Source organism: Protopterus annectens, chromosome 8.part0 (genome assembly GCF_019279795.1).
Source record: "Protopterus annectens isolate FY-2018-M chromosome 8.part0, PAN1.0, whole genome shotgun sequence".
Taxonomy (NCBI): Eukaryota; Metazoa; Chordata; order Ceratodontiformes; family Protopteridae; genus Protopterus; species Protopterus annectens.
In genome coordinates, this window is record NC_056741.1 from 1,043,980,714 (window position 1) to 1,044,052,802 (window position 72,089).

Sequence of the window (72,089 nt, forward strand, 5' to 3'; positions counted from 1 at the left end):
TAAATTTCTGAAAATGTGTCATATTGCCCTTACAAATAAAAATGAAATCATCTATGAACCTCTTATATACAACAACATGATGTACAAAAAAACTCAGTATTGTAGATGAACAAATTTTCAAAATGGTTCATAAAAACAATGGCATACAAGGGGGCATATAATGCCCCCATCGCAGTGCCCTCCTTTTGCAAAAACTATTGCTTATCAAACTTGAAACAATTATGAGTAAGTGAATACTCTAACAAATGAAACAAAAATCTAGTATGTGGACCCTCCCCCATTATTTTCCCAACTGCTTCCAAACCCCAGGTATTCCTAATGCTGGTGTAAAGGGCTTTGACATCTACACTTGCCCAATAACAATTTGCATTCCATTTCATTCCCCCCACCAGGTCACAGAAATCCTTGCCATTTTTCATATGAGACACAATTCTGGGTAGACACACTTTCAACTGATGGTCCAAAAAATGCCAACATTCTGCAAGAATGACCCCCTTCCTGATACAATCGGTCTGCCCGGTGGGTTATTCAAACACTTATGAATTCTGGGAATGATGAAAAAAATTGCATCCCTGGAGTTTCTCATATACAATCTCTTAACATCCATGGGGGAGAACAATCCCAATCTCTCACCTCTTTCAAAGAGTTCTAGTAAACCACCATTAAAAGCAGAAATGACATTACCTGTTACCTTAGTATAAACCGATGTATCATTTAATAATTCTTCAGCCATGCTGTTGTACCTAGTTCTAGACAAAATCACCCAATTACCACCTTTATCAGCTTGAGTAAACACATAATTGTTAACTTCTCATAATTTGTTGAAAGCCATCCATTCATTTTTATTCAGATTGTAGCTTTTAAACCTTTTTTCTAAATCTTTCATACTCAAATTCAATTTGTCTGCAATACACTTTCAAATTGACAAATAGCTGATGAAGATTTGGGGGGGGGTGACTACTGTAAGGGAGATGCGGTACAGATAATTTGCCATAACCTGCAAGGAAACCACCCCCTTGGCCCTCAGTAACACTTACTTCTTCCTCTAATAAGCGACCCATAATGTCACATAACTCATTTTCATGTAAAGATATGTTAAGAAGAGAATCATCAGACAAAATACTTGAGTCCATTACATCTTTATCCCCGACAGAAGTATTCAAAATGCAAGCATGGTTATAAAAATATGCTTTTAAATGTAGTTTTCTATAGAAATGGCCTGCTTAAGAAAACAATGTGCCATTTGCCAAACTGGTGAAATGAGTTGGAACAAATTTTATTCCCTTTAAAAATAATGCTTCAATGTCACTATTCAAAGCCAAGTCAGACAAATTAATTATTTTCAGATTAGACTTGCTGTCCTGAATGCATTTCTGTAACACATACCTGCGTGAAATACAAGTGTTCAAATTTAAATTAGAAAAACAGTCTCAAGCTGAGATGCTATAGTTTCAACTAGTTCCTTTTCTTTCTATTGCCACCACCACTGTTGGTATTGCCTCCTTGCCACCTCCGGCCACGGCCTCTCATTTGCTGCAACACGGAGAGCTGCTCCTGTAAATTATTGCCTGCTATGTTAAGTTCTTCAAAGGAAACATTCTTTTTGCTGCTAGACACTGTTTCAGCAGAGGAGGCTGAGGAATGTTGTGAGGCCCGAGATTTACTCTTATTCCAAATGCTCCTGGACCTGCCTCTTTTGCCAAGAAAAAAATTAATTGTTTTTTATAGTCCTTAATGTCCCACTCAAGTTTATGTTTTTTTCTACTAACAACAGCCTCCTCCATTTTACACACATGGTTCTGGATCTCCTTAAGCTTACTGTTGAAACACACAGCAGGAAGGGGATTTGCTCAGCCATTCCTGTAACTGCAAAATCTCCTCCTGCACCTTCTCCCATTGCCTTATATTTCTCTTTACCAACATTTTCAGCCATCCCAAAGTGCAGGCCAGGAAATACACTTCCATTCCTCTAAGAGGTCAGCTTTGTCATCTGAAAATTTGAATGCAGGTAAACAATCAACTCTCAGGCCCCTGGGAGTTAAATCTAGGCTTATATATTTTTCTGAATGCCTGATATCATAGAATAAAGGTACCTATTTCATAAGAAGTCATTCTAATTGAATAAAATCCACCTCATTCAGGTCTGATTCTCCCAGGGAACAAGGATCTCCAGATGCCAACCTTGCATTTCTTTCCTTCCAGAAATCCACCAGGGAAGTGGAACTGGAACTAGACTCAGCCTGTGTTCCAGCCATATTAAAGTCATCTGGTTCAGCTCAAGCCTTAAATAACAAAATACAATAAATAAAATGCAAAAACAAAAAAAACAAATAACTGGAACCACTGAAACTGGAAATGGAGACAGCAAGAACATGCAGGTATTTTCCAAAATTTTAATGGTGCTTCCTGGTACCTCGGCTAGGTGCCTTCAAGGGAATGATTTTCACATCATCCCAAGTCATCTTATATAGAAAATGCATTCAATTATTTAATCAATACATCAATTTAAAATGACATCACCAAATTAAATACAGAAATTCTAAAAATAAACCCTGCTTATTCCAAACTACATAGAAAATACTACATGAAATGTTTTTAATATTTTTTGCACACAAGCGACAGAATATAACTTGATACTTGAATAGAAAACAATATTATTTGCAATAATACATTGTCTTATACACAAAAAATAAACTTAAAAGCTACCTTCAAGTTTATACAAGTACAACTCTTATCCGTCTAAGAAATGTGGATATTAAGTTCCTGATTTAAACCTTTGGGATATAAAGTTCCAAAATTAATAATCAATTTTGTTTCCAGTTGCAATAAATTAGTCAAAAATTCACCACCCTGTTTGCAAACTACTGTCACTGGTCCTTAACTATGGAGTTTTAGGTGGATAGTACTGTGCTGATGTGATGGGGGGGAGGAGCTCTATGCCTGGATAAAGTGTATCTCTGTTCAGTAATATGGACCATTAGATTTTTAAAGGCTTGAAATGAGAATTTTGAGCGTTAACATATGTAGGACCTATTTTCTGATTAAGACAGGCTTTTCACATGGTGCAGGCCTTTTTCATGTCCATAGTTGGACGCTCTTTAGAGGATGCATTCGAAGCCTGAGAAGTTATGTTCATGTTGTCTGCTCTGCTCACATTGGTGGAACACAATGATGAGTTGAATTTATTTGTTGCTCAGCAAACAAATTATAGTTTCACTGGCCAAGAACAATAGATCATTGCATACTCTAGTGGCTAAAGTCTTACAGTAGTCAGTCACAATAGCATAAATATTTCAATACATATTTAAATAAATATTTTCACCTCTCTGCTTTTTTCACAAGATATCCTTATACACTCTCCCCTCATTTATTCCCTCATCTCTTTTCCTACATTTCTCACTTCAGCTCCTCTTTTCCTGCTGTCAGCCTACCATCCTCCATCTCAGCTATTTTTCAATACTTTATGTACCTTAATAAGTACTCCTTTTATTTTTTTTCACCTTACATTTTACACTCCTTGTTATTTTTCCTTGTAACTTATAATAGTAGTATAATTATAATTCCATCATCTCTGTATTATAAGATATTTTCACAATTTGCATTGTTTTAAAATTGCATTGTACAGCATTACTACACCTTTCTTTCTTTTACACTTGTGTAGTGCTAACGTTTAGGATTTTACTTTTATAACTCATTAATTGTAAATTGTATTTTGTACTGGAGGTTTCCTGCATGTATTCCCTGGAATGAGAGCTAGGGAAGGCTTTATATTTTTGAATCCCTCAAGGACTGAGTAAGGGATTTACTGATTTTAGCCGGGGTTGTGAGCTACCTATCATCACCTGTAGATAAGAATGCTAAGGCTGCTACCTTACCTTTATCATTCCTGATGCTTATTCAGAAGGTTATTCCAAATATGGGCTTTACGGACTTAATTGATCCTATAACGACTGGAAATCAAATCTGTATGTATTTTTCACAAATCCTTTGTACTTGCAGTAGGACTGAGAGGATCTTTATCGATGAAGTCATGGCCTTGAATATTCTTTCTCCTGATATTTTTCTATGTTTTCATTCTGGTCAGCAGGCAGTTATGTTTTGGATATAAGATTTGGCTCCATTATCCCCATGGTCATGGAGGCTCCTTACTTATTATACAAGGAGATCTGTTTCAAAACCTTTTATTTTCCACGGTGTAGGTGCTTCCAAATACACCATGCAGGTCAGTATTCTCCACCTGTCGTATGGTTTGCTCTCAACTACTTTCTGCATAATGAGCTTTGTACATGGGCTGTTGGGTGTGTGAGCCAGGTTTTCCAAGCTATGTCCCTCTGCTTCCTAAGAGATTTAGTGTTTCTGGATAACCAGGGGATGGAGTGGTATTTACTCATTTTTTCCTGAGTGGGACAAGGGAATTCAAGATGTTCAGGAAGATTACAGACTCATAGACTCATAGATTAGTGCTAGACTAACTGCCCTTGTGGGCCATTTTAAGCCTAGCCAGTTATCCCTTGTGATACTCAAACCCTGCACCTTGTGTTTCTAAGGTAAACACCTTAACCATTAGGCCACCCTCCCAACTGGTTTATTATTAAACCAGTTACAGCTTCATCTAGAAGCAGGCATTTCAGGTGGTTTCAATGCATAGTTTTAGGTAAGGGATAACCGTATCCTCTTGAAAGCTGTACAGGTTGCATATTTCATTAATACAGTATTTTATGGGAATGATTAGTTTAATCTTATTATGAATTTAGTGATGTGGTCACTTTATGCATGACCTAGTGTACCCATGGAGTAGATGTTATTTGGGGGAAGAGGTGAGGATTCAGTCTAAGCATGTTCTTTTGTTGGAGTTGTTGGAGTAGAGGATATGAGATTTAATTAGTTGTGTGATGCCATAGTGGTTAATGACATTAATAATGGATTCTGAGTTAATAGGTTCATAGATTAATACTAGGCTAACTGTCCTTGTTGGCCATTTTAAGCATAGACAATTATTCCATGTGAGAATCAAACCCTGCACCCTGTGTCTGTAAGGCAAACACCTTAACCATTATGCCAATTGCCCAGTGTAAATTGACATCTCCAGGGATTATTTTTTTTTGTGGGATAGTGGAAGTCGCCCAAGACAGGAAGTCTTCATCAGTACTGATTTTACCAGGATTGATACAGATGCCAAAGCAAGATAGGGATTTGTGTTGATTTATTTTGAGAAGAGTACAGAGGACTTTGGCATTTTCAAAATGTGGTAAGGTTAGCTGGGAAAGAGCTAGGATGAGATTATTTTTGAAGAGGTCAGCAATACCCCCTACTATTTTGCTAATCCTATCTTTTCTTAGAACATTGCATCCTGAAGAGAGGACTTCTTCATCCTTGATGTGTTGTTTTTAACCAAATCTCTATAATTATGAGAATATTGGGGGAATACAGGTTTATCTATGCATGCAGTCTGATAATTTTATTACAGATGCTCCTGGTGTTTATATGGTAGATACTTAGTGAGGTTGTTTTTGCCTGCTGATAGGTGGTGTGGAATGGGTGGTAGATAGGGTATTGTAATGGCATGGAGTAGTCAATGTGGTAGGCTCAGGGTTGGGATGTATGTTTCCTCCTAAACTTATATTTTGGGTGCTGAGTGGATAGAATAGCGACCATTTTACCTTCTTATTTTCTTTCATTTGTCATATGTTAAATGCCGCCATTCAACTTATCACCAGCATTTGGATGTAAATAGCTCTAGATCATCTTTGGTATGATATTATAAGGTTTCCCAAACTATATGTGCGTATCTTGCCTGGAATTGTAAGGCACAGTTATGGCAATTCATTTCAATATCATTAAAAGATCCTCCCAGTTGCCTGTCTTGTTGATTTCCTTGTCCAAAGCCTGACTACCCTCCATATGCAGTTTAAAAGATTGCATTGACCACTGACTCTTGTTTAGATCCCTCTGCTCTGGACTGTACCTTGAATGAAGTATTCTTACTTCTTTCTGTCATTTTAGATAATGACACAAAGTACTAACAACTCTAATAGCTAAGATGGACGTGATAACTGGCATTCCCAAGCACTGATCTGATAACACACCTGGAGAAGATGGTCTGCACGAAGAATTATGCAAGCAACTTGCACAACAAGCCATTGGACTGTTCTACAAAACTTGCAATCATGTTAACACAAAATGTCTGTCTGGATTCATGGAAGTAGTATGTAGTTTCTTCTGTCTCCAATACTGAAAGCAGGTTAAGTGATCCCAGTAATTATCACACTATCATTTAATGCTGCAGCTTGTAGAGGCACCAAATATAAAATAGCTCAGTGCTGAGCTCCATGTCTGGATATCAGAGATCATCTTTTAGGTTTGTTCACTTGTCCCTCACAGGGACATTCATGATCACTGAGTGTGATATTGGTATGGAACACCTCACTCCCCTCTTTTACCTAATGTGCTTAAGTAACCTTTTTGTTAGGTTTTGGATTAGTTTCATAATTCGTTAACTACGTGATCCTCCATTTGGGATCCCTTATATAGACGTCAAGAGTTACCTTTAGAGGTGTGGATTTTATAGACAGTCTGTTTATCCAAAGTGCCTTATTTGTTTAGTATATATACACTTTATATTGGGTATTTTTAATGGTTTCATAGTGTAGTTTAATAATACAATATGCATAATGTAGTGAGTTATAATATCTTGTTTTTTATACCATTTGCCAGTTTGATCTCTTATATTCATTACACATTGCTGCAGCATCATGATGTTTCCATTATGAAATATTTTTTCTTTAGCAGATCATTTCAAGACTCAATATGTTATTATATTGGGTATATGATGTTGAAAAGACAACTGTGAGATCTGTTACAAAAGTTGATGCTATACATTCTTGTTTTTGCAAGAATTTATTCCATGGATGATTTCTTGTTTAGCTTAGACCAACATTTCATTGATTTCTATTGATTTATATGATTAATTTGTAAACTGATTGATAATAAATGCTTCTCAGCATAATTTTTGTAATCCCTGAAATCAGAATGGAGACAGAAATGCAAATGGAAATGCCACTGAAAATAAAAGCATACTGAATTTAGAATATGTTAATGTTTTTTCTATTTAGGCTTCTTTATGACTGACATTACAAAGTTTATGTTGATGATGAAAGAACCAGTTACCAGTCGAGTCCCCGGCGTTCTGTGATGGGATCACTCCTGTTTGATATCTACTTCTCTCAAGTAAAAGCCAATGCCAAAGGACTCTGGCTGACTAATTATGCAGATAACTGCAAGCTAGGAATAGTCATTGAATCCCCAAATGCCTTAGCTATCCCTCAGGAAGGTTTGTCCTAAATAAATAACTGTTGACAACAATTAATTATTGCGTCCTTTGGGAAGTTATCTACCCCCAGGGAACTACCACATTGACAATATGCCTCTAAGAGTTGACCCAGTTGTTTGGAATTTGGGAAATTATGTGGGCAGTAACCTTACATTTGACCAAAGAGTCCATTTTCTTAAGAAAGTCTTTCTATACTGCATACCTTATAACCAAAGGGAATGTGTCTAGATTTAGTGATGCCATTGTCCCTCTTTACTCTTGAGAATAATGCCCCCTTTGGCATGTATCTGTCCGTACACATGCAACAAGTAGAACATCCACAGACATACCTTACTAAAAGGATACAAGGCCTAAACAATATTTCTTACATGGACTAATGCAAACCCCTGTTACTATACTCAGTATCCTACAGACTGTTAAGAGGTGACCTATGCTTGGCATACAAGGCATCCTCTGACCCAGTACTGACAGATTTACTGCACATCATCAAGTCAAATGGTATCAGAAATAGTCAGTCTAGGGATCTAAACCTCTTCTGCAGTACCAACAGGACAGTTTGGAAGAACAGGCATATCTCATCAAGGATACAGCTGCTCTAGAACCAACTCCCTGTCCAAGTAAAACAAACCTCATCCCTGTCCATATTCAAACACAACTTCAGATCTATGGATAGGAAACAGAATATTTACCCTAAGACTGCTACAAGTGTCACTAATGGATAGAGGCAGCAGCTCCTAAATGCTTTATCCCATGCATAGGTAGCCTCAAATTATCTGTGGTATGATCCAAATTATCCTCATTATGAATAACATACACTTATTGACCTGGGATAGGTTAATTCAAGCATCAAAAAAGAAATTGGTTATGCTTAAAATGGCCCAGAAGGGAAGCTAGCCAAGTACTCACCTATGAACCGATAAATGTTGCATAAATATAGATATGGTGAAGCTGTTTACATTGCATTACATTACAATTGTTTGATGGCAGAAAAAGACAATAAGCATATCTTGTCTGCTCCTAAATTGCATTTAACATGCTACTTCATCTTTCTCTCCCTGACTTGTACTCTCTTAAAAGCCTCAATGGATTTTGTTTTCCACCTCTAGTTGTGGCATTTATTTCCATTAATCCACAACCTCCTCATGAAGTATTTTTACCACCCAGTTTGCGTAATGCAGTACCTCCTACCCCTCTTCTGTCCTTCCTTTTCCAGATGACCCTTTTAACATATCCCTGATGTATTCTTGCACAAGCTGAATATGTGCTCCATTTCTTCTGGTCTCAAGTGAGATGAACTCCAGCTCCTCTAACATCTGGTGCTATCTCTTTCTCTTCATCCCATTCATCTCGCTTTCAGATTTCCTGTAGACTACGTCCAGCACCCTCATGTCACTCAGCTTGTGTGACTTGCAGAACTGTTCACAGTACTTGAGATATGGTCCAAGCAGAGCTGCAGTACTTACTTCTTTGCTCCTGGTGCCTGACTCCTTATAGCTACATCCAAGCATTCTAGTTGTAGGTACCAGTACCCACTCACTCTGCTCCTGCTAACTCATTTCTTGCTGTTCAGCTACAGATACCAAGTGGCACACAGCAGTTAGCCCTGTCCTCTATAGTGTATAGCCCACCCTGCATGACATTCCAGGTTACAGAGCCTTATGCCTTCTCCAAGTCCATAAAACACACATAGATCACATTGTTGGGTTCTCTTGGCACTTCTAAAATTTGAGTAAGGTAAAGGAGTTGATCCCCCATTCCTTGGCCAGGACATAATCTGCATTGCTCTGGGGTTAGGAACATGATCCATATCTTACTAGATTATACATTCCTATTTCCCTTTTTGAAAATTGTGAGCTGTACCTTAGTTAGCCAGTCGAGAGTTACTGTCCACACCTTCTGCACAAAATAAACTGATGCATATTATAACATCTTAATAGTGAATGTTTGATCCAATGATTCAAATGTTTAAATTCCATCTTTTTCATTTCTGGTATGATCTTGTGATCTTGTTCACTCCTACAGCCTTGCTAGATAAGAAATGAATAATTGCTGCAGTGACCTCATCTACAGAAATGGATTTAGTCCCACCTGCTGCATTTAGTGCACATTAGAAGACTGCATGCCCAGTAAATTCAGAAGTTCCTTAAAGCATTTATTTTATTGCCTAACAATGATTCAAGTCAAGATCAGAATTTTTGATCTCTTGCTGAGAACAACACTGCCAATATTTTACCTCCCCCACATGGATATTTAGATGGTTTGTCAGCACCTCTTTGTTCTCATCCAAAAGTCATTTAGCATAATGTCAACAGACTCATCATACACACCGTTCTTTACTTTGGTGGCTACCATAGCTACTGTATTCCTAGCCTGTTGCTACCTACTGGTCAAATCTAGAGTGACCTCCTGATAGCACTGCATGGTGGTTCTCTTGCTTATCTTGGCAAATTCCCCCACTGCTGGCATCTACCAGCAAGTCCTAAGTTATCACAGGTCTTTGCTGCCACCTGATTTACTTAAGTCTTGAAGAGGTACCATGTGGACTTTTTTTTTCCTTGTCTCTGAGAATTTAGAGAAGACGCTCTTCCAGAGATAGTAGCTGACCTTATCTACATGCAGAAGCATTGGTTAGACATTTTCAGAACACTCTTGCTGCATGTTTTTATACGGGGTCTGTCTAGCTGTTGCACAGACTGAGAGCCTTCAAATTTACACAGCAGTATGGCATGGTTGCCAGCACATGATAAACAAAGAACCCAAGCACGCTTTATTTAGTCTTAACTTTATGACCATCCAAAACACATAAACGTTCATACTTGTATACACACATTGGTATACATTCATTTGATCAGCCGGTTGATGGTTGATTGGAATATGTTCGAAAGCAGTGCGGCAAATCCTCATAAATGCGAACACAATTGTTGTGAATTGCAACCCCCCCCCCTTTTGACCCATGGTAATGCTTGTTTAGGTGGTAGAGCGGTCGGAAATGTCGCATTCGGAGTTTGTACGACATTCCGACCATTCGGCAAGGAGAAATTCGGTAATAACACTCGGTGTTGTACCCGATCGAGCAATGTTAGCTCGATCAAATGAATGTATTCCACACACATTTCTATGTTGATATGTATATGTAGAAACTGATCATCCAAGGAAACAATAATTCAGACCACTGTACTAACTTCAGCACAGAGGAAAAAAAAAAAACATTACTACATGTGAAACAGAATATCTAATACATTTTAAAATAATAAATATAGCAGTCACTTCCTTAAAAAATAACCCTTCAACAGTTACAAAACTGAAACTGAGTCAATTTTATGAAGAATAAAGACATAAATAAAAAAACAAGAATAGTATATTAGCAACGTGGTATATTTAGATGTGGATGGCGGCAGGTTCATTCAAGCATGCAACATAGTTATGGTCAACTGAGCTTCACACGCAGGAGCAAACTCTGCAGGGACATGAATAAAGCCAGAATGCACACCCAGACACTATATATCCCTTGGAGCTTTCCCTCCCATTCACTTTACTTTTGATTTTGTTCAAAGTGGAATATATTATTATAACTGAATCTGAAACACATTAGAAGCACATCGTGCTCAGTGTGTCATAAAACTAACTTTTTTTTGTTTTGTTTTTTTTTTTAATAAAGAAAATACCGATCCTGTCAGTAAAGTGGTATTAAAGCAATGAAGAGTTAATTGCTTATGTGCATTTAAGAAATCAATATATAATAAAGAGATTATTTTAATCAAAAGAGGGGAGTTCCACCTGTGTGAGTGAAATGATTAACCTTATATTAGCCCAGTCAGCATTTGTTACTATATATGTGCCTCTGATAGTGTATTACTGCCATCAGGGAGCCATGAATAAACAATCTATAAATGATGCAAAAAAAAAAAAAAAAAAAAAAAAAAGAATAAGCCTTATGCTACACATGGCTTGATATTATATTTATATTACTGAAAATGGCAGAATAAGAAATAAGGAGTGGATGGGTAACAGAAAGTTCACACCGGGGATCACACCAACAGCATTACTAGTTAGAGGCCAAGGGTACTAGCTGCTAGTACAAGGGTCTAGGGAACTACTAAAGGGGCGGTGAATACCGCACAATGTGGCTGGGCTAATATATGCCTTCGGGCAGATAGCCCAGTACCAAACTATGAACCTATGAACCCTTTACTATCCATTCACATTAAGTCCCTACAAAGCTTTCTGTTTAGTTTAGAACATAGTATTCATATAGATTACCTACTAATTAAGGTGAGAAGAAACCAAATAATCCATTAACTGTTTTGCATTATACGTAATGTATGTTTATAAAGTGAGTGAGTAAAGTACTTTAAAAGTGACAAATGACATCTCTGTTGCAATTTCTGTTAGAAAACTCAAGGAACCATGGTGCTGTGACTTGTATTATTAGATTCATGAAACAGATTTCAGTAAAAGAAAAAAAATCACATATACAGTGAGATATACATAACTAAGTGTCAGTACTAAATGAATGCTGGACTCATGATGCAACAATGCAGATCTAGTTAGGGCAAGCTGAATGGGCTGTTTCTTTTTCTTTTTTTTTTGCGTGTGGGTAACTTGCTTGCTTTCATTTCTGAACCTTTTGTTTTCATGATAGTTAACATAGTTTTCTATCTTGCTGAGAATGACTTCCTGTACATTGTTGTGGGTTACTTACAAATCTTTTTGACTTTACTTAGTGTACTTGTTGTTTGAAAAGGAGTGGAAGTTTGGTTCAAGAATTCACATGTTTAAAATTCTAGAGCCAGGCAGATTTAGAATTTTGGTGGGTATTCCATCTGAGTTTTGATGTCCTTTCATATTAATTTTTAATTAATGACCTGCTAGCTTTTCCTTTGGCCATAGTAGCTGACAAATAGCCAATAGTATTTAGATTATTTATAATTTTATTGGTGGTTTTGATGATACAATTAATAATGTTAGATTCTTATGTATAAATTATATGAAACATACGATATTTGGGTTTGGTGGCTTGTTTAACATTTACAAAAATGGTAAAGGATGCAGATACTGTGGACTTGCTTTTATACTCCAAGTGCTTAGTCTGGCTGTTTTTGGGAAAATATAGTGTATGACATGCACTTCATATAGACTGGCATTATATTTAAAGATAAATAGTTCCATATGCTGTATCCCCATTTGCCTAGTTATAAAATATATCAGCTTTATACACACTCATACACACTCATTGAGGTATTATGCATTCCTTTCAGTCTATGTTGTATTGTTGAAGCTCAATTCACTGATGCCTAACCTAGTGACCACACTTTCCATCTGCCCCTATCTGAATGTCACAAGATAGTTGCAGATGACTTTACAAAGTATTTGCTACAGGCCTATGCCTTCTGTAGCTTTCAGTGTGAGCCCCTGTCACCACACACACAGTCTCTATAAGTACTGCCACCATGTGTGTACCAGCTGAGAAAGGAAACTGATTTGTTCCCCTTTTCCTGAACTGGCTTGAACTCAGAGGTAGCATATTTAGAGACTGTGATGTGGAAGCAGACTACGGCACTGGTGAGTGCAGGAGACTGGGATTCTCAACTAAAAAATGTGTATTATCAGTTTATTCCTCATTGAATATATAATTATGATGCTCTGGCTGGCAGGAAAATCATCTGTGGTGGATCAGGCACTTTATTTTTAGCTTTGCCAATACCAAGAAGACCTATTAATTTACAATGATAATTTTAAATCTCTCTAATTCTGTCTTAAGCGCATCAAGTGCTTTTATATCCAACAAACGCTTTTCTTTGCTTTTCACATTTAATAGACATAGTAATAACTGCAACATTTTAGTCTTTGGTATTGTTTCACATTTATAAAGTTTGTTGTTTTCAAAGAAAAGTTGCTTCAACAATTTAAAAAACAATCTCAAGTACATCTACTTTTTTGTACCATCTCACATTATTTTTCTTTTGTTGCTGCTTTTTTCCCCTTCTCATCACATCTTACTGCAATGCTTGTTAATTTAAATACTTTTTGAAGCTCTATTTCACCTTTGCCTTGTCTTTTGCATAGCCTGAATTATATATGCAAGTAAACTACATGTACTTTTTTGTACAGAAAACATAGAACTTGTTAAATCTTCCAGATACTCCACGTAGGCTTTCCTAATATCATATCCAAACAAAAAGAAATGAAAAAGAAACAGTCACATTACAGCAAAAGCACAAACCAGCATATATATAAACTATTTATTTATTTTTTATTATAGAGATGTTATTAACATTTGTAGGGATTTTTGAATTCAGATTTACCCAATATGAAATTGTTATATGTATGTGCCTTTAAGTAATTGAGTGGCGGGTTTTATTTGAATTGTTAATTGATGTGACTATATATATGAATACTTAGTATTATTATGGTTTCTGAAGAAGTGTGTTTATTGAGCACACGAAAAGCGCTTCAAATAAATAGTTTATATATACGATGGTTTGTGCTTTTGCCGTACTGTGACCATTTCTTTTTCATTTTTAGTTGTTTATTATTGTTTTGGTTCTTAGTTCATCATATCCAAACACTCTGTACATCATATTTTATCTCTGTTGCTCATAGACAATATAGCTATTATAATTTTATTTTCTCTCTTTTGAACAAATAGTTGATATCTTTTCTACAAGTGAGTCTATTTGGTCATATATTTCTGTCTTGAATTTGAAATTTGCATCTTGCATACACACTTTTTCCTCCCTTAACACTGGCAACTGTTTTAGATTACTATTTTAGGTCAGTTTTTTTTTTGTATTTTAGACTTTGTTAGCCAGGTAGGTGGGCTGGTCCTGGGACCCATCATAGTCATGACCTGGTGTAAAAACATCATATATTATACCAAGCATCTATTAATAAAAAGCATTCATATGTGTGAATTACAAAGACAGTACATAAAACAATACCCTAAAAATACATTAGCGTGATAAAAGTGTTGATGGGAATATTGAACACTGCAACAAGGTTTGCTCTCTTGTATTAGAAGCATGAATCTAATGAGATAGTAGTAATCAAATTATAGAGGACATCCATTTTTATATTCTTTGGTCTGGCAGTAGCACAGAGGGCTAAGAAACTGAACTGGAGTGCCTTTGGTACAGAGTTTGATTCCCTCTGCCCTTGTTTGCCTACTGTGTAACCTTAAGAAAGTCAGTTAACTAGACAGTGCTTAGAGGAAACTGGGAATATGAGCTAGTCTCTTCAAAAGTCCCCTGGACTGCAAGCCTAGTAGCTACCTACATTAGTAATAAGTTTATAGAGAACAATATGGAATAACATTTGATAATTTTTTTGCATTCCTTAATACATTTGTACTACAGAAGCACAAATGCAATCCTTAATTAAGTGGATTAAAAACTTGCTTTCTGGTAGGCCACAATGTGTTTCATTACAAGGCACTCCCTCTCTGAATATTTGCCAGTAGTATCAGTTGTACCCAACGCTCTGTCCTGGGGCCTTTTCTGTCCAACTTGATACTTTCTACTAGCCCAGTTAAGAGATATTATTAGTATGCCAAGTATGCCTATGACTGTAGAATTGGATGTATTTTCATGTCAGAAGAAGATATACTACAATTTAATAAAACCTTAAAGTTATTCACTTACTGGGCAAAAATAGTGGGTCTTCAACTTAGCCACACCAAATATCAGGTAATGTACATTGGCAAACCTCAAATATTAATAATAAAAACACAATCAGACAAGCAAACAAAAAACTCTCTATTAATATTATATAATCAAATTCTTGAAGAGGTATCTTTATATAAACATCTAAGTATTTACATTTCTTCTGAAATTTCATTTGACAGACATGTAAACATCATTAGAAAGCATGGCCTAACTCAGAACTATTGCTTTAATCAATCAAATCTTGTTACTTTATATACTAATTATATGCAGCCTATCATAGAATATAACAATTAATTTTGTACTTTTACTAGGAAACAATTAAACAGAAATGAGTATGTCCAGAGAATTTACTAAAAGAATTCCATCTATTTGGGATTTGTGCTATACAAAAAGGTGTACAAAATGTATTTTATTTATTCTTTATAGCTGCTCCCCACTTATATAGCACAAAGCTCACTAGGGTCATATACTGCTTATTGCAGTGAGTCTAGACTGCATCCCTACCCTGTGATTAGAGAACTATCAATGGCATCTCACTCCCATCATCCCCCTTGCAGCCCCACCAGTGCCCTTGTCACTAATCATTCATGGGTCATCTGGGGCATAGTAAGTGCACCATGGGGCCACTCTCCCGTTCATTTCTTGGATGAGATTACTTCTGTGTAAAGCTTCATGTCCTGTCTGTGTCTGAGTGAGGTTTAGCTGAGGTGTCCAGTTTCTTCCCAATCCGCAAGGCACAGTACTAGGTGAAATAGCAGTACACCAGACTAGTCTGCAGCTGTCTGAAATGTTACTGTCAGTATAAATGCACCCTATAATGCACTGGTGTCCAGCCCACAATTACTTCCTGTATTATGCCCATTGATGTTCATCATACCGATCACAGCTGCAATAGCCTTACTACATGGGTTATATCCTGCCAAAGATATCACAGCTGGCCATTTTCCAAAGATTCAGGGCACCTTCTAGGCACCCAAACTGACAAGCAGCTCAAGCTGAGCTGGCTAAAAGACAAATTTGGTGAGAGCCCTTCAGTGCTTTCCAGCTGCAGAAGAGTATGCTCCTCTGAGGCTTACGAGAATTGACAGTCAGCTTGTGCTTTCCTTAACTGGGCCGATAAGGTTCCTTTAGGGAAAAAAACTTCCATTGTCTTGTGTTTTTACTGATGTTTTATTACTTTCTTGTTCAGGAAAGTTATTTTAAAGCTAGGAGGGTTGTATTTTAATGGATTTTCTCAGGTCTGTAACATACTTTTAAATGGAGCACGTATTGTTTCTGTTAGATTAAAAGTAGTTTAATAAACTATTAAAATATTTTCTGTGGAGAAATTGTGTTTATTTTTTCTATTGTGGGGCTTCCATAGTGTTGAAAGTGAATTTTACTGTGTTTTTTCTGTCAAGAAGTAACTTTTGTGGACTGGTAGTTTTACTAGCATTTGTTGCTTATTTTCCCAAAGACAGAGACACCCTTTTCAGTTTGCAACAGATCATCGGTCCCACGGTTGGTCCTTCTTCCAGCCACAAAAAGAAAAAGTTAAGCAAACACTGTTTTCCACTACAGTGGGCTAACAATTTGTCTCAGCTGCAGTGGGTGACTCTGCTGTGGGCATTTGTTGTACCTCAGACCACTCTTCTTTTACCCTGGATCCCTCTGGTGCAGCCCCTACAGCCACTATAGACCAGTGGTTAGCCATATCCTCTGCAGCTGTGGGGCTTCCTTAGTGGACAAGAGAGAGCACTCTTGTTGGTCCTGGGAGAGGGACAAGGGAAAGTTTCCCTGTTGTGTCAGAATGCTGTGCCCCTTCCTGGTGGAGCAGTGGCTGCAATTAGTAAAGTTTTTTCTCTCAAAAATAAACAGAAAACCAAGCATGTATGTACTCCTCAATTTTCTTTGGGGACTGGATCAGGGTTTATTTTTTGTACTAATCCTTCTTGTAGAGTAGTTTCCTGTAAAAGAAAGAGGGATGCCTCCTTTCCTAAATGGATTCAAGATTCTGAATCTTAACAGGAAGAAGTAAGGACACATTCAGGGTTTTGTTCACAGATTTCTGATTTAGACTAAGAGGAGAGCTCACTTTCTGTTTCTCCCTGTGAGGGGTTTCTCTTTCTCTGAGACTATTGCTAGAATGTCCCAGTGTTTTCAGCTGGAGAACACTGAGGTTTCTCAGTCCCTCAGAAAATACTATGAGTTGTTACAGAAGGAACTTCCAGAATCTACACCCATTCCTCCTGTTCTGTCTGCTTTAGACAATCTGTTTTACTGCCTGCAGTTTGCCTTACAGTCAGCCAGCTGTCCCTAAAAAGGCAGATAGAAAGTATAAAGTTCCTCAGTCTTTTACATTTTTATATGTTATTCCCAAGCCTGGCCCAGCAGCTATAGCCTAAATCAACTCATCTGTTGCTAAGCACTTAGGATGGGAAAATTATTGATAGATATGGGAAAAAAGTGTGTACTTCTGCAACTTCAAATGTCAGAATTTTAAGTTGTCAGCCTCATATGTTAACACTTATTCTGATGTATTGTGAAAATAAGAATGTTTTATCTATAGTTTCTTCTTGTGAAGAAAAAACTGCTTAAATAACTTGGTTTCTTCTGTTGCACAGGTCACTACTCATTGTTTGCAGTGTGGGTATGACTCTGTTTATACTTCTTCCAGGGCAATGGCCACTGGTACAGTTTTAAGGAGGTTTGCTTGGGCTGCATTATCAAAACCTCCCAGATGATATAAAAGATGAGATTTTAAATTCTCCCTTGTACAGAGGTATAGGTTTTGGTCCCTCTGCTGCAGACAAAAAAGTGATAAAAGGGGCAAGCTGAACTAGGGATTTTCTTTCTCCTCTTCCAATTTCAGCAAAAAAAAAAAAAAAACAATAAACGTTTTCAACAGAATTCATGTAAACAGACATATAAGAAGTGGCAAGGAGTTTGCAAAAAGAAGCCTCAAACCTCTCAAAACCAAGGACACTGCAAGAAGTCTGAATGATTATTCAAGAGACTTTATGACCCTTTCCCGCACTGACCCTTTTTCTCTTCAAGAAAGTCTGAATATCCGTTTTCTCTTTCAGACAAATGGGTTCTGAAAATCATTCATCAGGGTTACAGAATGCAGTTGGGAAGAAATGTCTCCTTTCTAGGGGGTCATTCTTTATCCTGCAGATCAGATTCTTTTGTTCCCACCTATTCTTCATCACATCGTGTCGCAAGGAGTGATAGAACCAGTTCCTCCTTCCCAGGTGGGAAAGGGGTTTTATTCAAGGATGTTCCTAGTCCCAAAGAAAGAAAATGCTAGGAGTGCAGTTCTGGATCTTTCTTTCCTAAACCTGTTTCTGATAGTGCCAACATTTAAAATTATGTCACTTCACAACCTGCTGCCTCTTCTTCCTCTTTCAGTTTCCTTGGTAACACTAAAAAGATGCTTATCATCACATCCCTATTCATTCAGACTTCAGGCATTTCTTAAGGTTTTGTGTGTCTGGATCACATTATCAGTTCTCTGCCTTAGCCTTTGGGCTATCCACTGCACCAAAAATGTTCACAAAGTGTCTACCTCCAGTTATAGCTGATTGCAGGCTATAGGGTATCAACATTGTTCCATATTTAGATGACTTGCTTATCTTCGCAGAGTCTTTTTTAAAATGTCATGAATCTGTCTCTTGGGTGAGTGATCTCTTGCAAAAGCCCAGATTTCAAGAGTACATTCAAAAGTCTTTCTTGACTCCCTCACACAAAACTGTGTTCCTAGGATGTCAGCTAGACACCTCAGTTCAAAGGGCTTTTCTTCCACAGGAAAAATAGATCTTTATTTAGATCTATTTCTAAGGTTTCCAACTCAGACTACAGTCACTGTGAGGGAATACCTCAGGATTTTGTGTCTCGTGGCATCTATGATTCTCACAGTACCCCTGGTAAGACAAAGATACAGTGCTATTTGAAATCTCTTTAGTCCCAGCATCAACACACTTTATCTTTTCAGATCCCAGTACTGGAGTTTGTCAGAAGAGAAATTACTTGGTGGAGATAGCAGGTATCCTTAAATCAAGGTTTCCTCTTCTCCCTCTTTGCTGCAAAGCAGTCAGTCACCAGAGATGCTTTGGACTTTGTTTGGGGAGAGGTAAAGATCAAGGTTTGTGGGACACCAAAGACAGATGTAAGCACATAAATATCAAGGGGATGCTTACTCTGATCAAGGTACTCGATTCTCTGAACCATCTTTGGTCCCCAGGATCACTTCAAGTGATTACAGACAATACTGTAGTCATGTGTCACATCAACAAGCAAGAGGAACCTGGTGGAACCACTTTACAGGCAAGCCTTGTTAACTTGGGATATAGCTTCACTGCACAGTCTCACTCTACCGGCATCCTGCATTCCATCAGAGCAAAATTGTTTGGCAGACCAGGGAAGACACTAAAGAATGGAAACTAGATCCACCTTGGAGAGTTTCTCAAGTAGATCTCTTTGGCTCCTCTCTGAACAATCAACTAGAAAAATTCTGTTCCAGGACTCCATGAAAGGAAGCCTGAAAGACAGCTGCCATTTCTTTTCTTTGGAGAGGAATGTCTCTGTATGCCTTTTGACCCTTTCCATTAATATCCAGGATAATTCTGAAGATTCAGAAGGAATTCTCAAGATCATTGTGGTGACCTCCTTCTGGTCCAGGTAATGGTGGTTCTCCCTTCTTTTTGAAATAGCCAGGAGCAATTACCAGAAGCTTCCTTATAGAATGGATCTAGTCACACAAATAACAGGGGTGTTTGACTCACCCCAACATCAAACATCTTCAGCTGACTGTCTGGATAATGGGGTCTTAATTCCCTCTAGGCACCTGTTTTCTGAGGATGTGCAGCAGGTACTAATGGAGGCAAGAAAGCCTGCTACTATAAAATCATATATTAGCAAATGGGAAAGGATTTCTAATTGGTGCCAACAACATAACTAGCACCCATTCAGGGCTAGTTGTTCTCTGGTTTTACTATGTTTGTGTAAGTTACTATCCTGTGGCCTTTCTTACTCCTCTATCAAGGTTGATTTATCGGTCATTTTAGCTTGTCTGCCTCTGGATTCCCTCTTTCAAGGCAGTCACATATCAAAATATTCTCAAAAGGGATTTTGCATAAGAGGCCTCCCAATAAACTGGTGACCCCTTCTCGGGATCTTAATTTTGTGTTAGAGAAACTAACACTCCATTTGCACCAGCTAATCTGGTTGACTTGAGGTTCTTAACATGGAAAACACTTTTATTGATTGCTGTGACATCGGCAAGAAGGGTAGCTGAGTTGGAAGATCTTATGGTGAACCAACCCTAACTCAGTTTCTACAAGGATAGGGTTTCTTTGAGAACTAGTCCTTCTTTTATGGCTAAATTGGTATCTGAGTTGACTTTAAGCCAAACTATCCATCTCCCTTTCCTGAACCTAAAAATTAATGATGAAGGACATTCCCTATCTTGTGTGTCCACAGACAACTCAGGCACTATCTTGACAGGACTAAATCTTTCAAATCTTTGGATCAGTTGTTCATTTCTTGTGAAGGTAAGAAGAATGGACAACCTATGTCAAAACAGAGTGCCACTAAATGGTTGTCTAAGGCTACTACCTTTTGTTATACTCACTAAGACAAATCAATTCGAGGCAAAGTCAAGGCCCACTGTACATGGATCTTGGTTTCTTCTATGGCTTTTTGAAAAGGGTTGAATTCCAGAAGTATTCTAGAAGCTGCTACTTGGTCCTCTGAGCATTCTTTTATAAAGCACCATAAGCTAGATCAAGCTTTGCTAGGATCATTCTCCAAGGGCTCTTGTACCTTTTTCCTTCCACCTCTCAAATACAGTTAAACCCATATAGCTAAGGCTACTGCACATGTTGTGCAAGTTGAACACTAGATGGTCACTGCTCCCTCCCTCCATCCTCCTTTTTTGGTGTATTTTTTTATGCCAGGGGGTAGGCATTTATTTTTTGTCATTCCTAGCATTATCCTTTCAGGGCTCAGCCTCTCTCTGTCTGCTGGCTTCACACCCAAATGTGTCTTTTAGCCAGCTCAGCTTGAAAGGCTAGACAGTGTAGGTACATGGAAGTTGCCCTGAAGCTTTGGAAGCTGTCTGTCTGTTATATCCTTGGCAGGATATAACCCATAAAGCTAAGGCTACTGCAGCAGTGATCATTCAAACATCTATTGATATGATAAGTTCAACTTACGCAACTATACTTTTGCTGGCATACATACATACATACATACATACATACATACATACATACATACAAATACTTCAAACATGAGCATTATTGCCCTTCTATCTTACCAATATACCAAAACAGTTGTTCTCATAATAAGTGTCCAGGTTGTTCTTAAAAATATCTAAACTAGTGGTTGCTTTAATATAATTTGGTACTCTATTCCATGCATCAGCTGTGCTCTCAAAGAACCAATTATTACACTTCTCATTTCTATAGAATCTTGTACACAGGTTGTCTGATGATTCTCTAGTACTTTTTGATAACCACAAACATTCCCAGAGGTAGTTATCTCTAAATGACCTATATACGTGGTGAAGGTCTTCTCTTAAATATCTGTATGAGACACTGTACAAGTTTAGATGTTTTAGTCTTTCATAATAAGTTAAATTTTCACATCCATGGATGCCCTTGGTATATTTCCGCTGTACGCTTTCTAGTTTACTCACGCTTGCTTTCTTATAAGGGTTCCATATTGTTATTCCATTTTCAAGTTTTGATCTAATGTAACTAACAAACAATGACTTCATCATTTCTGATTTTGTAGACTTTATAAATATTTTTTATAGCCCATAGTTCTATAACTATCATTGATCAATTGGCTGATATGATTAGAAAATCTCAAAGCCTGATCCACCCATATACCTATGTCCTTAAATGAATCTACAGTTTCAATCACTGTGTGCTGTATTAAATACTCAACTTTCAGTTTATGTCTCCCAAATCTCATGTGTTTAGTTTTTGATGTATTTATCAGTATATTATTCTCATGTGCCCAAATGGTCCATTTAGTCAAGTACTTTTGCAAACATGCCCTATTTGTAACACATGTAACCAGTTTACCTGTTTCTTGTCATCTGCATGCAGACTGTAGAACACCTCAGATGAAAAAAGTTGATCTGAAAGATACAATCTAAACAAGTAAGGGCCTAGGACAGAGGCTGTGGGACATCCTGATTGTAACCAAGAATTTCACCTGTCCAACTGCTGTGTGATGCTTGCCATGTCCTATTTATAAGCCATGCAGCTATCCATCCTATCAAGAGTACATTGATACCTAGCAGTTCTAATTTTTTGATCAGTGTTTTGTGTATGACCCTGTCAAATGTTGAAGTTAAATCTTTATAAATTATTTCACAGCACAATTTTTCATCCATAGCTGTTATTATATTGTTATAGAACATCATGTTTTAATGTGGTAATAGCTATATTTTCAACATATGCATACTGATATATGGTTTCAAGTTCCAACCTTTCCAATTCTGACAATGACTTTTTCAGTCATGCCTTCTAAATTATTTTTCCACAACATGAAAGTAAACATATGGGTCTGTATGACACTGGGTTTGCCCTGCTCTCCTTTCTTAACAAGTGCATGTCTCCAGTCCTGAGGAATCTGCCCCTATTTATATGATATAGTAAATAAGGGATATAATGATACTGTAAGCTCATGCTGAAGTGCTCTCAGGTCATTGTTACTAATTCTGACTCCTCCCTGTGCTTTGTTTGGGTCCACTTTATGTAGTTCTTTTCAGTATAATCTAATTTTATTTCAGTATCTGAGATTACCTGGATATCACTAGGACAGCTTATCAGCCCCTTTATGGAGCCAAACCTTTTGCATAAGGTATTGTAAATATATTCATAATCTATTGAGTCTGAGAATACATTTTAGAATCTACAGACAGTTTATCATTTTATATGTCTTTACTCTTTCTACATCGTATGTAACTATAAAAAGATTTCTTATTATGCTCAATATCTTTATATAAATTCTCTTCAAAATTTTATTCATCTTGTCTCACATTATGCTTATTTTGTTTGTCCAGCTTGTTTATTTCAGTTTTCAAATTGTAGTTTGACCTCTTTTCTGTTGCTTATATTGTCTCATCTTGTTCCTAATGGAAATGTACTCTCTTCATGTTGTATGCTTAGCTCCTGATGCTCAATATTTTTTGATTTTTTGCATTCAAAAATTTGTCTTTCAAAACTTTCTACATTCCTTTTGGAGTTTCTTCAATTGAATGCCTCACTCCAATTAGTTTTGCACAGTGACTGCTTGCTTCCATATAATCTGTTATCAATCTTCTGTGCATTGGTTTAGATTTCAATTTGGGAGAATTATCTAGCAAGAAATTAACCTTTATAACCCCACGAACATTCCACATCAATGGTGGTAAACTTGACAGGAACTAACAGTAATTTCTTTAGGAACACAAACAATGTCTAGCATGTTCCATTCCTGGATAGTTTATTTTTAATAATCTCAAGCATACACTGTGAATAATTTCCTTACTAATGTTCAACGAAACCCAAAACTGAAGGTACCTGTGGAAGTTAAGTCAATACGGCAACAAATATAATAGTCCAGTGTAATAAAATCACACAAGTAAGATTTAATAGTAAGCGCTTTCACAATACAATTAGGAATTGCTTCATCAGGCAACTGAATAAAAATACTGATCGGATTTTAGGTACAAATACACCAATCAAAAAACATTGTTCACAGAAGGACCCTCCCCCCTTTTTTAACACATCAATTAATCCATATTTATAAAACATATTCAACCAAATAATGAGAAGTACATGTGAGATATGTATATAATATGTTGCATATATTAAAAACACAAAATGTACGATGTATAAAAGAAGCGTGATGCAGTATAACATATTGAAAAGTGCACTCAAAAGTTGTGCATTACCTAAGGGGACTGGTTTTGACTATGGGTTTCAAGGGGACGGCATCATTAAGACCCAGTCCCCTATGAGCTCCCAATCTCAATATCCATTCTATCTCGGCACATTCTGCTCCGTTGACAAAATCCCCTTGTCTAACATCTATCTTCTGTATGTGTAAGACTTGAAAAACTAAATTTCTTTAGGAACACAAACAATGTCTAGCATGTTCCATTCCTGGATAGTTTATTTTTAATAATCTCAAGCATACAGTGTGAATAATTTCCTTACTAATGTTGTTGAACCAATATTATTCCAGTCTGTAACTGGCAAATTTAAGTCCGCAGCCACTATTATTTTTCCTTCTTGTGTTTCATGCAAGAAATGAATGAATTCCTCTAGATTATCAGCACTTGACTTTGGTTGTCTATACACTCCAGCCATTGTTATATGTTCTAGGGTTGTCTTTATTGTCACAGCTACACAATGTATAGCATTGGTATTATCATTTAACATCTAATAATCACAGGTCTCATACCTATCTTTAATCCCTATCATAACACCTCCACCTGATTTTTTGTTGGAATGTCTGCTACAGTAAAAACATTTATACCCTGGCAGAACTGGTTTCCAGTTATTGTTCTTTCACCATGAACATGGCCGGCCTTAGGCATAGGCGAACTAGGCGACCGCCTAGGGTGCCGGAGAGGCCAGCCTCGTAAAGGGCGCAATTTGTATTTATTTATTTATTTGTTACTTTTCTCATTATGTGTTTGAAGGGTGCCAGTAGGGTGAGGGGGAGGGGTGAGTGGCCAGTGGCATAGCTAAGGGGGGAGGGTGGTCCCATAGCATTATCCCCTTCCGGTCCGGTCACATATGCATTGTCACACAGACGTCCTGTTCCGCTCGCACAATTTTAAAACAGTATGGTCTGTTGCCGTATTTTCCAAGACAGAATTTTTTGTGTTTTCTTAGCTGCCGATTTGCTCTGTTTCATTTTATTGCTGCCAAGTGAGGTGTGTTGCTTCTGCTGCCGAGAAAGACTAGACTTGCTGCTTCATTTCAAGTGCGTGTTTGACAGGCTATACTTGATTCATTTCAAGTGTGTGTGACAGACTAGACTTTCTGCTCCATTTCAAGTGAGTGTGTGTGTGTGTGTGTGTGTGTGTGTGTGTGTGTGTGTGTGTGTGTGTGTGTGGGTGTGTGTGTGCGTGTGTGTGTGAGTGTATGCTGCTTCATTTGAAGTGTGTGTGTGACAGACTAGACATGCTGCTCCATTTCAAGTGTGTGTGTGTGTGTGTGTGTGTGTGTGTGTGTGTATGCTGCTTCATTTGAAGTGTGTGTGACAGACTAGACTTGCTGCTTCATTTCTTGTGTGTGTGACAGACTAGACTTGCTGCTCCATTTCAAGTGTGTGTGTGTGTGTGTGTGTGTGTGTGTGTGTGTGTGTGTGTGTATCTGTGTGTGTGTAAAATGTCCCAGTTAAGTATACCTGGTGGTTAGTGTTACTCAGGCTCAAACCCTGTACCTTAGATACAAGGAACAAGAGCCTGAATTCTCTACCCATACTGCCACTTGTAATGGAAGGAGTTGAGTCCATAGCTCTTAACTTTCCAGATTTTCACAGAATGTCTGGAATGTTTGGTTCATACTTTTGGTCTGTTCCTCTTAAAATTTGTGTTTTTCTGGCAAATCAGTGAGAACTGAATTCACTAAATAATAATAGCCATTTAAGTTTCAGTCTTCCTATCTTTCTGTAAATGCATGGTAACACAAAGCATTTTATTCTAGCAACTTTCTAAGATTATACAAGCAATGTTTAAAATGTGTCCCTGGTTTTAAGCCTTTGTTCCCCTCCACGATAAATTTTGGCTTTTACCAGATTTCTTTTGCTGCAAAGTTGGGAGATACAGTTGATAGTCAAGTGGATTTTACAAGGAGCTGAGTGCTTCAGGGGAAGAGAAGTTTAGTGCTGCTTATGCCAACTCTGTTTGCATTGTTAGTAGCACAACAGTTAGTATCCTTGCTTTTTATGAAGAAGACTATAGGTTCTACTCCCACAGTATGTAGATGGATTGCTGATACTGTACGGTGTTGTACTTTAAAGGGGGTGGATGCTGCAGTCCTGAGAATGTCCTCCTTTGGAGGAGATACCTAGTAACTATGGACCTGTTGTCAGTTTGCTATCCATTCCCTATTGCAATATTACTAGCTTATCATTTGTTTAATGTAACATAGGCAGTTTATTCTTCAGTGGCAACAGGCACTTTGTAGATGAAACGTTGAACTATAAAGTTGTTTGCTAGCAGCAACTTTTCATTAGTTACAGATCCCTAATGTGGAATTATTTCGATGGCTTTTATGTCTGTAGAGATTGTGCATATTTACTGACACTGGTAGATTGTAATGACAGAAGTTTGGTAGACTTGTATGATGGAAATGTTCTGAACTGAGCAGTTTTGTCATTATTGGTTCATACATTTTGTTTAATTGTTTATTAAAAGATTTTTTTAAATTACAAATTTAAAACGCATTCTAAAAAGTGGTGCTGTATTATACAAGAAATATAACTGAATACAATCAAGAAGGTGAATCAAAGAATAAAATACATGTAAGCATGGCCCTAAAAATGTGTGCAAGGAGCCTATGGTTTGAAAACAGCCCAAAGGTAAACTTAATCCTCCACTGGCCACATGCATTTTCTATGAAAGTGGGTTTTCATGCCATTTCAATAAATGTGAGTTTTGCCATTTTGATGAATGTGAGTTTCAAGGGCAGAGAAGTTTACTGCTCATGCTATGTCTGTTTTCATTGCTCGACTGTATTGTTTGTTTAGCAAATGGCTATCTGTTTGTGCTATTTTATTTCACCGTAGAAGCAAATAAGAGAACAGTATACACACTGATATATTTGATCAGCATGTATGGTAACTGGTGAGAAATAGCCAAACATTGGAATGACTGATGAGGGGGCTGCTGCTTGGGGGAATGGGGGTAGGGGTTTGCTGCAGGAGGTGCTGCTCTGGTGGGCTGGTCTATTACACTGCCTAGGGCCCTATTTGACCATGGTCTAGTTCTGGTATTTAAAGTACGAAATATGTACGCAAAGGTAGTTGTAGTTGAACTACATTACAAGGTATCTTTTTCTTCCTATATATTTAAATAATTTAAGGAAATGACTGCAGCGGCTTTCTTGGGGAATGACCTACCAGTGGGTGTGGCTCAAATAGGGGATGTTTCATGAGTATGGTGTGGGTGGGGCTTAAGGGACACCAGAGCACTACTTCGCCTAGGGCGCCATTTCGGCTAAGGCCGGCCCTGACCATGAACTGTTAAATATTCAGCCTGGCAAAAGTCCTGTCTAGTGTTTTTCAAATATTGCAAAATATCTTCTGGAGCAATTCTATTTCCTGAATTGACAAGTCTACACCATCCTGTCTCAATATGTGTGTCCATATTTAGGCTCGGATGCTCTAAATATTTTCATTCTTTTTTTAAATGGGATATTGTTTTCTAGTAGGTATTTACCAAAAAAATCTTTTCATTCATGGTGACATGATTCTCCCTTCTATATGTGATTTGTGAAAAATATATCCTAACATCTGTGCAAGCTATGCTATCTAAGAGGGCTGTTAGTTCCCTACTGACAGTCAGAGAATCTTTGTGGATGAAATCCTTTGTATCAACATGAATAAAAACAGATATATACTTCCTTACATTAAGGGATTCTGAGGTCTCCTTAAAAACATCCTCTATTTTTGCTCCTGGCAAGCGTAACACTATTGGATGTACATTATCTTTTCTGCAAATATAAGTTTCAGTTCCTCTAATAATTGAATCTATAATTGCAAGAATATCTTTTCTGACCAGATCTGAAGAATCTTCACTTTCTAATTCAATAATATTTGCTCTATCAATTGTTACAAAGGTTCTGTTTGCATTGCGTAGTACATTTGCAAGCATACAGTTCTCATCCAGCTGGCTTTGTACAGCCATAGCTTGAACCATGTTATCAATGTCTGTCTTTCTCCTCTGCTTTATTACAGTAATGTTATTTAATCCATTCATATTCAGTTTTGATTTCTTCCTTTTCACCTACCCTGTGCCTCTTTTTTCTACTTTCTCTTTTCTGATACAAAAATGTTATAATTTCTATAATCTGTATGTTACATAAAAAAGCAATGTCCTTTTTAGCATGTATTCTCTTTGCTTTACATACATTTATCAGTTTGTATACTTTATTTGTTGTGAACTTCTTCCTTTCTTTCTTTTTTATTTGCTTCTATACACCCTGAATCCTCAGATTGCTGAATACTTGTATCCAGAATTCCAAAGTTGTTAGTGGCAATACTTTTTTCATAGGGCTTGTATGATTTTTACAGACAATAGACACTTCCCTTCCTAAATGTGCTCTATTTACCTAACATTATTTACCTCACCAGTCCAGTCATTAATATATGTAACAATAGTTCTCTAAGCCATGCAAATTACCCAAGTGCAATCGTCATCAGTAAATCTAGATTTACTACTAATAATGGTAAGCAAATCATCCAACTTTTGACATGAAGAACACAGATCACCAGTGTTATCAGGTGTTACTTTGAAATACACATAGCATTTATTACATTGTAAAAGATACTTCTGCATTAGTAAATCATTAAAGGCATACTCATTTAAGGAATCCATAGTCAACTCCAAATGAATAACAAATTCTAAAAGAAATGAATAATTGAAATCAGTTGCCACAGAATTCAAAGAAAACTTAAATCAACTTCTAAGAGAAAAGTCACGCAATCAGTCTGAACATACAAGTTGTAAATGTCATAGAAAAGATGGAATTCCTTTATATTGCATGCAAATGCATGCAGTAGCTTTGCTCACTATTGGTCGCAGTCACACCTCTTTTTAACAGTAAAGAATAACACAGCAGCACCACCCTCTGACCCAGGAATGGTTAAAGGCAAATTACATATGAATGAATAAATGAATGAATGAAATGAGCTTATAATAGGTTAGTTGCTTTTTTGATCTGAGTCATGATAAATCATAAATAATATGTGTCAGTTCTTTCTTGACATTAGTGTCCTGTGCAGAAGGTGTGCTTGCCACATTATGCATTGATCATACAGAAACAACATAAATCATTTATATAATTTTAGACCAGTGTCTTCCAACTTGGTAGAAACTGTCAGAAGTGCTGCCATTATTGCTTTTTCATAAGATCATAGGATCATAGGAGGTTATTAGGCTAACGGCCCTGGGGCTCTTACAAGGCTAGCTGAGAGGTTATTCCCAAAAAAGTAACCTCAGTCAGCACTTGTCGCCCCTGTCAATGAAGGACATAGGTGGAATCCCTGGGACACATTTGTGGTTTCTCATCCACTCATCAAGGTTGTGCTTGAAGATGGTCAGTGAGGTACTGTGTTTGACGTGTATGGGAAGTTTATTCCAGAAATGAGGCAGCCTCTGGGTGACAAACCTGTCTCTCCAGCAAGTTTTGTTAATGTCACATGTTAGATTTAGGCTTTTTGAGTGGGTAATGTGTGAGGAATTAGACTTATGGATATGGAGCACCTCTAGTAGGGTAGGACTCAAGATTGCCTTGTAGGCGAGACAGAGATCACCTCTGAGCAATCTGTATGATACCGAGTCAATTGATAGTGATTTGAGCATGTCTGCATAGGACAGGTATTGGAGGCCATGGATTCTCTTTGTGAGGTATTTCTGTGGCCTATCAGTTGGTGCAGGTGTTTGGAGAGGTACATAGCAAATGGGGTGTTGTACTCAATTATTGGCCTAATGAGGGAGGAGTGCAGAGAGGTAATAACCTCCTTTTTTTCTGGATGCAAACCCTTTACTTATGAGAGGAACCAAGTAAAAGGCTTTTCTGATCACTGCTACTATATGATGGTTGAATGTGAGATTGTTGTCACCCTGTGTATCCAGGTCTTTCCCTACAGGTTTTGTGCTTAGAGGGTTGCTGTTGATGTGGTAATCAATAGGGGCCATGTTTTTGCCAAATGGTATGATAATACTTTTTTTTTTCATTTAACTTAAGGCCATGACTTTGGCACCAGTCATTTGTTGCTGTGAGACCCTCTTGTAGTATGTTAACATCATTTGGGGATTCAATGACAGCACCCAACTTACAGTCGTTTGCAAACTTGGTTAGCCACAGACCTTTTTTGCCTTTGCCTGGACCTCTGAGAAGAAGATGACAAACAGTAGGGGCTCCAGGACAGATCCTTGGGGAACACCATTAGTGACAGGTCTGCTGTCAGAGGTGGAGGCACCTATTTTGACCTTGTGGGTCATATTGGTGATCCAGTTGGCCACCCACCTGATGAGATAGGGATTTATGCCAAGTTGTGTGAGGTTTTCGATGATGCCTGAATTGGGGATTATGTCAAAAGTTTTGGCCATGTCAAGGTAAGCTGTATGTACTGACTTTCCCTCATGCAGGGCCAGGGCCTTGGTGACAGTCTCAAAGAAGTCAACCAGGTTCAACAGGCAAGATCTGCCCTTGACAAATCCAAACTGGGTGGGGTCAAATGCTTGGAGATTGCCTATGACCTTGTTTATGAGATCCATAATAATATGCTCCATGGCTTTACAGATCAGACTTGTCAAGCTAATGGGACGATACTTTCCAGGGTCAGTAGTGGCATCACCTTTGTGCAAGGGGATGATAATGGCAGTTCTCCACTCTTCTGGAATGAAGCCTGTACTTAGGCTGTGGTTGAATAGGGTGCTCAATGGTGAAACTAGTTCTTGCTGGAGATGGTGCAGAATACAGTCTGGGATACTATCAGGACTCATGGAAGCTGTGTTCTTTGCCTTGGATATGGCCTTTAACACTTGATCTATGAAGATGTGAGGTGTAGGACAAATATCGGGAATGTCAAATGGGCCTTTGGTGGGCAGGGGGGGGGGTGAAGATTGTGCTGCACCTATCTGCAAGGAGGTTGGCTAAGTCAACAGGGTCAGTGTAAGTGGTACCATTAAGTACTAATTTGGAACAAACCTGGGCTTTGCCATGGAGGTTCCTGACTTAACTGAAGAAGGCTTTGTGGTTTCCCTTTGTTTTGGAGAAGAGTTTTCATTCATAATTGACTTTGGAGGTTTTCACTAGTGATCTAATTTGCTTTTTGAGGCTAAGGAGGGAGTTTTTCTAATTGGGAATTTGTGCCTTTTTACAATTGGACAACAGTTTCTTCCTTTTGTTGCAAAGCCTGTTGATAGAAGATGTCCGCCAGACAGGTTTGTGTTTCCTTGAGGAGCAGGTTTTAGTTCTGTTGGGTATGCTTGAGTCCATGCAGTTGTACAGGTGCTTGTATACTGCACTGGCGTACTGTTCAGCATAGTTGTCTACATCCTCTAAAGGGGGCGGTGGTATGAATGACTGATACTCTCACTTAGGAGGTTGTAGTCAGCTTTTGAGAAGGTTTTAGCCTGGTTATGGATGGGGGTGGGTAGGATAGAATCTTTGAGACAGACCAATGATCTGATCTCACCAGGGAAGAACTTACTATGGGAGTGGTGCAGCAGTTACCCTTGTTGGTGAGAACCAAGTCCAGAATGTTATCTCCCCTTGAGGGGGATGATATGAACTGGTCTAGTGCATTCAAACTAATCAAGTCAGGGAATTATTGGATGAGTGCATTAGTGCAGGAATAGTTCACCCAGTCTATGTTGGGGAAGTTGAAGTCACCAAGGATTAAGGTATTAGGGGGTACATTGATGGAATGAAGTAGGTCCAGGTAGAAGTGGGAGTCCTGAGTCATGGAGGGGGGTCTATAGTTGGCTATAACTTGGTGGGTGTCTTGCTAACTATCAGTTGCACCTGGAGTAGTTCTAGTGCATCATGCTGGCAAACCACTCTGCAAGTGTGCTTGTCTTTAATGAAGATAGAGATCCATCACCCTGAGTCTTCCCAACATCGTTTTGGGGTCGGAATGTGTGGAATGAGGTATAGCCTGGTAAGGCAGGGGTGCTCTCCACAGATTTGAACCAAGTTTCCATGACTGCACAGATGTTGGCATCTTTCAGTACGAGGAGAGCCTCCAGTGAGTGCATTTTTGGGTTAAGGCTCCTAGCGTTAAGCAGCATGAATTTCAATTTGCTTTTTGGCAGATCCTTTATGTCAGAAGATTTGTCTTTGGGACATTGCTTAAAAAAGGCACAATGGGGGAGGCAAGAGGCTTGGCCAGAATCCGGAATCCCAGAGGTGACAGGTGGAGGCCATCTCTGGGAAAGCATCAAGGCCTGTCAACCATGTCATCCCAGGCAGACAGATAATGGATCCCCTTGGAATGACACCAGGAACTAAATCAATTGTTGAAGTCAATTATTTTTTGTTGGTATTGTGGTATCATTCTTGGTGAAGGTAGGATGCTGCTTAAGGCTAGGGTCATACCTGCCTGAGACACACATTCTGAGAGCTCAATCATGTCTCTCTTCATATAGTCCAAGGAGGTACAGTTCAAGTCATTTACACCAACATGGACAAAGACAGCGTGATACTTGTACCTGTTGTGGAGAAACTTAAGTTCATGCATGATGTGGTGGATTCTGGCACCTGACAGACAACTGACCGTGGACATCAGAAGACTTTTTTTCTATAAAACATTGTCTAGAAAGAATCATGAACTATAAGATATGGATGCCTTTAAAACTGCCTTGGATCGGTAAATAACTATGGAAAGGATTAAGATGGGGAAACTACAAGACACTAATGCACTCAAAGATTAGACTATGCAGGCACACACATCTTTCTCTACCATCACTGCTATGTAATACATTGTGATATAAATAAAACATAAGTCTATCACCAAAAAGTTATAAATAATACTTCCTTGTAAGTAATATTTTGAAATACTTTTAAATAACACTAAATAGGCAGCACAAGGGGTCAATGGCAAAATGTTCATGGTCTAGGTTTCAATATTTACTTCTGGTTATTGTCTGTGGAGTTTGCTTTTCTTTTCATATGCTAAAGGATTTTCTCTGGGCACTCCTGATGAGAGAGGTGAATGGCACATTTGGTGAAGCATGATGAGAGAGGTGAATGGCACATTTGGTTAAGGATGGTGACAGGTGAGTGGAACATTTAGTTAAGGATGATGAGAGAGGTGATTAGCACATTTGGTTAAGGATGATAAGACAGGTGAATGGCACATTTGGTTAAGAATGATAAGACAGGTGAATGGCAAATTTGGTTAAGGATGATGAGAGAGGTGAATGGCACATTTGGTTAAGGATGATAAGACAGGTGAATGGCACATTTGGTTAAGGGTGATGAGAGAGGTGAATGGCACATTTGGTTAAGGATGATGAGAGAGGTGAATGGCGCATTTGGTTAAGGATGATGAGAGAGGTGAATGGCACATTTGATTAAGGATAATAAGACAGGTGAATGGCACATTTGGTGAAGCATGATGAGAGAGGTGAATGGCACATTTGGTTAAGGATGGTGACAGGTGAGTGGAACATTTAGTTAAGGATGATGAGAGAGGTGATTAGCACATTTGGTTAAGGATGATAAGACAGGTGAATGGCACATTTGGTTAAGAATGATAAGACAGGTGAATGGCAAATTTGGTTAAGGATGATGAGAGAGGTGAATGGCACATTTGGTTAAGGATGATAAGACAGGTGAATGGCACATTTGGTTAAGGGTGATGAGAGAGGTGAATGGCACAGTTGGTTAAGGATGATGAGAGAGGTGAATGGCGCATTTGGTTAAGGATGATGAGAGAGGTGAATGGCACATTTGATTAAGGATGATAAGACAGGTGAATGGCTCATTCGGTTAAGGATGATAAGACAGGTGAATGGCTCATTCGGCTAAGGATGATAATACAGGTGAATGGCACATTTGATTAAGGATGATGAGAGAGGTGAATGTCACATTTGGTTAAGGATGATGAGAGAGGTGAATGGCACATTTGGTTAAGGATGATAAGACAGGTGAATGACAAATTTGGTTAAGGATGATGAGAGAGGTGAATGGCTCATTCGGTTAAGGATGATAAGACAGGTGAATGGCAAATTTGGTTAAGGATGATGAGAGAGGTGAATGGCTCATTCGGTTAAGGATGATAAGACAGGTGAATGGCTCATTCGGTTAAGGATGATAAGACAGGTGAATGGCTCATTCGGTTAAGGATGATAAGACAGGTGAATGGCACATTTGGTTAAGGATGATGAGAGAGGTGAATGGCACATTTGGTTAAGGATGATGAGAGAGGCGAAGGGCACATTTGGTTAAGGGTGATATGACAGGTGAATGGCAAATTTGGTTAAGGATGATGAGAGAGGTGAATCACTCATTCGGTTAAGGATGATGAGAGAGGTGAATGGCTCATTCGGTTAAGGATGATGAGAGAGGTGAATGGCTCATTCAATTAAGGATGATAAGACAGGTGAATGGCACATTTGGTGAAGGATGATAAGAGAGGTGACTGGCACATTTGGTTTAGGATGATGAGAGAGGTGACTGGCACATTTGGTTAAAGATGATGAGAAAGGTGAATGGATGATGGGTGCACTTGACACTGCCAAACTATATTTACATTGTAGTCTTCCTTGTACTTATTTTTGACCAAGCACACAGACATGGGAAGGAATCACAGGCTCTTGTATCTGTCCACATCAGTCACTAGTTTCTCATGGTTGCCTGGATGGGGGCCACTCTGTGAATGACTGTCGTTCTGGTGATGAGAATGAATGGGTACATCATGGCAGTATTTGATAGCTGGAAGGCAAGAGTCTAGAAGCAATCTGAAAAAAGATCACAGTGCTAATTTTACTCATTATGAAAACCTTCTTTATCATCTGCTAGCCTTATATGTTTACCACTAAAATTTAAAGTTGACAGACCAGCTACGAAGCTCTTTGGGTAACATTCACTGCAGTGATACAGCTGCTTTGTATATATTGCAGGCTGCAGCATCTTAAATAATATGCATGTATGCACTCTGATACTAACTGCTCTATTGTCCTTTGTTATATCAAAGTTCACCATATTTGTAGTAACTGTTCTTAGATGAATTTATTTATTTATTGATTTATTAACATTTGATGTCTATGTAATTTTTTTGTACTTCATAGGTCTGCACCACTGTGCTGATTATCCACTTACTATAGTCAAAATATGTTTTCATTTCTCCTGATTATTATTAACTCTACTATTTAGTGCTATGTTTTGTAGATATGGCTGTTTAGCAGTATTTACCTACATAATCTATAAGCTGTTAACTTACATATATAACTACGATATGCAAAATTTATATTCATTACTATACTTTTCTTGTATCCTGGGTTATAGTTTAAAGAGGTAAATAGAGCAACAAACTAACCCAGTTAGAGGATGAATAAATAAACATATAATCAGCTAATTAATAATATCAGCTCTATGTTTTCCATTGAGCAACAATGCAAGAATGTTAGTTTGATCATAAATTAAAGAAGAGCATATGGGATATAGTAGGCAAAAGAGTCTTCTATAAAGTCCAATGGATGTAATTCCAAGTATGTTTTCATGATTCACTCACATCCTTAGAGCAAAGTACACATCTCATAAACCACCTCCTATCAGCATTTTTGGCACCCCCTCTTTTCCATTAGACACCTGTCTGACAGGGCTATGAGTGCATTTCTCATTGGCACAGAATGACAAGTGTAGCATGCACTAATATAAGGGGCTTGATTCAAAACTCACTACACTGTTTGTCAATTTTGCTACAGTGTTAGATTTTGAAACTGTTACAATACTAAGTTAGCGGTTATTATGCAACCTTTGTATAAAATGTATGTTTCTGAAATGATGCTATTTACACAGTTCTAAAATTCAGTAGTACAAGCATAGTTGATTTAAAACTCTGAGATGCATGTAAGGCTGTTGTCACTAGCATAATCAATTGATAATCAAGTTAAAGCAACTGGAGTCATGTACGGCTGTAGCCGCTGTCTGCTTTATGTTTCTAGGCCCTTGCATTGTGTAGGTATACCTAACCAAATTCAGCTTTAAGCAGTTTATGTTACCTTCGTCTGAGTGTAGAAAGCAGATTGGCACCAGTGATTATAACTAGATGTATGGCTGGTTACAACATTTGAATTCTGAAAAGCATTGTGAACCACTAAGCAGAAATTGATTTATATTCTTGAAGCTTTTGCCATATAAAAGTGAAGAAGCTGTTGTGATTTGAGGTGACCTGCCCCCAGTTTCACTTATTCTAAATTAATGTAGTTCATTCTGTGTGCTAGGTAGCTACACATTTAAGATCCAGGATTTGAAATCTTGAGGGATGTAGTACTGGGCCCTCTTAATTATGTATATGACTCTTTATTTTGGGGGGGTGCTTTTTTTATGTAAATAATAACAGGATTACTATCTACTCCATCTATGGTTTTGCAAAAAGTACTTAGCACGGTTTTGGGACTTTTCCAAATCATGCACTTAAATATATTTTACTTCAGTGATCTTTTATTGTTGCAAATTAGTCCTAGTATTTGTATAGAACTATTCGTACAGCTGTTGATGTCAGTTAAGTTCACTCATAATTTTATCATGTGTCATTTTAGTAAAGTAAAAGCCAAAGTCATCTTAGCCAGCGCATTCTTGGGCTGTGCCTACAAGTGATCTAATGTGATCAGTGTACTACCCCAGTAAACAAACTAAGTGAATACAGTAAAATTAGCTTACTGAAGAAATAGTTGAGGACTGGTGAAGAAAAGACAATGTTTTCAGAGAGGAGCCTCTGTTCTTTGAACTTTTATTGTTTGATACTTTTGTGGATGTCTGTGGAGTGCCTTGATGGTACATGTGATTACATGTAATAATGCTGATTCATTTATCTCCGTTCTGAATTCATCTGGCAACCAACAAAATTCCTGCTTTTATGTATATATTCTCTATATGTTACTGTAATCAAACCAACTAAATTCATGACTTATGTATATATTCTGTATATATTACTGTAACCACTATGTGTAACACTTCCTACTTCTGTACCAATTAACGTTTAATTTTTTTTTCTGCATTTATGTTCTTGTCGGAGCTTTTTCCATGGGCCTCCACCAAAAATGGGCTCTTTTAGGCCCAGTGGACTTTCCCGGTAAACAAATGCAATAAATAAATAAATAAATGTGGTACATACATAACAACTACAAACTACAACTCTTTGCAGAGAACAGCATACTTTCTGGCACTCCTGCTGTACAGTAAACATATTCCAAGAATCACAGTCTGGTGCTAGAAAGCTGCTAAGAAGTGTGCATTTATTAGTACTTTAATCAAAGATCAGCTGAAGAGCTCAGGGATGGTTACCCTGATTACCGAATAAAATGCTCCCTAGCTCATAAACAAAGAATAATAGCTGCCTTGCCTTTCAGATGAACTTGAAATCAGGACATGATCAAAATCAATTCTGGAAGAAAAAAGGAACAAAAAGATGAATAGACAGAGTCCTATTATTCCCTCTTCCATGGCACAATGGTGGTAAATGAATAAGTATACCATTAATGCTATCAGCTAGTAATTTAGCATAGACAATTCTGTACTGCTGCATATCCAGTGCTGGGCAAAGTGTTAGTCAAATGATTGTATTTCTCAGGTAAATGTTTGATGGAGATTACCTTGAATTCTTTTCCAGTGCAATTAGTATTGGGCACTCCTGATGAACTATAATATTTACCTCTGGGCAATAGAGTTGTTACATGGCTTACACATATAATGAAAATGTACTTGTCTGAAAGGAAGAACAGAAAACAAGTGTACTGCCAAAATTATATATAATATATATATATATATATATATATATATATATATATATATATATATATATATATAAAACATAAAATTATATTAGCATTCAAAAGTGTGCACTCTGATCAGACAAACCAGTCAGTGTGCCCACTGTAAAATGAATAATATCAACAGGAAAAAGTAACTTTGGTTCACTCTTTACATGCTGCTAACAAGAGAAATTAAAAATCAAAATAATTAATTTTTTCACATAAATACTTTAATATACATAAGCAAGTTAACAAGCAACCAACCCAAAAAAAATCCAAAGTTTAATGCCTAGGAGTGCCTGTACAAACAACTCCATGGCATATGTCAGTACCTCTTACCTTCTGAATAACAGATTATTATTATAAACCAAAAAAAAAAAACAACTTGTGGGCTCTCTTCATAAAACACACACACACACACACACCAAAGCGAACTCGTATACATATTTACAAAAATGGCAGAGACAGTCTAGCAATGTGCACCCACAGAGCATGCAGAGTGTTTATGATCAATGCTCCAGACTACCAGCAACAGGCGGAAAAACACTAAAGTCCTTTTATACAATGATTTGATTATCTAGAAAAGGTAATTTTTTCTTAAATAATGTCATTGTATAATAGCAATAATCCACTTTTGAGTGTGGTTAATGCAGGATTTACCCATGGCTGGCTTTGATTAATCACTCGGACTTCACTCTTGTGATCAAACCAAACCAACCATGGATTATTGTTAATTACCTCAAATACTGTTGTGCTTGAATTGAGATTCTTACATTTCCATTTTGTGTAATAGAAGGTGCAGGACTGCGGTGGTGGTGCTGCGGTAGCGTTGTCGCCTCACAGTAAGACGTTGTCTTGTTCGATTCTCAGCTAGACTGTCTTCTGTGTGCAGACATGCATGAAAGGGTGTACCTTCATTGAAGGTTGCGTGTCAGGGCCGGCAATTCGGCATGTAACAATCTACTGCCAATCATTAGCGGACCAGAGTTCTGCTGTGGTTACCCCTAACCAGGAAAAGCCGAAAGACACAACATAATAGAAGGTGCAGGATTCTGCTTTTCAGAGCTTTGCCAGATTTCTAGTCTTTTAGATAGCATGCTTTGGGATATTTGGGAATAAAACAGTCACAGCCTCACAAGTACACAAAGGTGCAAACAAATACAGAAGCACATGCAGACTCAGACACACACAGATACAGACACAAACACATACAGAGCACACATACATATTCTTGCAGACGTATATTCAGATACACCCAAATGTACTGTCGTGCACACACTGAGTCAAAATATTAATTCATTTGATATTCATTTTATCACTTTCAAGGTTGAGGGGGACCAGAGTCTATCCAAGAAAAAGCAAGAAAGAGCAGTACACACAATATATTAAAAGACATATTATTTGCAAGATCAATACATTTCTGTTATGTCCAGAAGCTGTTAATTTACTTGTGAACTTCATACTTAAACATATTTGCCTATAGGTAACTGAGGATATAATATAAGTGCAGTGCCTTGCTATTTGGAAGCAAAAGTAACAAGCTACAAGTATCCTGTATGAAAGTGTACCTGTGTAGATGTCAAATATATTCACTACAAGTATCCTGTGTGACAGTGTACCTGTGCAGGTGTCACATATATTCACTACAGGTATCCTGTGTGACAGTATACCTGTACAGGTGTCAGATATATTCACTACAAGTATCCTGTGTGACAGTGTACCTGTGCGGGTGTCAGATATATTCACTACAAGTATCCTGTGTGACAGTGTACCTGTGCAGGTGCCAGATATATTCACTACAAGTATCCTGTGTGACAGTGTACCTGTACAGGTGTCAGATATATTCACTACAAGTATCCTGTGTGACAGTATACCTGTGCAGGTGTCATATATATTCACTACAAGTATCCTGTGTGACAGTGTACCTGTACGGGTGTCAGATATATTCACTACAAGTATCCTGTGTGACAGTGTACCTGTGCGGGTGTCAGATATACATTTACTACAAGTATCCTGTGTGACACTGTACCTGTGCAGGTGTCATATATATTCACTACAGGTGTCCTGTGTGACAGTATACCTGTACAGGTGTCATATATATTCACTACAAGTATCCTGTGCGAGAGTGTATCTGTGCAGGTGTCAGATATATTCACTACAAGTATCCTGTGTGACAGTGTACCTGTGCGGGTGTCAGATATACATTTACTACAAGTATCCTGTGTGACACTGTACCTGTGCAGGTGTCAGATATATTCACTACATGTATCCTGTGTGACAGTATACCTGTACAGGTGTCAGATATATTCACTACAAGTATCCTGTGTGACAGTGTACCTGTGCAGGTGTCAAGATATGTTCACTGCAAGTATCCTGTGTGACCGTATACCTGTGCAGGTGTCAGATATATTCACTACAAGTATCCTGTGTGACAGTGTACCTGTGACGGTGTCAGATATATTCAGAGCCTCTTTCATGAATGGCAAACCAGTATGGCTTTAGCAATATATTTTTTTACATTATAAGAAGCAGTGTCTAACAGTATTTGTGAAACCTGTCTGTCTCAAGATCATTCTTTTAAAACAGAATCCTGACTACAAGTAATAAAGCTTAGAGGAATCCCCTGAGGTCATAAATAATTAACCATCTGGCAAGTGTTTTGAACTGATAAACAGCTCTTCCGTGAATACAAAGACATGAAAAACACAAAGAGGCTTATACTGGCAAAGAAATCAGTACAAATGGGAAGCACATGCGTGTGTGTGTGTGTGTGTATGTGTGTGTGTGTGTGTGTGTGTGTGTGTGTGTGTGTGTGTGTAAGGGGAGGGTGTTCTATTGAAAACCAAGCCTCTGAAGAAGTTGACAATGAATTGTTTTCTTGAAAATTAATTTCAGTGATGGGATGAATGATGTCACCATATCCATTTATTCCTTGATTTTGAAGCTCACATATGCAGCTGTAACCATGTCGCTTTGGAAACCATTAGATCACTGTGCAATGAAAGGGGAAAACATAAGTGCTAGATTTATGTCTCCCAGAAGTGTCATTCTCAGTGGCACCATGAAAAGGTCATTTGCTCTGTCAGAGTTAAGACAGTTAGCTGAAGATTTCATGAAAGCATTCAAATATTTCTGAATATCATTAGAAACAAAACATTTCATCTACAAGATGGATTTTTCCGAGAAATAAATATGTTAAAAATAACAGACACACAAAAAAGCACTGAAACCTCTTCCTTATGGCCACACAGTGGCAGTAGTATACTTAGTATAACACTGACTTTTGTGTCACTGTTCATGGTTTTTTAATACATTATGTGTACAGGCCACATGCTCTTTCTTGTTTTTTTTCCTTGGATAGACTCTTGTTACCCCTCAACCCAGAACACATAAAATAGGTAGCAGATGAATGAATGTTTTGAACACACACACATGCACACGCACACACACACACACACACACACACACACACACACACACACACACACACACACACACACACACACACATACGAGCGCACGCACATGTATGCACATGCATGCAAACACATATCAAATCTTTGTGTTTTTTTTCTGCAGTATAAACAATTGGTTATTTATTGATTGAATACTAGGCAAATTATTTTTGTCAGTTCTGTTTTAACTTGTTCCTGAGCAAACATCAATGCTGGACAGCAAATTCATATGTTATTTGACAAACTATGATTCCTATGAACATGAATTTGACACAGGCTGTTTCAACAGAGCTTCATACAGACATTTGCCTGAGAATGAGATTTTTGGAATGCATAAATGTGCTGTGTTTGTGCCTTACTTCATAAAGTGATGCTATGTGACTACTAAATATATACAGATACACGTTTACATTTCTGTACCTCAGTTTCACACATAGCACTGTGCTTTATGCTTAAACAGTTTTGGCACAAATTATTTCTGTTTTTATATATAATGTATGTGGAGAGAGGAGTGTGCATACTATCCTCCTTTGTTTTCCCTTCTTCTTCTTCTTTTCAAATTCTGCACCCAAAGGGAGGTAAAATGGTACTGATGCAATTGTTGTGATATGAGGTGTGGAGGAGCTGCTTTCATCACAGCTGATATTATATTTGAAGATACTAAAACTAAACAAAGGCTATTTGAGTTTGACTCCCTTATCTGTGGTGCATTTAATGAATTAAAAACCAATAGCAAACACAAAGGCTGACACATTTACATCTGTGTTAGGGTTCGTTGGGTTCTTTCAGGCAATTTTTAACATTTTTCTTATAAGGATTGACTTAAATTAAAAAAGCCTGACTTTTGTAGGGTGAGGAACAGGCTTAAGGAAAATAAAGAGATTGTGCAGTCTGAGAAAATCACATTGGCTTTGTGAGCAATGCTGTGTGTGTAAGAGAACTGCTATGTAAGATGCACTGTTGCTTACCAGAGAAGTTTATTCTAAAACTAATACTCTGCTCTGTAAGTGGTGAGGTTTCTATATTATTTTATTTTATTGTATTACATTTTAATGTTATTTATTAACTAGGATGGAATACTAACCCAGATGGAGAATGGATGTACTCATAAAAAATAACATGTTATTTTTACAATTATGGCAAACAAATTATGTTTACCAAAACATAAAGGAAACAATAGAAGTATTTAGTTAAACCAAAAGCATATGACAGTATGCTGAGTAGATGTAAAGCAGTTAAAATGATATAGTATATATAATATACACATGAACGCTGGGGAGAGAGATTCCAGGTAGGGGTGAAAAGGGGGTCAAAAGGGAGTAAAGAATGGAACTGAGGGGAGAAAGTAAATATAGTATACAGGCAAGGTGGGGGCAATGTGAAGGAAAAGAGGTGAGTAGTGTTATAGATAGTAGTGGATGTGGGAGCATATTCTGCTATCAAACACATGCTAATCTGTTAAACGCTTATTGTATTAATCATTAATTCTAATGTGTTAAACGCTTATTGTATTAATCCTTTATGCTAATCTGTTAAACACTTATTGTATTAATCCTGACAGGTAATAGTCTTTTTTTTTCTATTTAATTTATTTGTTAATTCTGTATTACACAGAAATACCTGTCTTCTACAGTGCCACAGAAACACTAGTCTGGGGCTGGATTCAAGGACAATATTGTGCATGGGAATTTACTGCCTCATGGGATTTTCTGATGGCTGCTAAGCTGATAAGGAAGTTGCAGTATTTCCTAGGTAGTAGTGGAATAAACTAAAAAATGGTAAAGGGATATTAATGATCTAAAGTGTTGTATATGAAACAGTGCGGCTCAGATATGTAATGTAAGTAATGTAATGTGATATGTAAGTATTGCAATAGTGTAGTGGTTAGAGCATATGCTTTACAAACAGCCATTTCTGGTTCAATTCCCACTGTAATCGATTCACATTTTAGGGTTGGGAGGGTGGACTAATGGTTAAGGTTATTGCCTTACAAACACAAGGTGCAGGGTTTGAGTCTCACAAGAGATAATTGGCTAGGCTTAAAATGGCTCACAAGGGCAGTTAGCTTCATACTAATCTATTAACCAATGAACCTTTTTTTTTATTTGAAGTACATATACAAATAAAAAAAGGCAACATTGTAGGCTAATGTAGAAATTATGAAAATGTAATGCATGTTCACAAATTGTGAAGCAACCACACCATAGAACAACAATGTGCTGAGCAAAAAAAAAAAAGTTAGCTGACCAAGACAGGTAGTTACATGCTTACATTCCTATAAAATCAAGGAAGAAATCCTAAGAACAACTGCTGAGAACAATTCCCTTTGCAACAATGTTTATAAAAGTGGTTGAGGATTTTTCCAACTCTCATTTTAGGCAGAGGTGTGAGGGGGTAAACACAGTGACTGAGTTAACAAGCATAAGGGCAGCTGCTCAGACATACTGTCCAGATGCATTGGTGGTACAGAGAAAAGAAGACCTCAGGCTGCATAACAAAGTGGGCATACATAGCTTCATAGAGAAGTGCATACATGGTGGAAGAAACGACATACATAAAGAATTTAATTATTTGTATTTACTGCATGACATGTATTGGAGCATAAATCTGTGTAGGGGGTAAGAGGAGGATCCCCAAGGACCAGCATGAGATATCAGCTTGCCAGTGTGGAAGAAAACAAACCAAGACTGACTTGTACTGTAAGCTGAGTAGGTGGAGTGGAGGGCCAAAGGAACGGAGAACAGTAGAGAACTGGATAAAGATAATCAATAAGATGAGAAGCATATAGCCAGAAAATAGAAAGAAGACTGGGAGAGGAAGAGAAAGTATAGAAGCTTATCTAATGATAAAAGAAGGATGAGGAACAGAAGTAGCCCAGGCAGACGTAGGGACAAGAAGATGAAAGGTGGTACACCCCATGATAGGTCTGCTTTTAAAGCCTGAAGTTTCAAAACGTTGAATTTCTTATGGTTGAGACCATAAGATCAAAACATTTGAAACTTTGGAAAAAAAAAAAAAAAAAACATTTTTGTTATGCTCTTGCGGGGGGGAGGGGGCAAGCCCCCATGTACCTGCCACACCCCATGCTAACTAATTAACTATACCAACTCTGAGATTGCACTACAGTGAGAAAAAAGGTAAATTTCCTGTTCTACACTTTACGGCGATCTCTATTTAAACAGTTCAATGTTTCAAAACTTCAGTCTTATTGTCCTGACATAAGAAATTCAAAGTTTTGAAACTTCAGGCTTTAAAAGTAGACATGAGAGCATACTAAATATCTCCAGGGGCAATGAAGTTAACTAAAGGACAAGAGGAGGACCAAAAAACCTCGAGAGAAGAATCACAGACAGGCCTGATGTATACAAGAGGAAACAAGAAAGCATGGGAGACACAAAGGATGAAGTTAAAAAGACAAGGAACAATCTGAAATGGAAGGAGTAAACATGCGGGAAAGGTGAAGGATTCAAAAGAAATATGATAGTCAGCCAAATGACAAACTTGAAGATACTCATGTACAGGATGTAAGGGTAATGCAAAGAGACACAAACAAACCATGGGGGGGGGGTGGTAAGGCACGAAGGCAAGTTCTCTTCTCACCATCTATGAGAAGACTGAAGGGTATGAAGAGGAGTAAAGCCAAGATAAAGAAGGACTGGAATTTGTTGACTGACAGAAGACTGTAAAAGACTGAAATGGAATGAAAATGGGGGGTGCAATATGGGGATCCAAAAGGGGTAAGGGGATAACTATAAATAGTCTGAAGAAATTAAAAATGTCAATATCAGCTCTGGGCTAATCTATACAATATTGGCAGTGAAGAGAACCTGAGTGTATAAGGAAATGCAGCTGAAGTCTGGAGAGACCACTGTGAGCTGAAGAGTAACAATCTGAGCATAGGTAGTAGTTAAGGAATGGAATGTTCAGTTTGGAACAGATGACTAGTAGAGAAAGGTCACCCAACAATTGTGGTAGAAAGGGTAAAAAACAAAGTAGAGAGGATAAAACAACTGTGATCCTGAGAAATGCAGGGGAGTCATCTAACCCAACCAGGAAGACAATGATAGACACAAGGCTCAGCAGGCTAAGGGGGAATATAATATTACACTAAGAAGTAAAATTAAAAGTCTGCGAAGGAGAGAATATTTTAAGTTCAGAATACCCCAAAAGGGAGTTTGGCTACAAACTGGGAGAATGGGGTAGCTATTCTATTTGAGAAAAGACTCTGGGAGATAGTAAAGAAAAGTGGACAGGGAAGATGGTTAATATGGCAAAGTATGGTCAGAGGTAACAGATGGACCATGGACAACATATATGTGTGCCTAACAAGGGTGAGTTGGATTTCTTCAGCAATTTGTTTTTGAACAATGGGCACAATTGAAGAGTATGGGCACAGAAATTATAAGGGGAGCCATTAATGCCAAAATAAAACAAGAAAAGGACAGGCCGATGTCCTTCAAGGATGCATCTGCAGTCATCACATATGGGTTGTCCTGCCTCAGGCAGCTCTTCGGTCGGCCGGATTCCAAAGTCTGGGTCTGGCCTCGGCTGATGTCGCACTTTCCCCGACGTCAGAGTGTCTGGGGTATAAAAGCATCAGCCGACACCATTTTCCTCAGTCTTTCCTGCTGCGTGGTGCCCGAAGCAGAAGCAGTTCGCAAGTACCGGTCAGCCAGCTCCTGTGATTCAGCTACTGAAGACTTTGAGAAAGCTAAGTACCCCGTTGGGGACTCTTTCTTGCCTCAGCCGATGTCAGATAAAGTTAATAATTGTTTAACTTGTGGGAAACAAATACCTCATAAGGATTTCCACTCTTACTGCCTCCCCTGCCTAGGCCCAGACCACGACATCTCGGCCTGTTCAGCCTGTGCTTCCTTCAACCGACAAACTTAGACGTCGGTCGGAGTTTGCAGAGGAATTCTTTGGGGCTAGTTTTGCTTACAAGATGCCGTCGGAGACTCCGACTTCGCATTTAGTTAAGAAACGGAAGGACAAGGACCAACAACGCGGGCCGCGGTTTCGGCTGAAACCATGGTCAGGCCTACCGCGAGTGTCTTGGTCTCGGCTGATACCGAGTCCTTGGTACTTCCGATTACCGAAACCACACAACCGACTACCTCGGCCCCGGAGGCCCCGGCCGAGTCGGTTATTGAATTACCTACTGAAACTGGTGTCCAGGAACCTTCTGACACCATTCCTTTAGACAAGTCTACTCCTGCACATGGTGCAGCCAGACCTCCTGCATCCATGTCCATTAAGGCTTTCTCTAGGGCTAAAGCTGCTAAACTTTCTAAAGCTTTGCCTCCCAAGATTACCTCTCAGAGACCCTCTACTGGCTCACAGATTCTTAGCTTAGCAGAGGATCTTATCTCCTTAATCAGAGGTTCTCAACCTCATCCGGACAGGGGCTCTCAACCACCTCCAGACAAAAGGCCCAGGGTTGAGCCCCCTGACCCCCACTCCTCAGATGAGTCCACTGATGGCTCTACTCTGTCAGACCACCAGGAGGAGGCTTATTTGGCCTACGAGGATTCTGATGCTGAAGAATCTATTCCCTCGGCCTCCCCTCCTGAAGAGTTTTCCTTTGGAGAGACATTACACTCTATGAGAGAACATTTTCAATGGCAGGGTCAGGAATTCTCTGATTCTAGAAAGAGATTAAGGACCTTTTTACATTTACCTCAGCATAGGCCTTTAGCTATACCTCCTGTTTTGAATGTCATTGATGATGTGTACTCTGATGCTAGTACAGCCCCTGACTCTCTCCCTCCGGCTCCTGCCAAACCTGATAGGTACTACAGGGTCCTGGACTCACATCTACACCTGTACAAGGCCCACTCTGCTGATCCAGAAACTATTTCACAGGGCCCTAAAGGGGTTGCAGCTGCCACTGCTAGAAATCCTCTACCCTCTGAAAGGGAGTCCAGAGCTTTAGAGAGATGGGGTAAGAAAGTGTATACTTCTGCAACTCTTTCCATGAGGGCATTGAATTGTCAATTTCATATGATACAGTACCAAGAGTATTTGTTAGATGAATTGCATAAGAAACTGTCTTCTTCTGAATCCCTTGATTGCAAATCCCTTCAGGATCTGGTGCATAACTCCCAGCAGGTTAGTAACCATTTTTTGCAGTGTGGTTATGATGCATTGGAAGCTTCATGTAGGTCAGCTATGATAGGTGCAGTCATACGTAGGCATGCCTGGCTGAAGGAACAATCTCTGCCAGACCATGTTAAAGCTAAGCTTTTGGATGCTCCTATGGAAAAGCAAAAATTATTTAGTTCCACGGCTCAAGAGGTCTTAAAGAAATTTGAAGAAAAGGCAAAATTTGTGCAAACAGTCAAAGACTTTCTGCAAGTCTAACCACCGAGATTCAGCAGAAATTGGCCTACTAAGAATTGGTCCTTTCCGGACTCAGACAGATCTCAGAGAGGCAGGAATAGGTGTGCCAGAGGTAGAGGGCAAGCTAGAGGCTCCTACAGAGGCCGTCAGTGGCAGCCTCCCAACCAGAGAGGTAGTGCAGGAACTACAACTGCTACACCAGGACAGACTCAATTACTTTGTTTTGACTCTGCCGACCAGGGCTCAATTAGAAGCACCTTTGGGCGGAAAGCTTTCTTTATTTTCAAAAAATTGGCACAGCATTACAAGGGACACATGGACACTGCAAATAATAGACAAAGGATACAGGTTCCATTTCCACACATTGCCAAAAAGAAAAGGCATGCCAGACTTGCCACCAAATCAAAGGGCAGAGGCTTTGAAACAGATTTCCAACTTAATACAAATGAAAGCTATAGAAAAGGTACCTCTTTCAGAACAAGGCCAAGGATTTTACTCCAGATTATTCCTTGTTCCAAGAAAAGAAAATCAATGGAGGCCTATTCTCGACTTGTCCGCACTGAATACTTAACTCATTGTGCCAAAATTCAAAATGCTGACTCTACAGCAACTCCTTCCCATGCTGGGCAAGGGGTCTTGGCTGGTGACTCTGGACCTCAAGGAGGCATACCTGCATGTCCCTATCAGACAAAGTTGCAGAAGACACCTCAGATTTCTTGCAGGGTCAGAGCATTATCAATTCTCAGCATTGCCCTTTGGCTTATCTACTGCGCCCAGAGTATTCACGAAATGCCTGGCATCAGTAATTGCACACTACAGACTTCGGGGGATTCAAATTTACCCATATCTGGACGACTGCCTTATACAAGCAGACAGCAAGCAAACTTTGTTAAAGGACTTGGATTATGCCATCCACCTACTGCAGGCCTTGGGATATACAGTCAACATCCACAAATCGAGACTTGTTCCATCCCAAAGAATAACTTTTCTGGGTGCAGATCTAGACACAACCACCCAAATGACCTTTCTCACAGAAGAAAAACAAAAACAACTACCGGATTACTTCAAGAATCTGACAAGACAAACTCTGCTGACTGCAAGGAAAATCCTGCAGGCCCTGGGTTACATGGCATCTTGCATTCTTCTGATTCCACAAGCAAGGCTGCATATGAGAAAATTACAATGGTACCTAAGGAGTTTATGGACTCAGCACAGTCACAGCTTAGAAACTTTGATCCCACTCATTCCATGCCTTCAAAAGGAATTTCTGTGGTGGGCTCAAGCCTGCCAGTTGAACAGTGGGTTGCCCTTCAGCAAGCTAAGAGCCAACCAAACCATCACTACGGATGCTTCAGACCAAGGTTGGAGAGCACACATGGAGGGCAGATGTATCCAAGGGCTATGGTCACAAAGAGAGCAGCGCATGCACATAAACCAAAAGGAAATGCTGGCAGTGATACACGCAATCGAGGCCTTCAAACTTTTTCTTCATCAAGGCCACCTACTCATAAGGACAGACAACACCACAGTTATGTGGTACATAAACAAGCAAGGAAGCACCCATTCCTACCCTCTTTGCAGACTGGCAATGAATCTATGGGAACTTTCCTTGAAACTCAATATACAGCTGCAGTCCCAGTTCCTGCCAAGGAAAGACAATATACTGGCAGACAGCTTAAGCAGAAATACCATGGATGCACACGAATGGATGCTGCACCCAGACATCTTCTTACTCATAACACAATCATGGGGAAGGCCAGAAATAGATCTGTTCGCCTCCCCCCACAATCATCAACTGAAGAAATTCTGTTCAAGGACATACCACCCACAAGCATGGAAAGTGGATGCTCTCTCTTTCAGCTGGAAAGCCCTAACAGTGTATGCTTTTCCACCTCTCCCATTAATGACCAAGGACTTACTGAAGATCAGGACAGAGCAGCCCAGAGTGATTCTGATAGCTCCAAACTGGCCAAGACAGCACTGGTACCCACTGTTAAAGAGCATGTCACAGACAAAACCGTGGCCTCTCCCCCTATGGCCACTTCTACTGACACAGCACAATTTCAAGACTCTGCATTCCAACCTGAAAACCTTGCAGCTAACTGCCTGGAAAATACCATGACTCTTCCTCAGGATAAGCTATCCCAGAGAGTGAAGGATATTATTATGGAAGCTTGCCGGCCTTCCACAAGGAAGGCATATTCAGCAAAATGGAAAAGATTTCACACTTGGAACACAACAAAGGGCCTAGATGCGACAGTGATGAACATGGCACATATACTGGAATATTTGGCAGAATTGTTCCTCAACGGCCTGTCTTACTCTTCCATTAAGATACATGCCTCAGCAATTTCAGCAGAATACAATGTTAATCCACCTGTCTTCTCTCATCCTCTCCTGAGACAGTTCCTAAGAGGAATCAAAAACATCAATCCTCCAAGGAAACCACCTCTACCTACTTGGGACCTTAACTTCGTGTTGGAAAAACTAACACTTCCTCCCTTTGAACCAGCAGCATCTGCAGATCTACAGTTTCTGTCTTGGAAAACTGCCTTCCTTCTGGCTATAACCTCAGCAAGAAGAGTATCTGAGTTACAAGCTCTAATGGCAGTACAGCCATTTCTTATCTTTCATCAGGACAGAGTTTCATTGAGAACCAGTCCTATATTTATGCCAAAGGTGGTATCCAGGGTATCTTTGAACCAAGCTATTCACTTGCCTACATTCTTCCCACAACCATAAAATAAAGGGGAGAAACTTCTGCACACCCTGGACATACACAGACAGTTGCGCTACTACTTGGACAGAACTAAAAGTTACAGAAAGACTGACCAGCTGTTTGTAGCATATGCTGCTGGGGCACAAGGAAAAGCAATTTCCAAACAGACAATTTCAAAATGGATAGGAAATTGCATTCGTTTTTGTTACTCCTTTCATGGAAAAACTGTGCCAGCTAACATTAGACCTCATTCCACGAGAGCCACAGCCACCACCACAGCCTTCCTAAGAGGGGTGGCTACCAAGGACATTTTAGAAGCTGCTACATGGAGCTCCATGCATACATTTGCCAAGCATTACAATTTACCTTTATACTCCAGATCCAGAGCAGGCTTTGCTACGGCAGTCCTGCAGGGTATCTTAGTTACACCATCCTTTACTTAGTACCTCCACCCCCAGATCGGCTATGGTATTCTACCCATATGTGATGACTGCAGATGCATCCTTGAAGGACATAGTACAGTTTTGTACCTACCATAAATGTAGATGTCCGATAGGTATGCATCTGCAGTCAGGTTTACCCTCCCTCCTTCCCCTCTGTGGTATACTTCTTGGGTACTTACCCCTCTTATAGCTAGCTGGGGGGATCTATTATGGTGTATTTGTTTTTATAGTACTGTGCATGTTTGGATTTGTTTTTACAATGCATATCTCCAAATTTTAACCTTCCTTAGAGGGAACCTGGCATCTGGGGCAAGAAAAACTGAGGAAAATGGTGTCGGCTGATGCTTTTATACCCCAGGCGCTCTGACGTCGGGGAAAGTGCGACATCAGCCGAGGCCAGACCCAGACTTTGGAATCCGGCTGACCGAAGGGCTGCCTGAGGCAGGACAACCCATATGTGATGACTGCAGATGCATACCTATCGGACATCTACATTTATGGAAGGTACAAAACTGTACTTTTGGGAAGTCAGAGTACAAAGCAAAGATGAGACAAGATGTAGGAAAAATGCATGCAAGCAGATGAATGTAGCAGCACATGGAGAAAAATCAGCTCCAGGTCAGGGAGAATATTTTCATGAGGAACACTGAAGTACAGAGAGGCAGAACTGGTAGGATACTGAGTATGAAAGGTGCTGAGGGAAGGGTGGAGAACACAGAAATACAAACTATGCACCACTTATCATGGACATTATTGTGGGAACGTAGGCCAAGGAAGGATGGAGATGGTGCAATATAAATGGAAGGGACAACAGGAAAGGGAAAATGGAGAAAATATTGCAGGAAGCAATAATGGACAATGAAATGGATAGGAAAGGGCTGAAGAAGCAAAGGTAAGGTGGAGTAAATACAGCAGTTTGGGAGAGGATAACGAGAGAAGAAGGATGGAAAAGCAAGAAAGCTGATGTGGAGATAAGCATACTGAAGAGATTATTGGAGGGGATCCAAAATGAAATATGGCTGAGCAAAGAAGACAAAGAATAACAGAGGATAAAAGGAACAATGGTACAATATGAAGAGAAGAATACATTTGCCACAGTGATGGAAACTGAGCAGTGGTACTGGAAAGATTACTGGGGGTGTTTGAGGAATCACAGAGTAAACAACTAGCAAAAAAATATAAACCCAAAAAAATGGCAGGGTGATAGGCAAGTTTAAAGGGGGAGAAGATGGAATTATAGAAGATGATGAAGAAATTGGAAACTACTTCAGTGAGTATAAGAGAGATGTTTATGCAGTACACAGAGAGGGAACATAAGAAAGACATGACTGTCAAAACTTGGGAAAGTAAAAGGAACTGGGACAGATAAAGAAAGAAAATAAATGCAGCCTTTACCAAAGAGGAGGCTGAAGATGCTATTCACAGAATGAAGGAAAAAATGCAGGAGGCCCAGATGAATTTCTGCTAGAGTTCTATTAAGTGGAGTGGGGGACAGATGTGACAAGTGTTAAGTGATAAGCACAGCAGGGTACTATAATCAGGGATAATCACAAATAGCATGGAAAATGCAAGGGTAACAGTAACAACAAAGAGGAATTCCTTGATTGACACAGATATAAAGACAACACTAAGAACTGCCACACGGAGCACCTCAAATGCCTCTTTTATTAAACCATAAAAGTAGAATCAGTAAACAACATTAGTTAAGCTCATTTGTCTTAAAATATTAGAGGACTTTTTCAGAACTGATAATTAACACCCATGGACCCTATTTAAATAAAACCTCTCATCATGTGCCATATAAATTCCATTCTGATTTTTTGATACCTTAATTAACCAATTTTTCTACAAAGCTAACACATAACAATACTTAAAAACACTTCACCATAATATGCACACTTATACACACTAATATATATATATATATATATATATATATATATATATATATATATATATATATGTAAGAATGTGCTTTAAAATAATTTTCTAAAATATTTGAACATTATACATATACTCAAATATAAACAAGAACACATAAATATGAACATACATGCTTATAGTAATATATATAAATAAATAAAAAAATCTATAATACATATGTGTGTGTGTGTGTATATGTATATATATATATATATATATATATATATATATATATATATATATATGTGTGTGTGTGTATCTATAAAATCACATTGTCTAGTGAGTTAACACACAATATTTTCAATATACATCATTCATAAAATCTAACCGAACTTATATATTAAAACATCTTAACTTAAAAACATTTCCAATGGAACAATTTTCATTTAATCCTGGTAAGCAAACTGACTGATAATCTAAGCTGCCATCTCATTTCCTGTACCTCTAGTTCCTCCTTCCAAGGTCCTTGCCTAATATCTTTATTCACTTTTTCTAACAAAAAAAAATTTACAAGTATGCCCTTGGAAATTTCTCATATGTTTAAAAAGGGTATATAAATTTTGCCTTTTCTCACATCGTACATGTGTTCATACATTCTCTCCCTCAATGTTCTTTCCATTTTCCCAGTAAAGAACCCTGGGCATGACTGACACAAGACAACACTCACTACACCACTAGATCCATAATTATTATATGTTCTCTTTTGCATCAATTATTGATCCACTACATTAATACTACAACCTTTCAGTATATACTTGCATTGATTACAATGGCCACACTTAAATGTTGCCACTTTATTCTTTGTACAAAAGTCTGTCATTACATTCCCTTCCAATAAATTCTTAAAAATTTCCTATATACAACCTTGGGCTTCTCACGCAAGATCTTAACATTCTCCTCACTAGCCCTAAACACACTCCAATTATTAAAAACTACATTTCTAATACTACCTGTATCTACACAGTAGGCCATAACCATGGCATTTTGGAATTTAGTATTAATCACACATCTATTATTCCTAATGACTGCTGCATCTTTCCCCAAAATAGAGGTTAAATTTTCACTTCTCTTTTCCCAAAACCTCATTTCTAATTTATATAACAATTCATTCAGGTAACCCTGCCTAAACAAAATCTCACACAATTTTATACTTTCTGTATTAAATATTTCATCATTAGAAGTCATTTGTACTAATCGTGCCATTTGTCCTTTCACTAGGGCTGTGTTTTGATGCAAAGAGGGAAAGCTAATAAAATGTAATAAGGTATTAGAGTACATTGGTTTACTATATATATATATATATATATATATATATATATATATATATATATATATATATATATATTAGATATAAATATTTGATTCTTAACAGCCTTTCTAATTTACACATCCAGATAGATAGATGTAATCATATTTCTACTACTTGTAAACTAGTGTAATTCAGTCGTATTACTATTACTTGTAAACCTTAAGAATGTGGTCATATTATCTATATATGCAATAAACTCCTTCAGTCTTTCTCTACTATCTTTACAAAATATACAAATATCCTTTGATTATGTTTCACCAATACATCCATTATTTTACAACCATGTCTATCAAATAAAGCCAAGAGTTTCTCATGTAAGTCTGATCCCACACTCAGTCCCAGTGGGTATTTCCATGACCCCAGGCCTTTCAGACTATGTTAAACTCTTAAACATTCCTTGAAGTAACAGTTTTTCAATTGAAGTTTCCTACATTTCAAAAGTTTCTTTTCGAACAAAGATAATCTATATTCGAGTGTATTATTCTGATTATTAGGGTCCACTGCACTCAATAAAAGCTGGGTTCCTATTACATGATCAATCTCTAGAAATAGCGAACACTCATTTGTCAAACCTAAATGCACAAAACCACAGAATATGAAGGAACGATCATCGATTTTTTTCCCCGGGAAAACATCTGCTGGGCCGTTCTCTGGACTTTGCTATTTTCTTCACTGTGGTGCTATCTCGGAGTTGGTATATTTAAGGTGGGGAGGTGTGTGGGGGGGCACAGCCCCCCCACATTGGGGTGTGTGTGTGTGTGTGTGTGTGTGGGGGGGGGGGGGCAAAGCCCCCCACTTTATGTTGCCTGTACATTTTTTTTTGGATCAGCAAATTTTTTCCCTGGGAAAAAATTTGCTGATCTGTTCCTTCAACATTTTGTGGTTTCGTGCATTTGGGTTCAATAATAGATTTTTTGCTATTTCTAGTGTTCACAGCACACTAGCGATCCAATCATCTAAAATAAAACTCCATCTTACCAAGGCATCGTTCCCACTCCCCATAACAGAGTTAATTGTCTGAGCATACTCGACCTTTCCCCCTTACTTCTAAGAAAGTACCACTCCACTATTAGTTGGAATGGTGAAACCTACACAACTATTTCCCTGCTCATGAGCTCCACCATTCTCAATATATAGTTCACTCCTTTTCAAATAATCCTTGATGGCAGAAAGACATGGTACTATCTGCATAACTTGCTGAGTGAGTTGCTCGACTCATAATGTAAATATCAATGGGCGCACTTATCTTGAACCCTTCTCATACTTGCACATAAACATTTTAGAGCACATTCTTTTATATATAATTTAGTGTGTGTATATAAGTGTGCATCTTATGGTCAAGTGTTTTTAAATATTGTTATATGTTAGTTTTGCAGAAAAATGGGTTCATTGAGATGTCAACCAATCAGAATGGGTATATATCTCACATGATGCAAGTTTTTATTTAAATAGGGTCTACAGGTGTTAATTATCAGTTCTGAAGAAGTCATGTAATATTTTAGCATGAATACTCTTAACTGATGTTATTAACTGATTTTATTTTTGTGATTTAATAAAAGAAGCATTCAAGATGGTCTGGGTGACAGCTGTTGATGTTGTTTAAATTCATCTAATAGTGCTGCTTTTATCATTCTGTTGTCGACAGATACAAAGATACTGGCCAAAATTATTAGCAAGAAGGTTAGATCCTAACCTATCACTGGCAATGCAATAAGGTCAGAATTAATTCATAAAAAAATAGGACGATGGAACAGAATTGGTGGAAACTACTAGAATTTATGCATGGGAAGAAACAAAAGGAGAGCGAAAAGGAAGATTGACCTTTTTGTTTTATGAAAAGATTTTGATATGATGAGATGTGGTTTCTTATGGAAGTACTGAACAAGGGAGAAAAAGGAGAGACCTTCAGGTGGGTGTCGGCAATATACAGTATGACAGAGATAGAGACTACAATTAAGGGGATTTTCAGAGATGGTGGAAGTGAAAAGTGATCAAGATAAGTGTGCCCACTAATTTCTGGACTATTTTGACTCACAAAAATAGAGGCAGCAGTTTGCTTAAGGGCAAATTGAATGAGCTGAGGAGGAAGCAGGCTTACACACCAAATTTCTGATGTATCTAGATGATTGCATGTTGCAGTTAGTGGACTTAGAGGCAGCCTTAGCGGCAATAGATCACATTTTTGAGACCTTCAAACAATTCTAGGTTTGCAATGCAATAAACAAAAAACAGTGTTTATGAGGGGAGGGGAAGGAAAGAGAAGAGAAGAGAAGAGAAAAGAAGGGATGTGGTGATAAAAGTGTCAGAACTCCTCAAATACTTATGGCTGTATATGGGTCTACTATAGAAGATACTGTAACGAAAACACTGGAGCAATATGGGAGGGAGGAGGGAAGGGGACTTACTGCAGCCAGAATGATAGTTCTATGAGAGAAATACTGCCCATTCTAAGCGATGTTTGATTAGACCCAGAGAACAGAAGACTGCAAAGTGTCCAGAACAAGATCGAAGACTGGGTCAAAAGGGGAATGGTATAAATAAAAACAAAGGACACTCAGAAGCACAGAGGAATGGGGGCTGTCACATTTACTCACATATTACCTCACATGCAATGTAATGTAATGAAGAGAGGCACTGAAAGAATATAGAGAAATTGGATGAGCCACATGCTGATGTGAAAATATCAGGAACAAAGTGTGAGAATAGTAAAAGAGTTAGAAAACATGATTTGGTGTGAATGCAATGGACAAGAATCAAGGTGAAAAATGATTGGAGATAGAGTTGGGAAGAAGTGAGGAAGACAATTGAAAGGATATAGGATAAAGTAATAGACAGATCTGATGAGAGAAGAGGAAGGAAGTAGAAAGGCATTTAAAAGCTCGGAGGAAATGAATTAACACTATGGTATACCAAAGGCAGAATAGTGGAATTACTTATTGTTGAATTAGGAATGGAAAATGACGAAAAGTTATAAGGTATAAGGAAAACAGGAAGCAGAGTGAGAAATGATGGGGAAAAGAAGAGAACGGCACCATAGAAGAAGTGGCAAGAAAAGGCAATACAAATATGTAGAATGATTTACAACGATCTGAGAAGAAAGGAAGAGAGCACAGAGGTTAAGGAAGTAAGGAAAAGCTGGGGAAAATAAGACAGATGGGAAATCAGTCCAGAGAAAGTTGAAAAAAAGTACTGCAAATAACCCACTACAGGCAGAAACCACAATTAATGGTCAGCATAAGACTGAAAATGTTATATAGATGGCATTTAACTCCTAAAAGACTGATGAAGGAAGGAAGGAAGGAAAGCAATAAGGAAAATAATTACTGCTGAAGATGTGGAGAAGCAGATGAAGAAATGTTGCATATGTTTTAGGATGTCAGTGGGCATAGGATGTATGGAAAAAAGGGCAGATGTGATATGGAAGGATATATTTCACAAAGAGGGAGAAAACCCATGAGAGTTCTGTATGTAGGGGATATGGAAGAAGGATGGATAGTGGGAGGAGAGAGAGCTAAAGGTACACTGATCAAACTATTATCAAAAACACCTCAGAAAAAGGATAAAGAGTTTCAGAACAAGTCTTGCACAGGAAATTCATAGATAAGGATAGAAAATGTCAAAAATTAGTCAAGCTGAGGAAAGAATGAAATGAGATGTTGCAATATTGCTACTTCCGTAGTAATGATAAGGAATGGGATAAACATAGGAAAGCACAAACTGACTGTTGGGAGCAGTACAGGGTGATAGCAGAAAGTCGATGCTGCAACCATTGGCAGGAAGAACAGTACACCATGCAGAGAAATTATATGTGAATGTAGTTTTGGCTGATGAAAACAAAACAAAAAAAAAAAACTTCAAGAATAGTGAAAGTCAGATAAAAGGATTATTTTCAGAATATTCATAATCATGCTGAGGACCATGCAGTCTATAGAAAGCCGTAACACTAAGATTTCAAATTTTAAATTTTGTGTATTCGGTAGAACTGATCTAATTAATACATGGTGGCATTAAATTGGAATTTTGCAAATTAGTGTTAAGATTTATTTTTAAACACAAAAGGGTTCAGCCTTTGGTTTTGAGCAATGATGCATGTTGTTAATATCTTATAAACTGATTACACTTTTCACATTTTAATGATTATACTAAGTGATGCATGATGGGAATAAATTACATTCTATTGTGTGTATTTTCTTTTGCCGTCTAGTGATATAATCTTACTTCAGCTTCATTTTTTTGCATCTGGTTTCCATTGATGTGCTGTTAATTCTGTGCTTTTGAATCTAAGTAGTGCTGTAATGGTACATTATAATAAAACATATTTATATCATACATCAGCATTTATGTACATATTTATAATACTCATTTGAGGAAGTATTTATTGCTTGAATATGTCAATACTGTATTCTCAAGTGATTAGTTTTCTTCTGATCGATGTCAGTGTCATAAAAACACTTTTTGTTTGTACTGTGTATTAAGATTCATATATATATATATATATATATATATATATATATATATATATATTTATTTATTTTTTTTACATTTCCTTACTGGGAGATCTGACTGGACAGAAAGACCCCTTTTCAATGGCAGCCCAGGGAGAAAAGCTCCGATAAAAGGTATGAATATAATTATAATAAAAGTATAAGTTAGATAACATTACATAAAGTATGTGTATCACTGTCATAACATGTGAAATACAGAAAATGGTAAGCTTGGTAGAGAGGATTTATATAATACAACGACAGTAAACTCTTCACAAATTTGATCATTTATATATACTTGTAGCATTCGGGCATTCAGCCTTTTGTGAAATTAAAAGTTTTTAACATAGAACATACTGGGATCCGTTTAGTTTCTCTGTAGTGTTTTCTTTAATTATTGCTTGATCTTTGTCCTTGACTCAATGCATGATGTTGTTTAAACTGCATTTATGCTGTTTAGTAGGTTTTTTTCTTTTCTGAAAGGTATTGAGTCAAGTGCCATGGAAATGAATGGTACATTTCATTAAAGTATTTCCTTAAAAATAATAATTCTTTTAAAGCAAGAAGAGCGTCAAGAAAATGGGTGTCAGAGGAGAGTAAATGGAAAAGATGCTTTGGATGCACAGAGAAGTAGTCAGCCAGGATACACACACATACACACACGCACACACACACACACACACACACACACACACACACACACACACACACACACACACACACACACACACACACACAAACATATATAATATATAAATATACAGTGGGCAGTTCTAAAGAAGGCAGGACAATACAAAATGTATAGGTGGCAATGCAAGAGGGGAGGTACACATCCAGTAACACAAAAGCAGTCATAGTGATACTCTCCATCACATCACCTAGGTCCAATATGAAGAGTGACGGGTGCTGCAGGGGTGGGCAGGGGAGAATGGGATTGTACAGACAATGTCAGCTTTCCCATCCTGGGGTTATTGAGGCAACCTAGGCTCTATGCACTAGCAGTATGAAGAGCCTAGCAAGCTAATAAAACTCCTTATGTAGTGAAATTGCTTTATCTGAACCACTGAGGCAAAGAATAAAATTTGTTTTCTTTTTCCCAGAGTGCTGCATTTTAATGTTATTATGGTAGCATTAGATTTGTTCCACACACCTGAAGAAAATGTGTTATCCTGTGCAAAATTGTTGAGGTGTTAGTATATATATATATATATATATATATATATATATATATATATATATATACACACACACACACACACACACACACACACACACACACACACACACACACACACACACACACACACACAGCAGCAATGGTTTAATTTTGTGAAGCTACACAGGAAGTGCTCTGAGTCAGCATGGTCTGCCAAATGACCAATTACTAACCAACTGCTTAAAAGCCCAAAAAGAAAACAGTATTTTTTAAATTGGAAGGAACATGTGCTGTGTTAGCTATTAAGCCAAGTGCCTACTCAGGGATTTCCTCTAGGCCAACAGTTCCTTTTGTCAGGAAAAAAAGGGTTATAAAGTGGAGCAGTAAAACTCTGTGTCCATACATAGATTAGTTCTGGAAGGATCCAAATGGTGATGTGAAGGGTTACTGAAGAGAGTGTGACTGCTGTTCTGGTTGTTCTGGTTGTTTTTACCTGTGGCAGTAACACTCTGTATGTTCTGAACTCTAGCTGCTAAATTTTGTCCATTACTGAAGAAAAAGTCATCAAGACATTAATGAATACTAGTAAGGCTTTAGTGAGCTTGACCATAGCCCTTCAAGAGAGTTGTATAACCAGTGACCCGCATCTGATTGACCTGCAACAATAAATGTCTGCAACTTCGAACCAGTGGCCCACTTCAATAGAGTCTCAAATGCCAGTGACTCTGTAAAGAAACTAATTGAAGGTGATGAGATGGAGGCCCAGCTGGTGACCTTCAAAAGGGATGCAGATCAAGGTAGTGACTCCAAGCGAAGTGGGCTGCATATATGAACATAGAAGAAATAAAGCCCACTACTACCATAAGCTTAAATAAGAAATTTTGGTAAGGACTGAAGCTCTCTCTTAATTTAGAAAGTGGGCATTTCAGACTGACCCTGAGTCTTTCAGATGAGTTGTTTTAGTTGAATACTTACTATTAATTGAACTTACAAATCTTAAGTAAGACTTGCATGTTCCAGGCACTAATAACAAACCTTCATCATTCACCTAAGTATGTTTCTTTGCCTGCAAACAAACAAAAGTCACTATTTGAATCAGTTGGTTTTAAATGTTCAAGAAAAGGACATATTGTTAAGTACTAGACAGCTGCTGACAGCAGTTCTACTCCTGTAAATACTACTGATACCAGCCAACAAACTGTACCTAAAGTCATGCTCATGAAATGGAACCTATGGGATGTAAACGTACAAACTTGTCAAATGAGTTTTGTAGATGAGAGAAAAGAAATGCATGGTTTGCTGGACTCCAGGAGCATGATTACATTAGTTAAAGTGCATACAATTGCAAAAATAAAAACAAAAAACAAAAAATAAAAAAAATGTGTAGTGCGCAGGCAACTGAAGAACTGAAATGATAAGTGTAGATAGAGGAAAGAGAGAGTTCCCTTTAATAAAAGTAGAAATATGACTCTGCTAGTGTTATACCTATAGTGTTAATGCACAACTTTGGTACATCCTGCAAAAACTAGTCAAAACTGTCCTCAGTTTCGATAGCTATGCAAGTTATGGAAGGGAAATGGTTCAACTAGACATGTTGCCATAAAAGCTGTAGAACTAGAAGACACAAAATGTAATAAAATCTGGCTCAGGGTAAATCTAATACTAAGCCCTACCAAGGAATTCCAGTGGTTAAAGTAATAGGAGAGGTTACTGTGGAGACTAACACTGAAGATGAGTTTTGTCAAAATACATTTGTTAAAGTAATGCAAGTCAGTGTTTTGACTGAAAAAAAATTGTGACTATTATCAAAAGACTCTAGTAGTTAAAATAATAAAATAAGTTAGTGTAGAAATTGACAGTTAAGGGCATATAGTTAAAACACACCAAAGAAAACAGGTATAGAACTGAGAAAAATACAGATAACTCTCATACTTAAGAAAAAAGGAAAGGGGAACCTAAAAAGAACTAGAATCTTCCTTCAGCTACTCCAAAACAGGTAAACAACCACAAACAGAGGCAAAGAATAAAAAAAAAAACGGCAACAAAAAAACAAACTAATGTGTCTGTCAACGGACAGGGCAGTGGTGCAGTGGTAGCAGGGTTGCCTCACAGCAAGAGGTTCTCAGGTCCAGTTCTTGGCTGGGTTGTCTTCTGTGTGGAGTCTGCATATCCTTCCTGCATTCATGTGGGTTTCCTCCCACATTATAAAGACATACATCTGGAGCATTTCTCCCTGCGTGTCTGCTGAAAATTGGCTTTGTTCCAAGTTAGCTTTCCCAGTAAACAAATGTTAAATAAATAATGGAGGTTAAAGAAAAACTGTCAGCATCACAGTAAAAGAAACAACTGAATGGCAAGTGGCAATAAACAAAAGGGAAATGCTCTTCCAAAACCACACAAGTTTATTTCATTAAGTGCTTTTCGTCTGATAATTTATTAGAGTTCTTCAGATAACAAGTAGCAGACATCCTAAACAATGTAACCCACCCCTCCTCACTACAAATGTTGTTTAAGGTGTCTGCAATTGGTAGAAATTGATTATATGACCTAAGTGTACAACCTTAAATGAGTGTGTTTTTACTTCACTTGTTATCTGAAGAAGTCTGATAAATTATCAGACGAAAAGCGCTTAATGAAATAAACTTGTGTGGTTTTGGAAGAGCATTTCCCTTTCATTTATTGCCACTTGCCATTCAGTTGTTTGTTCAGTAGTACCCCAGTAGAAGAACTTAATTTTATACACTTGTTTTTTTAAATGATGAATCAGATGAAGGGGAAGAGCCTGTAGTTGTATTTATGACCTCTATTATACATTAATATCTTCTTCTTTCGGCTTTTCCTGGTTAGGGGTCGCCACAGCAGATCACATGTCTGCTCATGATTGGCAGTGGAGTTTTACAGTGTCGAGTTGCCAGCCCGGCACCCAACCTTCCACAGAAGGCACACACACACTCACACCTAGGGTCAATTTAGAGTGTCCAATCCACCTACAGCATGTCTTTGGGAGGAAACCGGAGCACCCAGAGAAAACCCACGCGACCACAGGGAGGACATGCAGACTCCGCACAGAAGGCACCCCAGCCGAGGATCGAACCAGGGAACCTCTTGCTGTGAGGTGACAACGCTAACTGCTGCACCACCATGGCCGCCCACCTCTATTATACATCAGAATACTGGTTAAACTAGTGCTGACATAGATAATGTTTGTGTCGCTTGTCCAGACTGACAAATAGGGGTACCCTATTTATTAATTATTGATGTATGCTTTAGAATGTATAGAAATGGAGCTTGTTGGCCCACCTGGATAATGCACTCTATGAAATATCTTAAGATATGCCCTTTTTCAATACATTTTTTCCACTTCTTGTCTCTGTGGCATTGATAATTCTCCATGTCTTTCATAATATCAAGACAGTAAAAAACAACTTAAAACCTAATTTATCCATCCCTAAATGTCTGCCTGAATTCTGACTATTTGCTAACTTTAATACAAGCGTTCTAAAAGGTCTTAGAACTAATTAACTCAGTATCTTTAATTATGCAGTGAAATTTGCTGAGGCAATGCCCCTACAAATAGTTGATGCAAAGGGCATAGCACAAAAAGTAATGCTGTTTTTTTTTCCATCCTAAGAATTCTCTTTACATTCTTTCTGATCAAGACATCCCATTTATGTCGAGGGTAGTGCATGATCTCTGTGTATTATTGTGGAAGAGATGGAGTACAGCATTTTAACAAAGCTTTAAATCTATGTTAAAGAAGGCTACAGACGTATATGGGGAAAACTGGGACTAACTGTTTCCATATTTTCTATTTGCTGCAAAAGAAGTATCCTAGTCTTCATCTGGGTTTGAATTATTTGAGCTGTTGTATGGTAGAAATCTCTGAGGTATACTAAAAAGAAACATGATAAGAAAAAACAACCCCCTTTAAAAACATCTAGTCCTTTTTCAGACCTTCAGGACAAGTTAAGAATTATAATACCTATAGTAACAAAACACATGGAAAGAGCAAACAGACAGAGCAATGTATATTTAGTAAAAACTCATATCAGATATTTTCAAACCAGGGCTTGCATTAGTATCCAATATTATAAAGAAATTCCTTTCAAGTGGCAAAGACATCTGGAAATTACAGAATGGGTGAGTGAAGTAAATTATAAGGGGAGATGTTGCATCACATGTTTTGAAATGCTGAAGAAAAAAGTTTATGTAGTGCGCATGTTTCAGTTGGAGTTGAGTCCTCAGCATGTCCTGAAGTCAAAATAAAGGAGACATTATCAATACCTCAGTAATAAGAAATGAAAGAATTTGTTCACAGGAAAATGACATATTCTAAGATATTTGGATGAATATGTTTAGTTCAGCACAACACATAAACGGTGCCTGCTGAGACAGTTTCAGCCTCTATTGTAAGTTGGTACAGTGTTCTATGACACTTTTAAAAGGTGTTTATTTTTTCTTCTTCCTAAATTTCTCCCAAAGTAACTAACAGTCCATGAGTGTGCCTTCCATATAATAATTCAAAAGGTCTGAGCCCTTTCAAGACTTGTAATACTCATCTAATGATAGACAGAAGGAATGCTATTAACTGGCTCCTGTTTTTACCATCTTCTTCAATGACTTTCCTCAACATGGATTTTAATGTTTAGTTAAAACCATCTATAAAGAGTAATGGTACACTGAGGTTTTAATCGCTTGACCTTAAAGCACTACCATGGATAGTTTTCTGGTCAGTGAGTATTTGCTTAGGTATTTTTAATTTGGAAAATAATAAGACTAACTCTCTGGCTGTATATTAGCAATAGCCTTACATAGGGATATAGCCTCAGAAGACTTAGCTGTATTGTCTAAAATAAAAGGCGGGACATACCTGACATCTAAGTTGGGTGTCACCAGATCCCATTATGGGTTTTTCCACCATTTTTTTATGTTAACCCCCCATCTCCATACAATAGTGGGTTTCTTGCTAACATTAGATCTAACCTCACCATCCCCAGTCAAGACACCCTAATTTTTTTGTAGAATCTCTTGGATTTGCTGATAGTCCACAGAGAATCTAGTAATAAAGGACAATCTAAAACTGGCATCAGGGGTTACCTCAGTCCCATTTCTTTCCTTGTTTGCTGTAAAAGTTCCACTAATAGAACTATAATTGGGGGTGACTAGATTTCCAACCAAAATAGGGAAATAAATACCCAGTTCTCTCTTAGTAACTACTTCTCTTTTAATTTCCTGTACAAAAGCCACAGGATAGTCTCTTTTTGTTAACATATTTTCCAAGAGACTGCATTCCAAAAGAAAGGAATCAAAATTAGAAACCATCCTTGCAGCTCTTATGAATTGTCCTTTGACAACCACTTTTTTCTGAGGAAGGGGCTGAAAACTATCAAAATGCAAAAAAGCATACTGGGATCTGGTGACACCCAATGTAGTAGGTGTCATTTTTGTAAATTTATTTATGTGGGGGAATTGTTTGAAATCAATGGCTTCAGCCTCAGGATAAAAGGACATTATAATTGTAATAGTCCTGGGGTAGTTTATGGGGCATTATGTCAGGTATGTCCAGCCTTTTATATAGGCAAGACTGAGCAGATGCTCAAGCAACATATCTATGAACACAACTATGATATACAGGGGAAGAAAATTACTAATGCACTTTATAGGCACATCTCAGAATTTCCTGAACACTTTTAAATTTATTGCGATTGAACAGGTGAAAAGGAATGTAAGGGGTAGACCTTGGCGGTTGACTTTAGAAAACCGGGAACTGTTTTGGATAATATGTTTGAATGCTGTAGGATTCCTTGGTTTAAATGAACTAGCATCCACTGGTTGTGTACTAAAAATGAAAGCACAACTTAGATAAACCTGTTGGCAAAGGCTTACAGTTTCTATGCTTTCAAAATTTTATACCTTTAAGTTTTTAATATGCTTGTATTTATGTATTTCATGGTGGGCAAGGGCTAATAATGTTTATCTCATTATTGTTGATTTTAATTAGTTAATTATATGGGGGGCTGATCATGTGATATGGAGTGTTTTTTAAACTTAGCTCATTTGGGCTTATTTTTATCTGAAGAAGTCTTGCAATGCACTTGACAAAAGCATTTATGTTTACTTGATTTAATAAATTGTGGTGGACTCACTCCTGCCTTTTTTGCCTTTATTTGTGAGTTTACGTGGTCTACTATCTCTCAAGGTGCAGCAACTCCCACCCCCTCCGCCACAACAGCTCTTCTGATCTCTGCTATAGCTAACCCCCAAGCAGAAGTATGCCTTTACATGTTGAATTCACTTTGGCTCAACATTTGTCTTGCACATGGCACCTCCGGTTCTCTAGACTCAAGGTCCATAGTGTACCACTCCCTCTGATGGGTGAGCCAGTTGCAGTAGCTCCACTGCCATCTTCTCCTGCCAGCTCCTACAGGTGCCTAAGCCTCTGTTTCAACTTGGGTCAGCTGCGATCTAGCCAGGCATTATCTCTCTGTGTCATGGAGCTTGGCAAAGTCTTTCATATTAATAAGTTTTTAGTTCTCCACACTCACCTACTGCTTAGAATTCTCCATTACTGGAGCTTTCTGATTTAGCTTGGCAGAAGGTTTAGAATTCTTGTCATGTCGATTATGTTCCATACATATTAAGAAAGGAAGTAGATATTAATTTGACAGTCAAGATGTACGCTTGATTTGTAGCACTATTTACAATAGTTTATGTTGTATCCTGTATTATGATGGAGATTTTCTGACAATGTGATGCTTCTTTTTTATACCTTATTTTTTATTTTTTATTTTTTTTATTTTTATTTTTATTTTACATTTGTTGACTGGGATAATCTGACTGAATGCATGTCCATTTTCAGTGGAGGCCCGAGGAGAAAAGCTCCAAAGGAAGTAATACAGGCAAAACTGACATAGTACACACTAAAGAACAATTACAAGCAATTTAAACACAGTCTAATAGCCACACAGAGTGCAGGTTATATAATCTAACATGCTAATCATCTGGTTATGATTAATTTCTTAGACAATAAATACAGTAATACATTATTTCTCTAGAAATACTTTACCTCAGCACCTTACTGTTTAAATTGCTTGCTATGAACCCTTTATTTCTAATGAATGGAAAGCTCACCCCTGGGATCACTGCAGTGACTCTACTTGATAGAGGCACTGGCAACTAACGTCGGGTGGCATGATGCCAGGGCACGTTTATGGGCTGGGCTTGTAAATGATGCAGGGCCATTAGCCTAGTACACACCTATGAACTTCTGGCTTAGTTATTTTCAGTTCTGTGATACATAACAAATGCTACATAAGATGGGGTCAGATCATCAGCATCTCTATTACACAGTGAGAAAGGTAGACAGATTAGTTGCTGTCCTCTTGCAGTTCAGTTGGTTCATTTTCAACTTTTTGTTTTGATGACTACCGAAAACAATTATATTTTTGTGGATGTAATAAATTATCGATTGTTTTATTACAATAAAGCATATTGATATCATAGTTCTGGATTATTATTCAAGGAAAGTTATCTATATCCATGCCTATGAACAATCAGTATTATATGAGCACTATCTGAGTATTTGAGATTGAGGTACCTATATATATATATATATATATATATATATATATATATATATATGTATATATACATATATATATATATATATATATATATATATATATATATATATATGTGCCCTCTATGAAGGGAGACTCTCACAGCATAGGTTAAACATAGGGCCATTGTTTTTCATGAAACCAAGAGGACAGTGCAAAAAGAGAGCTGGCAGAAAAGGAAGATGAGATTAGTGGCAACAGGCAAAAAAAAAAAAAAAGAAGAAGAAGAAATCATAGCTTTTGCTGCAGGTCTTTCCTTCATTAGATTCTTTACTGTTCAGATAGTTCTCTCCAGATGTCCATTGGACTGAGGATAGTCTGTGTCTTTCGGCTTTTCCCGGTTAGGGGTCGCCACAGCGGAACTCCGGTCCGTTAATGATTGGCAGTAGATTTTTACGTGCTGGCTTGCCGGGCCTAACGCACAACCTTCAACGAAGGAACACCCATTCACACATGTCACCGCACAGAAGACGCTCTAACTGAGAATCGAACGGGCAACATCTAACTGTGAGGCAACAATGCTACCGCAGCACCACCCTTGGACTGTGGATAGTGTGGAGTGCATTTCATATGTCTGAATTTTCATTCATGCAAAACTGTTCTGAATTATTGCCTTATGTACTGTAGAACATTGTCTGATTTGAGAATAATAGGCCTCCCTACATTCAGAGCATATATATGTTAATCATACTTGTACTTGCTAAGTAGGGTTTTTCCATATCAGGTTTGAGGACCTCTGGCATTAGACACTGACCCGCGCATTTCAGACGTGTCTCTCTTATTTTACATTTGCACTTACTTTTCTTAAAAGTGTGCTGCCTCGGTCTGTTCAACAGTTGTATGAGCCTCTTTTCTTTTCTTTGACTCCTTTGTAATAGATCATGAATTATCTTTGCAGCACAATTCATGAGCAGTTATTTGGACAACAGCTTTTTAATTTAAATATTTTATGGTTTTAATTTAATACATGGCAATTATATAGCCTTTTCAGCATAGCAGGTAGTATATAAACAACAAGAACATTATGTTTCAATGAGAAAAAGTGATACACATATTTTCTGATGCTCAGAGTGATAATTTGAAGATTCAATCTGAAGAACTTTTGTAGTTTTTATAAGACTCTAAAATAATTCTAATAACTCACTTTCCAACTTAGTTTTACTCTTCTTTATCCCAATTCCCTACTTCTTTCCCTATGCTAAGACCTAGGACTCTCTTTGACCAACACTGCCTTTTCTCTAATATTTCTCTATTGCATCCCTATATTGATACTGTCGCTCTTATACCCAAACACTTTCCCATATCATTCACTTCATCCCTGCCAGAATAGTGCCATATTACGTACTTATCCTTTTTAATTAAGTCATTCAATAAAAGTTTGTGGGTGTGAAGTACCACAGATGTACAAAGTGCATATGTTGTTCCCAATGGGGCAACAGCTCTTTGAAGTATCACTGCTATTCATGGTCTAAGCCTACAACTGAGAAGCATATTACCTTTATCAAGGATGGTGCCACAGTATGAACAGAAGATAATGGATTTTAACAACTGGCTGAGTTTCTGGTGTCATTCTAAGGGGATACAATATTTATCAACATAGGAGGATATGGCTTATAGACCATGCTGTTTTACCAGGGGGTGGTCTGCACCTCTCCCCTCTAGGCTTTTGAATACTGGCTAAACTTTATCCTCCCCATAGAGCCTTTTTTAGGTAATGCCAAATTTACAAACCTACCGACATAGCAAAATTAACTCAACAGAACCTCAAGGTGATACTGCTCATTGTCAGGAGCCTAAACAAAAAAACTATACAACCTCCAAATCCTCCTTACCCAATATATCTGCAGTTTCTGAGACATGGTTAAAGCTACAGCAAGTACCCTTGCAGTGCAAGGTTTCAGTACCTTCCACACATTTAGACCAGTAGTTGCACAGACAGGGGCTAAAGGTAAAGATGTCTTGATCTTCATTAATAACAAGCAGACCTCTAGGTTGGATGAATAGGATGAAACATGGGAGTTTCTCAATGTGCAGATCACCATAGATAAAATACAGTACCGTGTCCTAGCTAGCACATGTCACCCTACACGTCTGAAGAAACTCATAGTATATACTTAGAGCTGCTGGAGACACTCACCATACAACCTAAACCCTACTACTTGGGGATGTTATTGGCCCCTTTATAGACTGGGAATCCAACATGCCTTCAGATCTGTAGGCACAGAGATTCTTGGACATCATAAATACAAACACCCTTGATCAGCTAGTGCTAATGCCCACTAGGGATTCCAACATACTAGACCTTGTACTCACAAATATGGGAGAATGCTACACCCCCCTCCCAATGTCATATCCTCCTTGGTAAGGTCTGATCACAAAGCTATCTCCTTCAAAATCAAAATTGACTCAGTAATCCCAGTAAACCGAGTGGCAGATAGGAACTATTCCAAGGTAAACTACCATTTATTAAGCAATAATTTGTCCAAAGTCAATGCCCCACCCCCCAAACTACAAAAACACAGCAGTCTGTGCACAACTGTTCACTGAAATTGTGTAGAACCATGTCAGTGGTTGCATTGTAGCTGCTGTACCCACCAGAAGTTAGCCCAAAACTAACTCCAAAAATAAACCACCCTGTGACACCCCTAATTAAACAGGATATACAACAAAAAGAAAAGCAATATATGGCTATAATCAGGAAGTAAAGCTCCCATAAAGATAAGAACTCTCTCATCAAACTAAATAGGCAACTAATTGAGCTAATTAAGTACAATAAAGACAATTTCAAGGGCAAGTCAGCTTCCCAGGTAAAAAACAACCATAAGGCCTTGTTAAGCTATGTAAGAAACCTCAAAGGCAGCACACATCAGTGTGCCGAACTGGTGGTTAATGGTGCCACAGTCACTGTGCTAGGTGATATAGCGAATCAGTTGGCTGACAAATTCAGTTTTAACTTTACCCCCTTACTCACCCCCCAACCAACCCTCAAGAAATACCTTCAAACATAATCCCTCCAATTATAGATAGAAAGTGTGTCCTGGTTGTGCACAATAAGGCCAAGAATACAGCTTTAATGGGCCCCTATAATATCCTTGGATGCCTCCTATATAGTCTAAAATATGAGCTATTAGTGCGATTGGAGTCACTATTTAGCTCTTATCTCAAAACACACTTTGTGCCATGAGAGTAGAGGACTGCATCAGTCATTCCTCTACATGAATTATCAACAGATCCTGGAAACTACAGACCCATTAGTCTGACTAATCTTACATGCAAAGCCATGGAAAAAATTATGAAGGAAATCATAAAGGCATCATAGACTTTAGGACACTAGATCCATCCTATTTTGTAAGAGGAAGGTCATGCTTTCTGAACCTGGTGGACTACTTTGAGAAGTTCACCAAGCCAATGGATGAGGGTAAGATGGAGCATACTGCCTACATTGACCTAGCTAAGGCCTTTTATACAATGCCTCATGTGGGCATTTTTAACAAACCTATGGAATCAGGCATAAATCCTTACACAATGTGCTGGATAGCCAACTGGCTAACAGATAGGAACCAGGAGGTTAGGACTGGTGAGACCATCTCCGCAAAGATGCCAGTCACTAGTGGAGTCCGTCAGACCTCAGTAACAGGCCCACTCCTCTTTTTTCACCTACTTCTCGGAAGTCCAGGGCAATGTAAAAGAACTATTGCTGACAAAATTACCAGATGATTGCAAACTGAGAACAGTCATAGAATCCACCAAGAAGCAAATACCTTACAAGAAGATCTAACACAATAACACAGAAAAATAACTGGTGCCAAAATCACGACTTAAAACTCAATGCCAAGAAATGCATTATAGTACCTTTTGGAAAGTTGACCTCCCCAGAAAACTATGTCATTAATGAAACATCCCTAAGAGTTGACTTGCTAGTCAGAGCTCTGTGAACACAGGTAACCTGATAGTAACCTAGACTTTAACCAACATGTGTCCAAGGTAGTGAGGAAATCCCTCTTTGTTCCTCAATGTATAAGTAAAGCCATGACATCTAGATCCAGGGAAGTCATCATACCACTGTACTTGGCCCCATTAGACCCATCATAGAGTTTAATGCCATCTTCGGTATGTACCTGACCTGACATATACAGTAAATGGAATGAACACAAAGCTTCCTTACAAAAAGAATACACACCCTTAAACACAATCTCTTATGCAGATCCCCTCAAAATTCTGTCTCTTTACTCAACCTCCTACAGACTACTGACAGGTGACCTATGTCTGATGAAGCTTTTGCACATCTGCAAAATAAACACCATCAGAGCTACTGGATACAGAGATTTAAATGTTGCTTGCAACATAAATAGGACAGTTTGGAAAGACAGTTATATAACTCAGAGAATTCCCAGTTTTTAGAATAGGCTCCCCATCCATGTGAAATGAAGTCCCTCCCTAAACCTATTTAGGCATAACCTGGATTATTGGACGGGAAAACGGAAATTCACCCCAGGTCTGGCACATGTGTCTCTGACGGACAAAGGCAGCCAGTAAATCATGTCATAACTAACAATCACCCCTATATAAACATCTAAAAACACACCTTGTGGGACACATTTGTGTTGCCTACTACAGACCTACAAACGTATGAACCTATGAATACTAAAGAAATGTCTATGCATTCTGTACCTTTCTTGTACACATTTTTTTTTTACTAAATATTTTTTTATTATTTCAAATAAGATGTCTTAAGAAACATTTCATGAAATAAAGATAAATAACATATTTACAATTCTAAAACATTACTAACTTCAAACCATTATATAACTATTTCCATTGGTGTCTATGCAAATAACATTGAAATTCTATATTATATAAAGTTAGAAACATAAGATTATATATCTTCTTCAATCTTTTCGAGTATTTCCAGTACTTTCATCCAAGAGTAATAGTAAGAAGTAG